General features: G+C 34.5%; 2 protein-coding genes across 2 annotated transcripts in view; one reads left to right on the forward strand and one right to left on the reverse strand.

The window, feature by feature from the left end:
- The first annotated feature begins 3,016 nt into the window (after window positions 1–3,016).
- Window positions 3,017–34,227, forward strand: LOC110783224 (protein VAC14 homolog). Its single transcript, XM_021987533.2, has 20 exons — window positions 3,017–3,458; window positions 3,549–3,662; window positions 3,769–3,834; window positions 9,373–9,462; window positions 9,546–9,665; window positions 9,750–9,778; window positions 9,883–10,025; window positions 11,861–11,955; window positions 12,134–12,220; window positions 12,381–12,488; window positions 12,577–12,668; window positions 12,873–12,954; window positions 13,770–13,835; window positions 15,950–16,065; window positions 16,178–16,298; window positions 17,565–17,726; window positions 17,804–17,932; window positions 24,281–24,349; window positions 31,455–31,748; window positions 33,696–34,227. Exons 1-20 carry the CDS (start codon window positions 3,369–3,371, stop codon window positions 33,795–33,797), a joined length of 2,175 nt encoding a protein of 724 aa, XP_021843225.2. The 5' UTR covers window positions 3,017–3,368; the 3' UTR covers window positions 33,798–34,227.
- A 33,554-nt stretch (window positions 34,228–67,781) lies between these two features.
- Window positions 67,782–72,089, reverse strand: part of LOC130469069 (uncharacterized) — an 8,364-nt gene continuing 4,056 nt past the window's right edge. Inside the window, exon 3 of the mRNA XM_056838064.1 lies at window positions 67,782–68,083. Coding sequence (XP_056694042.1) covers window positions 67,975–68,083 — 109 coding nt within the window. The 3' untranslated portion in view covers window positions 67,782–67,974. The remainder of the gene's footprint in view (window positions 68,084–72,089) is intronic.

A 72,089-nucleotide genomic window follows, 5' to 3' on the forward strand; every position in this document is an offset into this window, starting at 1 on the left:
AAGGGAGAAGCTGCGATGATGACCCCTACTATAAGACGAAGAATTTGATCCCACCAAATTAATTGCACCTTCCCCAAACCCAATAGAACGAATTAGCCGCGGATGGCGCAAGACCTTCAAATGGACTAACGCCCAATGGGGAAAATTAAAAGTATCTGTAGGAGAAGGCCCAATGTTTGACGAGTCCGAATCTGAGTCCGATAGTGATGAGTCTGTAGATACCTTCAAATCTAGCATAGATCCAAAAACTTCCACCCCAGAAGATCTTTTCAATGTAAGGATTAACGATTTTAATAAAATGAATACAACTCCTGAGTATACGCCCCTTAACGGTATGGATAGTAAAAACAAATGCCTAAATATTGCCAACATATCGAGCGAATATGTTTTCCATATTATTATACCGATTTGACTAAATATTACCAAAATTTTTTTAGCAAAATTATTATTACGTAGTATCTATTGTTGCCATAATTTATAAACTAATTTTGTTTTCATACATAAATAGTGTATAAAAAAAAGGATAGAGAATAAAAATAAAATAGAACAGATATTTTATTTTAGGAAATTGGTTTTTGGCGGGAAAATTTTGCACCAGAAAGTGACACGTGACATTGCTGTTGTCTGTTTTAATCTAATATATATATATAAAGGAGGCATATTTGCTGAATTATTAGAGCGCCACATAGGATTACTAATGGTTTCGGCCAATTAAAAATAAGATTTCTAATTTATTTTTGAATTAAAAAAATCGATTGCCACGTAGATAATTAATTAGGTGCCACGTAGATATTTTAATTAATTAATTAATTACTAATATATACAAATCCATCTAAAATCAAACACTATAATAATTTAAAAATAAATCTAAAATAAAATTAATCCAAAATCAAACACTAATATAAAATAAAATAAATAAAATTCAATTTAAAATCAAACATTAATCCAATAGGCATATTTGCTGAATTATTAGAGCGCCACGTAGGATTACTAATGGTTTCGGCCAATGAAAAATAAGATTTCTACTTTATTTTTGAATTAAAAAAATCAATTGCCACGTAGATAATTAATTAGGTGTCACGTAGATGTTTTAATTAATTAAATACTAATATATAAAACTCCATCTAAACTCAAACACTCTAATAATTAAAAAATAAATCTAAAATAAAATTCATCCAAAATAAAAAACACTAATCTTAAATAAAATAAATAAAATTCAATTTAAAATAAAACATTAATCAAATATTAGAGCGCCACGTAGGAAATCTAATGGTTTCGGCCAATGAAAAATAAAATTTTAAAATTAATTTTGAATTTAAAAAGTCGAGTGTCACGTAGGTAAATAATTAAGTTCCACGTAGATATTTTAATTAATTAATTATTATTATTACGCATATACAATTTCATTAAAAAACAAACACTCTCATAATTAAAAAAATAAATCTAAAATGAAATTCAATGCAAAATAAAAAACTATTCTAATCTAATACGAAGTATACAAAATTGGTATATACAGAGGAGTTTTATTTAAATATAACGATTTAATAGAATCCGTGCATCGCACGGGCTAAAATCTAGTATATATATATAAAGGAGGCATATTTGCTGAAATATTAGAGCGCCATCTAGGATTACTAATAGTTTCGGCCAATGAAAAATAAGATTTCTAATTTATTTTTGAATTAAAAAAATCGGATGCCACGTAAATAATTACTATTGATTTCGGCCAATGAAATATAAAATTTCTAATTTATTTTTGAATTAAAAAAATCGGGTTCCACGTAAATAATTAACAAATTTAAACAAATTTAAATCACGTTTACAAATTTCACGTTTAAAGATTTTAGCTAACAAATTTTATATATTTACGATGCATTGTACAGATCACTCCATATAGATTATAAAGTAGAGATGATTATAAAAACGATAAGGATAGACATTTGTTGAACGAAATTGCTACCAAGAGTTCATATAAGTTTATGTTACTTTTGAAACAAATTCACCACATGAAGATTTTAGGAAAGATGCTGATAGAATTAACCAAAAATAAATCTCGCGAGATCATATTTTATTTTGATGGAAAAATATCTCATAAAGGACAATAAAAAAAGAAGATTTCTAATTTATTTTTAAAATTAAAAAATCGAGTGACACGTAGATAATTTATTAAGTGTCACATAAATATATGAATTAATTAATTAATTACTAATATATACAATTCCAACCAAAATCAAACACTCTAATAATTAGAAAATAAAAATCTAAAATAAAATTCATCCAAAATCAAACACTAATCTAAGAAAATTCAATCCAAAATCAAACACTAATCCAATATTAGAGTGCCCTGTAGAAAAATGGTTTCGACATATGAAAAATAAGATTTTGAATATTTTTGAATTAAAAAAATCGAGTGTCATGTAGATAAATAATTAGGTGTCATGTATAATTTTTATTAATTAATTATTATATTACGCATATACAATTTTATCCAAAATCAAACACTCTAATAATTAAAAAATAAATCTAAATTGAAATTCAATCCAAAATCCAAAACTAATCTAATCTAATATAATATATAAAATATAGTAGTTAGTATATAGGAGTTTTATTTTAACTTAACAATTTAATAGAATCCGTGCATCGCACGGGCTAAAATCTAGTAGATAGATATATGAGGTGGTATATATATGAATTTTTATTTTGACTTAACAATTTAATATAATTCGTGCATCGCACGGGATAAAATCTAGTTAATAGTAACAATTTTTGTAACATCCGTGTGTTGAATGGTCTTCTCTCCACCGCACCGCAATTGTAATCATGAAAGCTAATAATTTTAGCGTTCTATATAATCTACCCAACCACTAATTCTTCCGCTATCACTCTATCAGTTATTCAGACCGATACCTCAATCTCTATCACCGAACACCTCTTTACGAGGGCTAGATATTCGAACCTCAGACCGCAGTGCCAGTGACCATAGTCTCGGTTTAGTTAGTTTGTACTTCGAAAGGCCGAGGATTACGAAGAGAAAAGAAAAAACTGCCTAAAGATTAAAATTGGTGAAGAAAAAAAGGGGAGGGGGTGGGTGTTTAAATTTTGTTAGATCTGTGGTTGAATTTTGGTAACCGGAAAAATACTTGCCAGTATTTCTTCTTAGTCGAAATTTGCCATAAATGAATTCTTCGATCCGACCGAGAAAAACCCTAAATTTTCAGCTCCTCAACAAAATCTACCATGCTGTTGCTTGAACAAAAGAGAATCAATTGACCACAGAACAATATTTAATCATCACTTTGATTTTATTGATTGATAGATTGTTTGTTAATTGCTCTGTGCATTCTGCGATTTCTCAAAAGGCTTCTTCAATGGCGGATGCACTTTCGATAATTCCGGCCGGTGTGCTTCGTAATCTTGCCGATAAGTTGTACGAGAAGCGGAAAAATGCTGCTCTTGAGGTAATTTGAATTTGTTAATTTTGTTGAATATTTAGGATTTTTTTGAAGTAGTTTTTATGCGGGGAGTGATTTTGGTATTTGATTGTATAGGTTGAAGGGATTGTGAAGCAATTGGCTACGGCTGCAGATCGTGAGAAAATAAGTGCTGTGATAAATTTGTTGACTGAGGAATTTACCTATTCACCGCAGGCTAATCATCGAAAGGTACCATCTTTTCATCTTGGTAACAATAATGTGTTTGGTTCATTAAATGGTGTGTGGAATCGTATTGAGTTAAATTGAATTTTTCTTGCTTGTTTTGTTTTGTAAGGGTGGATTGATTGGATTAGCTGCGGCAACTGTTGGTTTGACCACTGAGGCTGCTCAGCATCTTGAGGTTAGGATTAATTTTTGTTTCTTTTAAACATTAGTAATTCTTTTTGCTGTGATTAGGAATTCATATGAATTATGTTGTACTAAAGAAAGCGGTCCGTGGTGAGATATTTGAACATTTTTAGAATCTGTTGTTACTTCAGCTTATTTGAGGGCCTAACTTGATTTAGGTGGCTTGTTGGAGTGATTCTTAAATGGCCCGTTGTCTGCCTCGAAGATTGCAGACATTTATTCTCCTGAAATTAGCATATATAATCTCCTAATAACCACTAAGATGTCAGTGGGCGATCTCGCCTCTAAGGCTCCTGACGACAGATAAAAGTTTTAAACTTTGATGTTAATTTTCTTGAAAAATTGCCGGAAAGAGCATATTCCTTGATCACCTGTAAACTTCTATTGCTATGCTCATTGGTACAAGTAGGGTTCATATGGGAGTTACTTGTACAAGGGCCAAGATAATCTTGTTTCCATAAGTAAGAGGGTTTGTGGCTATCTCTTGTTCTATGTCATATCTCTTTTTCATACGTTAGTACGCGATAATTTGTAGTTATCTATCTTATGCTTAGCCTTTGTATGAAGTAATTAAGGGGAACCCCTCATAAGCTATGTTAGTTGTTGTTACTGAGTGAGAACTCCTCTTCAAGATTTCATCTCATACTTCGATTGGATAAATTTTAATTTTCTTTTAGTCTATGATTTCTGTCCATTTGTATTTCCGTTGAAGCTAAATTTAGATTATAATCTCTTTTATTTGTCAGAAAATTTAAATGCAAAAAACCATAATATTTCTATCTTTATAGCAAAGTCTTTGTAATATCTGTAATCTTTCAAGTGGCCTTGACATGGATCAACAACTTTCCTGGTTCTGAATGTCTAAGAGAGGATCATGTTAAGTTCTCTACTTATAGTATTGTTCCTTTCTAATGTTGATTTGTTCTTAGCTGTAGTTTTCATAATTAAAGTGAATATGAAAGTAATTGACTATATTTACTCTTTTAGTTCCATGTGGATTACATACTAGTAGTGTAAATGACTCCTACGTCGGATGATTGGTGAATTTTATAAGGAAGCTTTGAAGGGGAGAGGGACTTCTCTCATTAATGTTATTACCAACTAAAATAACAATGTTGCATTTACACCATAAATGTATAAATACTTTCAACTGAATGTTTTACTTTTGATCTAGTAAACCACTGTTTTGTCTCAAAATAAATATTGGAAGTCGTGTTAGGAATAGTAAAGTGCTTAGGATTGTAGATCATAGCTCTTCCTTTGTGTGTGTACAAGACTAATGTGTGAGATATCCATTGATAGTACTACTTTAATATTCTATGAAAAATTAATGAATGAATTTGACAAAGAAGTATAGAGTGAGGAGAAACCCTCTTCTAGATTTATAAAATAATATATGTAGAAAAGTAGAAGTGAAGAGGTTTTGTGCAGTTTGTTTAGATGCAGAAATGTGGCCAATTTTGTCTTTTATTTTGGAGCATATATGAAGTATTAATTACTTTTGCGTCCAAAAGATTGTTTCACCTTCTTTTGGAAAAGTATAAAATTGACAACGGAAGAAGTGGAGTATTCAGGAGGCGAGGTCAAATAAACAAAGATCTCTATGGGAAGCTTTTTGATGAGTCTCGTCACCCTATACAACAAGGAAATATAATCTCAAGCAATAAAGAAGCTTAGCCCTCTCTCACAACTAGAGGCTCTTCGCATTTTCAACAACAAGAGAGAAAAGGAACATTTCGAAGTAAAAATATTGAGTAGATTTGGAGCCAACAAACTATTGTTCCAATCTTCGCCATACATGATAAGTAGTGAACTACCCCTTTTTGCTTTTACCTCGTTTTTCTTATGCCATTGTACCCCTATATTGTCTTCTAGAATAGCTTGACTATTACTTCAATGTTGTATGAAATGGGGCGGGAAGGTGGACGGGGAAGAGAATTTGAGGAATTTTCATTATCTATGAGAGGAAACTTTTAAGAAACACAATATATGGTTATTGATGGACGAACCTTAGAGGATATGGTTGATTTTGTGGTGTGTTTTGGTCGTTTTCAATCCAATTAATATCTTAGGACTTCGATTAGTGTGTTTATTGTAGAATTTGATTTCATATCCCAGATGACGAAGTCAATTGCATTCAGTTGTGATAGGGTGAATATTTTTTTTAGGGTTTGGTGGGCTGTGGGAGGAAAAGAGTCCTCAATCGGAGGAACTGAGGAGAGAATTAGGGAAAAGAGAGTTGTGCTCATTTTCTTTAAATAATTTTGATGATGACCTTGGTATTTCACATTACATGAGCTCTCAAATGAATGACTTCAATGCGGTGGAATTAGAAGCATATGAAATAGGCATCATTTTGATTGCCACCCACTTCTATTTGTTTAACAAGATAACAACTAAATAGGCGGTTACTATTACTAATAGCAGGCAAATAGGAAAACATAACACACTAAAGAGAACCTTTAACATGCGAGTATTAAATGGGAACTTTGGATGGAAATTGTTGTGTATATTACTATACCTAAATTATACTTTTAAATTCCTTTCTTCCTTAAACTAATGTCATCTCGTTTTCTAAAGTATCTTCATTGGAAGATTTTCAAGTCAATGTGGAAGATAGGTTCGTCACTATTGTTTGAAGTGCATGTAAAATTAGTTGATACTAATAAAAATTCACATCTAAGAAAAGAAATATTGAATATAGTGATCACTTATAAAGGTGGTCTTCTAAATTGGTCCCTAACGGCAACCTAAACAATAGATAACTTTAAAATAAAAAAGGAAAAATATTTTAAATAATCTAACCTTTCGACGATTTACCATTAATAATCCAACCTTTGCACCTTATTAACTTTTATTGCACCCAATCGGTCACTAATCGGGTCAGCAGGTACTCCCTCCGTTCTAAATAAGTGTCACTTTTCCTTTTATGGCGTTCCCTTATAAGTGTCCACTTTCCATTTTTGAACATACACTTTTTCCACTTTTCCATACATTTTTCTCACTTTTCCATAAATCATGATTACTTTTTCTTACACATTCTACACTTTTCCCACTTTTCAATCCCCACATCCACTTTTCTTTGTACTTTATCAATAAACAATTATCTACTTTATCCTTTTCCAAAAAAATACACACAATCATTGTTTTTCTTACACACTTTGTAATTTTATTAATTACCCGTGCCACTCCCCATAAGTGACACTTATTTAGGAACGGAGGGAGTAAGTTATAATTTTCAATTTTTTTAACATAATAATTTCCTTTTTTCCCTTTTTTTTTTCCTGAGTTTTTTCCTTCCTCCTTTCTTCAAAATCTCTCAAACTTAATTCATCCAAGTCAAAAACAAAATCAAATTAAATCCCAGAAATTTGCTAATTTGTGAATGTAATTAACCTTCAGGCATTCGGTGTCGATCAAAGTTACTCAAACTTTATTCATCCAAATCAAAATCAAAATCAAATAAAATCAAATCCCAACACACCCTTTTTCTTCCTTAGTTTTTCAGGCTTTTGCTGCTTCTTCAAAAAGTTTGAATCTTTCGTGACGAACAACAAAACCAAAAAGTACTATGGGAGTTTTTCGGTGTGCGGAGAGTAACACTTGTACGGTGTGCAAAGAGTACTTAGCTTGAGTGAGTCATGCGTGCTGAAGAATGGCTCGTGCTTGTGTTTTCGCGAGGTATGATGAAGGATATTTGAAGATCGAGCGTAATGAACCTTCCATTGCCATGGATTCCGAACTCTCATTGTAATCGCCGTTGTTCCCATAAGCGAGTGCTCAAATTCTCTCTCCATTACTTCCATGGTGGGGTCACTGTTTCATGGAGGTGGGGTTTGTGTTTCTTGGGTGGGGCCGTGGAGGTGGCAGGGAAAGGGGGGGGGGATACTACTTGTAGTGGGGGTATGGTGTTGCTGGGGAGAGAGAAAAGCAGGAACGATAGAGAAAGAAGGGTGATGGGGTTGTAGTCTAGGTACTTGTTACGGTGGTTATGAGCATTGATTTATGGTATTTTATGGGTATTTTCTGGGTGGGGTTAGTGTATAAAAGGGCGGCAATAATGGCGTCTTCCATGACTGAAATGTAAAAGATAGCAAAAGAAAGAGGAGGAGAGAGGAAAAAGATGGTATGTAAATAAAATAAAAGCGTTGACATTTTCAATCGAATTCGTGTCATTTGGGTACAATAAAAGTTAGTGGGGTGCAAAAGTTGGATTATTTGATAATAATCGAACGGTTAGCTTATTAAAAGTCGCCTACCAGCCTTGCCTTCCTCTCCTCCCCCTCTCATTGAAAGTTTGATGTTGTAGGGCAGCACAATGAAGATATCGATGGCCTATGACACTGGATGTCATCAACAAGGCACTTGTGAAAGACATTGCTCTTAATCTCTTATCAATTGCATCATACAATATATGAGCCTTAGGCATATTCTTTTTCTCAACCAAAACCTTGGTTCAACAAATCATCAAAAAGCAACCCACGCATATATATACCATAATAAGGGGGTATTATTATTATCATTACCCCATTGCCTCAAAGAGGCTCCCGCAAGAAGCGGGGTAAGGGGGAGTCGGACGTACGCAACCTTACCCCTGCAATTGCAGGGAGGTTGTTTCCAATTGACCTAAAAGCAACAACGGGACGACCATCTTCTACTTCATGGAAAGGAAGCGAAGAGGTTTTAAGAGCCATTTTGATTTAGTCCATTACATCCCACAACCAAAAAGAACAAATGAATCTTTGGCTCTATTGGAAAATTATTTGTTATCCACACGAATCTTATAATCCAATATAATTTGGGTAATTTCTGAGCCATCTCCAATCAAATCTTTCTTAACATTAATAATGGTAACCCCAGATGGACCCGAATGTTTCCGGCCACCAGCATAAATGAGACCAAGTTTGATGACATCAACAGGTCAGGAAAAAAATGGAGGACATGTTAGTCACCAAGAACCCATAGCAGGAAGAGGATATTTCTTAAGCTGGGGATTATTACATAGTTGTTAAAATTCCAGTACCAGATGGTGGAGACAGCGGCGTACTTGGCGGTGTTGTCACCATGAGAGCAGGTAACGAGGTAATTGACGGCGGCCGTAGGGGTCAGAGTGTCAAAGGGATGGAGGGAATAGGGTGTTTGCGCTGCCATGAAGGAAGAGGACGGTGTAATGAGACATAATGTTGAAAAGGGCATGTAGATCTGACTCCGCGTTGTTGTGGATGGTGCCATTGTGGAAGAAGATTTTGGAGGGATCAGGTAGGACTTAGGAGAGAGAAAGGGGGCTTCGAGGGGGGGAGGGATGACAATGACAATATAATTTTTTAATTTAAAAAAGCTTGGTCAATTGAAAAGAAAAACTTGTCATGCTTTAGTTGTTAGTTGTTATGCTGGGTACCAAAAGGTGACACTGCTACTTTTGTTATTCCTCCCGATTCCACCTCTTCCTATTGAACACTGGCTGATTTACTGTATCATTTATTTTCTTGATTTGTTATTTATTTCTGTTATATGTCTTCCTAAATTTCAGCAAATTGTACCGCCTGTGCTCCATTCCTTTTCTGATCAAGATAGTAGAGTTCGTTATTATGCATGCGAAGCATTATACAACATTGCAAAGGTGAGAGTGGAACTGTGGAATATTTATCAGTATTCTAGGATTTATACATGGTTAGATCTCACACATCTCTTGCTCTTTTGCAGGTTGTAAGAGGGGATTTCATTGTGTTTTTCAACCAGATATTTGATGCTTTGTGCAAGCTATCTGCAGATTCTGATGCTAATGTGCAGAGTGCTGCTCATCTCTTAGATCGGCTTGTGAAGGTAATCACAATCTGTGTTCAAGTTTAAAGGTAGTACTCTTGCAGTTTTATATCATAATTAATCATAAGCTTCTATTTGGGATAGGATATTGTGACAGAAAGTGATCAATTCAGGTAATTCATCTGATTCTATATTCACCTTTTCAAGCAATGTTTATTTTATTTCTATTTATTTCATGGGAGAATATCTTTAATTGGTTTGCTTGTGTTTTAAAAAGCATTGAAGAATTCATACCATTGCTGAGGGAGCGCATGAATGTATTAAATCCCTTTGTTCGACAATTCCTGGTTGGATGGATAACTGTCTTGGACAGTGTTCCTGATATTGATATGCTGGGATTTCTTCCTGATTTCCTTGACGGTAATTGTTCTAATATGATTTAGTACTGACTGACTAGGTTAGAAAGGTGCGATGCACTGAGAATTATTAGGTGCACCCGGGTGCACAAGGGTATTTTTATGCTCATTGATGGTCTCTATCACATTTTCTCCTCACATATAAGAAAAAAATTATAAGAGGGTGCACGGTGCACCCGGGTGCATGTAATATGCTCTACGATTCACTGAGAATTATTAGGTGCACCCGGGTGCACAAGGGTATTTTTTTGCCCATTGATGGGCTCTATCACATTTTCTCCTCACATATAAGAAAAAAATATGAGATGATGCACGGTGCACCCGGGTGCACGTAATATGCTCTACGATTCACAGATTTTATTGAAATCATTAGTTAAGAATATCCTTGACATCTTATACTCCCTTCGTTGCAAGGTGTGATTCACGGCTTTTATTGAAATCATTCAATAAGAATATCCTTGACATCTTATACTCCCTTCGTTGCAAATGGAGTTTAGTACTCTGTCGATAAATATACAAGGAAAAAAACATACGAAGTATTCATTTGTTTGATTCGTCTTGATTTGTAGTTTCAAAATATAACTTTTATAATACGTAGTTAAAGATAATTGTGCTCAAAATATGCATGAAAAACTGTGCAAAAAGGCAATTGTGAACATCTTTCTGAAACAGAGGTAGTAAACTAATACTTCTAGGTTCTTATTTAGTTGACACATTTTTTAGTCATGTTTGCGAATGCACATTTTTTTTCATTAATATATTTAGTTTCTTAAAAGAATTTTTTTATAAAAAGTTGATATTTTAAAAATAATTATCAAGACGAATTTAACAAGATCTCCCATAACTATATTTTACCTTACGCATAAAATAACAAAATCCGTCCAAAGGAGGGGTGTATGAATAGTGTTAAAGAAAAACTGTATCAACTAAATTAGAACAGGGGAAGTAGTTAAAAGCAGTTTAGGGCGAGGGAAGTAAAACAAAACCCCAAAATTGAGGATCCAAGTAAAAACGAATACCTGTTCGGTTAAATTATTTAATAAAACTAATTTTCACCCTTTCTTACAAAGTCAAAGCGGAAAACTCCAAACCACATAAAGTGGTTTTGGGAGTTTTTGTTTATTTTACATGCATCGCTTAACACCTTCACAGTATCTCTCCATTTTAGTCTTCTATGGAGGCATCTCCTTTCGATTTTGCTCCTTTGCCTTCTGTTCCCACTCCGACAAATTGACCATTGTCCATCGCTTTGTCTGCAACCCTCCCCTGCTCTGGTGGTCCCCTTTACCCATGCTGCAACCTCGACCACCTCTGCCTCCACCGTGGTTGATAATCAGATCTAATTGAAGCAGGGTGAATATTTAAGCAAAATTGTGAAAGGTGGTTCGGTCGGTGATTCTCACCGGTTGGAGAAACTAACAACTGTGAATATTTGTTGTTTAAAGAGTTTTTGGAGAAGATAATTGTTGCTTATGGGTAACAACTATGTTGTTTAAAGAGTTTTTGGGAGAAGATGATTGTTGCTTATGGAGTGGTAGTAATGGAGTTACTGAATCATTCTTATGAATTGAAGATGATAAAAAATGAACAAGGTGGAGGTGATTAAATCAACAAACGATAGTGCCCAGTTTACAAAATCAACAGAATACTAAACACAACTAATCATTTTATTGGTTTGGGGAAAACAACAAAGTTAAACCAAAATCAGTTTTGAGTTTCTAAAAAACAAAAAATAAAAAACAGAAAATAGAATCGAAGAAGCCCTCAGTATTTTGTTTATCGATTTCTTCATTAGCCGTTCTTGATCTTATAGCCTGTGCTTACTGTGTTTGGTTTCAGGATTGTTTAATATGTTAAGCGATTCTAGCCATGAAATACGACAACAAGCAGACTCAGCATTATCAGAGTTTCTCCTAGAGATCAAGAACTCTCCAGTAAGTTTTCTATTTTTAATGATCATTTCTTTTTATTTAATATGGTGATTTGACTCTGAAAATATATGGCGATGTGATCCAATATTGTGTCTAGAACGGACATCATTTTTCGTAAACACATTATTTTACTTTCCTTTCATTTTTTTATATTTCTGATTATGGTGTTGCTGTTTCAAAGTCGGTAGACTATGGTCGAATGGCTGAAATTTTGGTTCAAAGGGCGTGTGCTGCTGATGCATTTACTCGTCAGACTGCCATCACCTGGGTATGCATTTTAGAGAGTGAAGCCAATGTTTCTTAGCTCTGATTCTAATATAATTATTCCCTTTGGTACTTCTATATTTACCATATATTTCCATTTCCAGTTTGATTTTTCAATTTTTGTTTGTTACTTAATCAATTTGGTGTGATGTTTAATTTTGCAGATAAATGAATTTGTGAAATTAGGTGGGGATCAGCTCGTTCCATATTATGCTGACATTCTGGGAGCAATATTGCCATGTATTTCAGACAAAGAGGAGAAGATTAGAAATGTAAGTTGCTTTTTTCATTGTTCTTATATATATACGTATTCCATGAGACTAATAGCATAAAATTGTCTCGCATGTAATCTTTTACCAGGTGGCTCGAGAAACCAATGAAGAACTTCGCTCCTTCAAGGCAGCTCCAGGTGAAGGATTTGACGTAGGAGCAATCCTTGCTGTTGCAAAGAGGTGTGGCTCTCTTTATTTTGAAGAATCGGTTTTCAAAGTGCTTGAGTATTCTCAACTTCTTTCTGTCGTTAACTTTTTATGTATTGCAGGAACTTTTTCCTATGTAATCATGAAATTGCTTATTGCATATGTTTTTTGAGAAGTTGGTTTTTCATGTAATTCATTTGAGAATTAATCTGGGATCATGTGTCTTCTCTTTTGCAGTCATTTGTCTAGTGAATGGGAAGGCACTCGTATTGAAGCACTGCACTGGATTTCAGCTCTTTTGCGTAAGCATCGTAGTGAGGTACCTCCAGAATTTCTCTTTTTGGTACTATCTAGTATGTACTAAAATGTGGTCTTTTTTGGTCTTTTTATTTTATTTTTTAGATGTCTCTAAGCATATAGGAGTGTGATCCCCTCAAAAATAAAATAAAATATAGGAATGTTAAACACTATTTCTTTTTCTGAATTACCTGGTATACTAATGAGTAATAGGGGAAATATGTTTTCCCACTACTTGTACCAATGCTTAGCACCTTAGGTTGACCCTTTTTTTAATTTTTAATATTTTATAATGTTTTTTTTACTTGCCAAGCTTTATGGATATAAGTTATTCTAGATAAGTTCTTTTCAATGTCAGTTATCTTTGCAGCTGCCTTAAGCTTTGCTCTTTCCACCTTTTGTTTCCTTGTTTGAACTAATCTAAAGTTATTGGCTCATATCTGAACTTATTGGCCTTTAACTGAGCTTGAATTATTCCCCCCAGCCCCCTTAGAACTTTTTATTTTTTTTTATTTTTGGGTTGCAAAGAACAGAAATTATACTCTCCATCCCTTTTTGTTTGTCCCCTTCGCCGCTTTAGTCCATCCCTAAAAGATTGATCTAATACTAAAATGATCACTCTCACATCAAACACATTTGGTCCTACCACATTTGTCTTTTCAATTCCACTCAACCCAACTCTGAACAGAACACTTTTGGTGCATGGGGCAAACAATAAGCGGGGGAGGGAGTAGCTATTATTATCCAAGTGATCTGATAGTTGTCTCTTTGGTTATTTTGTACACAATTGAAGAATTTTCTGCTGGTTTATCTAATATTGCCTTTAATTTTCAACAGGTTTTATCGTTTCTAAGTGATATAGTTGACACGCTTCTCAAAGCACACTCTGATTCTTCAGACGAGGTAATTTCAGTTCTGCTTGGCCTTCTGTACATATTTGGGCATAAATACAGATGCATTTGCTAGCCTAAGCTCATCTCGACTTGCGAAGCATGAGTCTGAAAATTAAGGCATGGCTCAACTCACTGCTTGGTTCATTTGATTTAATATGACTCCAGTCCCTGTAATTTACTACTGTAATATACAGGTGTGTAGTATGTTTGGAATTTGAAGGTCGAATAGAGTTTTAGTATATCATGTATAATTTTGTTGGACTGAAGTAGCTTGCTAGTTTTGAAGTTGATTTTAGGTTAGTGTAACTCAGCTTAAGTCACCTGAATTTATTCATGCTTTCTTGTGTTGTGGGACGGAATCAATCTTGAGTAGTTCCGAGTTTTCTTCGCTTATTATCTTGCTTATTCTGTTAATGCTGAAGTTCACATAATGAAGTATTCCATGTTGTGTTGGTTTTTCATGTTAGCTGATTAGCTATTGAAATTTGCCACTCAAACCAAGTCTTTACCTTTTTGCCATCTCATCATTTCCCACGTCAGGATTTTTACTGCTCTTGGTCGCTAAAACTCACAAGTCCCATTTTTACTTTGAATTTCTGATTGAACTTAACAATCAGCTTGAATGTTTATTACACTCAAACCTCGTCTAAAATTATTGCTTACAATTTCCTCCCATAAGCCGATTATTTCAAACTGAAGGACAACCCCCTCAGTTTGAAATTTCATGTAAGCAGTAAACACATCCACTATATTCCATCCATCATACCATATTTCTCGGATCCTGAGTTATTCTGTGAATTTTTATGTTGCTGTCTTTCATTCAGATTCCCTACTTCTTACATAAAAAACCATTACATAATTGTTCCTTGCAAATTCACTAGTCAAATGGGTGGAATAATGTTGGGGTACAGTGTGCTTTCCGTTTGACTGGCTTTTGGTGTGTTAAGAGAATTACATACTGTAGAACACATAGACCAAAAGGGTAAGGATTCAGTGTTTTTATGCGGAAGTGAGATGGCGTTTCTTTTATTTACTTCCTTCGTTAATTTTTAGATGCAATGTTTTGAATTTTGCACTATTTATAAACTCTACTTTTAACTATATTTGATAATTTATACTAAAGGAAAAGCATAGTCATGAGATCCTGTTAATGTATATTTTCCCTATGTCAACTTTTATAATTTTTACTTATTGTTAATTAGATAAATAAATTGTTGAAGTTGTGCATTGACAACATGTCAAGCGTGAAAACATAAAGGTTGCATCTGAAAAAAAATGGATGAAGTATATACGATACTTTTGCAGTGGTTCTTTAGGTAATTGTTTGTGTTTTGTTGGTGAATCTTTTCTTTTCCTTTTATGCTTAACTAGTCTTTAAGCTCTAGTTGCAATTCCTTTTGTCTTGCGCGTGGCGCTAAGTTTCAAACTAACCGTTTCACAAAGGTGGGTACACTTCACTTTCATAAAACACAATAATATGATTTGTAGAAGAAGAAATGTTGTAAGAAAAGAATAATGAAGTAGCTTAAGTAGTGAAATGTTTAAAGAAGAGAATAATAAAGTAATGTAAGTAGTGGCATGTTAAAAGAAAAGCATAATAATTTCATGTAAGCAGTGGAATGTTCGAAAGAAAAGAATAATAGTATAATTTTATAGTAATAGAGGTGTTATAAGAAAAAATAGTAAAATAAGTTAAGTGGGCCAAAAGTGGAGAAGGAAGTAGTAAAATAATTTGCACCGCATGTTAAAAAAATAGAAAAATTGAAGGGTAACCATATTTGTGAAACAGCTAAAAAAGGAAAGTGTTACCATTTTTGTGAAACGGAGGGAGTATTTGTTACCTGTAGCTGTGATTCATGGTGAAGTGTTAGGCACTCAGGCTGTACCGCATATTTGATGAAGGGAAAATAAAAAAAGCAATTTTGTTATCGTAGGGTAAAGGCTTCATAAATCTGAACCTTTATTAGCCCACCAAGGACTGAAGCTTCTTTAGAGACATTGAAGTAATGATGTTGTTATTTGGTGTTACCTCTAATCAGTCATAGTTTTGTCTTTGGAGGATTTTCAGAGTGATTCTTATTCTCTTTTGGATGACGGAAGTCTGTGCTTTTGCTTGTATTTTAGGTAGTGCTCTTGGTGCTTGAGGTGCATGCATGCATAGCCCAAGACACCAAGCACTTCCACAATCTTCTGGTTCATTTGCTTCAGAACTTTCAGAAAGATAATTCTCTTTTAGAAAAGTGAGTTTTCTACTTTGTATTTGTCTTTGTGCTTTATGCTATGTCCCTTCTCTACATTACAGGTACATGTCTCTAGCTTCCTCTGACTTGTATGTTTTTCTTTACTACTCAGACGGGGTGCGTTGATAATTCGGCGGCTCTGTGTACTCCTTGGTGCTCAAACTGTGTATCGTGAGCTTTCCGTTATTCTCCAGAAGGAACCTGATCTTGATTTTGCTTCTATCATGGTTCAGGTCTGTAACACATGTATTGCATCTAACCTTGTCCAGAGTTGAGATTACACATATTCTCTCAGATGTTGGTCATGATCCAGCTGTAGTACATTGGTTCAATTTTCTAAAACTATTGTTTCCGTGTTACTACTTTATCCGTGCTTTACATGCTTGTATATGTATCGTAAGGCCTATTGAATTGGATTTTGAAATTGTCATGAATATTTCCACATTAATATTGTCACAGACCAAAAGTAACTCTGTTTAACATCTGCATGATTAATAACATGCATCTCCGGTTTATTTGATGAACACGACTTCTGTAGTAATGTTATATAGGAAATTGTCATCACTTCTTGTGTTTTGACTTTTTTTTGATAGAAAATGTTAAGTTACTATGTTTACAAACATTTTATCCGCATAACATCTCTTAGTATTAGCTTGCCTTTAGGAATAGCTGGTTGAGATCACCTTATATTACTTGCCAGTTGCCACCTTGCCAGTCCCACTGCAATGTTTCTGATTCTCTTTATTTGTATTTTTATTTTTATTTTACTTTTATTTTATTTTTAAAATTCTTTCAATTTTTTTAATTTCACGTTATTTTGAAATGCACTTATTTTACTTATTCATTTATTTTAAATTTTACTTATTTTTATTACCTCTTACAATATTTCTTCTATTACATATATATACATTTTCTCTTATCCTACTTTCATTAATTTCACTTTCTCTTCTTTGTTTTTTTTCTTTTTACTTCCTCCTCTTTTCTGGTTTGATTGGTGACAATGACGATCTCCTACGAAGATTCATGTTAGCCGACCCCAAATCATTTTGGGACTAAGCCTTTGTTGTTGTTGTTGTTGTTCTGGTGGCCCATCCTTCAGAACTGGTAGGCGTCATCTCAATATAATAATGATGTGGATGCACATTTATTTAGAGGGCTAGCATTCAGAGAGAGATGAGCTATAGAGAGAGAGAGAGGGGCTGGGAAGGGAAGCGTGACTGCAGGGACTTAGAGAAAGAAAGGCTGTAGTGATCCAGAACTAGTCACTAATGCTCTTAGCAAATACAGGTTCGAGGTGATATCATATTTTTTGAATGATTTTATTGGTTAATGAATATCCATAAGTCAAGGATAAAATGGGACAGATGGAACTTATAAATCATACTGTAGTAGAAGAATGTTGTGTTTGATGTCATGATCTAGTTCATGATTGATCTTAATTAGAGATATGCTTTTTGTGGTGCAAGTCTGGGCTTTAACTGAATTTTACTCACCTCCAGGCATTAAATTTAATTTTACTCACATCTTCTGAGTTATCGGAACTGCGGGAGCTACTGAAGAAATCTCTTGTCAACAGTGCTGGGAAAGACTTGTTTCATGCCTTATATGCTTCCTGGTGCCATTCTCCAATGGCAATCATTAGTTTGTGCTTATTAGCTCAGGTAATTGCTTTTATGACAGTCCACGAACATGAATTTATTGCCTCTTTGCTCAAGATTTTTTGTTGTTTTTTCAATAGACATACCAGCATGCCAGCACTGTCATACAGTCTCTGGTTGAAGAGGATATCAACATTAAATTTTTAGTCCAGCTTGACAAGTTGATTCGGTTACTCGAGACTCCAACTTTTGCATATCTGAGATTGCAGGTACGTCATCTTTATGCAGTCTACCTTTGCTAAGATAACATTATATTTGAACTTCACTAAACTCTCTTTAGTTTCCGTTGATTGGCTTGGCAGTAGGTTTTTATGATATTGTAAAGTGTTTGTTGTTGCGCGCTTGTTGTTAGTTTGTTACATGTTGAATCTTTTCCCTTGTTACCATGCTGCCCAATTGCATCACAGTCCTTCGGATCATTAGTCAGGGACTCAAGGCTACCCAATTACTTTTTTAAGCTAAGTGTGCTACGAAAATGTAACCAATTGAGATATAGATCCTTCTGAGAAGCCTCTTATTGTTTTACACGGGACCTGGTCCATAGGTATAGTTGCAACACTTGCAACTTAGGTTGCAGTCGATGCAATACTCAGGAAGTGTTGAAGCAACATCTACAGGGGGTATGTCGTGTAGTGGTCATCGACAAACCAGGAAAATGTAATGTGATAATGGCCATTCACATAGTTGAAATATGCTGTTTACGTAGTAGTTGAATATATGTACTTCCAACACGTGTCGAAATTTTCTTTTATGTGAAATCAATAGTATCATTATGTAATGGCTTTATTGATGTGCTGCGATTGCTAATGCAATAACATAAAAACCCTAAGAGTGGTATGGTTTATGACCTATGAAATAATGGCTGTAATCTGTATCTCAAATGGCAAGTTGAGTACGGCAGAACGCTTAACTTCAAACTTTCTATAACGAACAGTCTTTATCTATTACTATATACTAAAAGAGACACCAGGAATGACACATGTCATTTCCTGGTGCGATTTTTTCCCGCCAAAATGTTTTTTATTATTTTACTTTAAAATAAATAAATTACATCACGTTTTTTTAGGAAACTAAGATAAAAATATATTTTAATTACCATAGATGTGTACTGCATAATATATTATTGGAGGAAAGCTAAATCAATATTATTTTTTCCTTTATGATATAATTTTATTTATGTATTATTATAACTTTTTAATCTGATAAGAAATATAAAAAATATTGATAAATGAACTTCTAATGTTAGTCTACTGTTAATAATATAATATATGGTAACGTACTGGTAAGTAAGAATGTTAATTAAAATAATAATACATGGTAAGTAGACTAACATATAAGTTTATTTATCAAGATTTTACTCAATTCAAAATATGTTGTATTTGACTAACTCGGTTATGCTCGGGTCTTTTTGAAAATTAGTCTTGAGTCATTCGGGTTTGGTGAACGTTGTTAGATCGTTCTACATACAAGTAAACGACTATATTTTTAACTTTGTATAGTAATATGTAAATTTAGTTCATTTGAATTTTTTTTACACAACTTTGAATCTATACTTTTCATATATCCTTTTTACTTTCATGTTTTCCTAATATCACAAGTCTTTTAGTTACTTTTAAAATAATAAATTGTTTTAGTAGTAGCCGTGCGTTGCACGGGCCCTAAACTAGTATAGTAATATGCTAAAGACAAGTTTATCTAATTTAGACACTTGAATTTGTATGTAAAAATTCTTTAATGTTGGAAAAATAATAGGTACATTTGAACTTTTAATATGGATATGGAAGGTGAAGTATTGAGGACAATAGTTGTCATAGTTCTACATTACTTCATATAACGAGCAGCGGAGGGTTTTACTAGTGTTGAGGACATAAGTTGTGAAATTATGCAGTTCTACAACACTTTATTCATGGAACAGCCGAACAGGTGATTGGTCAGCCTGCGACAGTGGGCAAAAGATGGTGTTCAGTCTCTTCTCATTTATCTTCTTGCCAGTATGAATTGAGGAGTGATGTCAAATACAACTAACCAAACTTGGCTTTTACGGGTTACAACCTCAAACTTCCATTTTTCTCAATTACAACCTAAAGCTTTATACTCCACCTTAAATTAAAAACCCGAGTCACTTTCCGGTGGAAACAATCGGAAAGTGATGTCATTAATACATTTCCAATAGTTTTAATTGATTTCCAAAAAACAAAAAAATACATTAATCAAAAATGAAAAAAAATCCTAGTCCCGCCCCCTCCCCATTTATAGCCATCTCGATTTTTCTCCTCTAGCAATTCTCATCATTTCGGGTGATCTTCATCAACATCACACATCATCAATTAAAAAATTTATCCCTCAATTTTGGCAAAATTTCCAAAGAATAAACCAAAACTTGGTCTTTCAAAGATATGATGCAGAGACACGAAACAGCGGAGAAAGAAGAGGGGTAAGTTGGGCGGAGGTGGTTTGATTCTGGGTGGCGGAGGATCTGAGTGGTTCATGGTGGACCAGCAAGGAGGAGGGAAGGAGATCCGAGAGGGAGAGAGAGGAGGCAGAGCTATGGGACAGTTGAAGGAGGAAAAGAGGAGGGTCAGTAGGTGGCGGGGCCATAAGTGGGTCGCTAGCGTGCCGCCGTAGGTGGTAGTGCTGGTGGTAGAGGAGGCAGTGGCTTAAGGTTGCTTCTTCTGTCTCTCTTTTGTTGATGATTTTGTTAATGATGCATTTGGTGATGGTGATGATAAATAATGATAATGATAATGACAATTTTGATTTTGTTTTGGATGATGATGATGAGGATTATAACTCAAAGACTTTTGATGATTTTTTTTGGATGGGAAAAGGGAAGAGTTTTGATGATTACTCTCTCTGTCCCAATTTAATTGTCACACTCTTCATTTACGCCCGTTCCAATTAAAGTCATATTTCGTTTTATGGCATGGACTAATATTTTATCATCTATCTTTCTACGAACAAAATTATGACCTCACATCATCTCACATTCCATTTAAAGTTTCTTCCAATATCTCTCGCCCACCTACTTTTTTTTATTAAACTATAATAGATAAGCCCACAACAACTTATCCCATAAAACTCTGTGAAAAACTTAGTGCGACAATTAAATTGGGACAGAGGGAGTAAAGAGTAACATATATTTTTTGATTTTTCTTTATTGTTGTTTTTAATTTAAATTCATAATAATAGTAATAATAATGTTAATAATAATAACAATAATAATAATAATAATAATAATAACAACAATAATAATAATAATAATAATGTTAATAATAATAACAATAATAATAATAATAATAACAACAACAATAATAATAATAATAATAATAATAATATCACTTTTTGATTGTTTTCGCTGGAAAATGACTCGGAGTTGTAATTTAAAGTGGAGTATAAATTTTTAGATTGTAATTGAGAAAAATGGAAGCTTGAGGTTATAACCTGGAAAGTGCTAATTTTGTTGGGTTGTATTTGATAAATTTTCCTTATTTATTATTTATTTAAGTAATATTCAGTTCAATCAGCATTCAGTTAAAGTTCAGTTCATATTAGTTTTATGGAAAAATTAATAAGATAGGCCCCAACTACGGTTGTGCTTCTGATATAAGTCCAACCTATCTATTAACCCAGGGCAGTCCCAACTTCTTACCCCTTTTACGTGTGTGGTCCTTATACAAAAACAACCTGTTATTGTAGGTAAATGTCTGCGTGACGAGTTTATATTGGTTTTCAATTTTTTCTCGTCTTATTTCTCTCTCCATTTCGTCCTTAGCTTAATAGCTTCTATCCAGCAACTTCCTTGCAAAGCTACCACACACCAACCTCTAAACCAACCCCAGACCACCCCACCACAACCTATCAACCGCGAAATCACCGCTGTCACAACAAGCACCCCACCATTACCATGATCCGCGATGTAACTGAACCACAACCATGACAAAACTGAACACACCTCCATGAACCCACAATAACCCACCCACCAAACCCATCACAAAGCTGCGGCAATTACAAACCAAAAGAATCTCTATTATATAAGTGAAGAGGGGAGGGGTATTTCGGTAACACCACTTTTGGTGTCCTCCTAGGATAAGACTAAATTGCCCTCTAAATTTTCACAATTAAATTCAATTAAAAAGTTAATTATTTATTAATTTAAAAATCTGATTATTTATGATTTTAAAAACTAAGAATCAATAACAAATCAAGAATTTTTTTTGGTGCCAGCATTATGGGCTAATCCCCATATGTGTAAAATTTAATAGTCTAATATTTGGAGATCTTTGACTTTCTATAAAATTAGGAAACTATTGTGGCATTTATTTTCCATAAGACTGGTAAGATATGATTATGTAGAAAAGACTATAAGAGTATAGTTGCACGTAGTATGAACGAGATCTTTGCTTACGCATACATCAATATTAAGTAAAAATACAATTTTTATTTTTTAATAATTTCGCATGCATCGCGTGCATATAAGATATATATATATATCTCTATTTTATAAGGGAGTTCATGAGGTCATTTTAGTAAATGATCTTTTGGTGTCCCCCTATGAAGTAGACTATAATACCCTTAATAAGTTTTAATTTAATTTAATTGTAATAATTCTAAAAACTGATAATTAATGTCATGTTGTAAAAAATGAAATTTCAATAACAACAATTTAATTTAATTCCTATAGCAAACATGAAAACAATTATTAAGGCAGTTAAAAAAAAATTAGAAATCATCCCTTCAGTCTTACATTTTTTTTATTACAAAATTAAACTTAGTCTTACTCTTAATCATACCCTAATTTTATATGGTTATACAAGCACTTTGCGGCAAAAAACGCAAAAAAAATGAACAAGTAAAAACACAATCTTTTACGTTTATTTTAGTTAATTTGTTATTACATTAATTCTAAATAGATTTTATTACATTATAAATATGTATATTTGTTTTCTTTAGTTTTAAATAAATTTTCCTACATGTTTTAGAAAATGTATATACTTTTAAGAATGTGTAGCGTGTATGACTTTGTTTTGATTAACAAATTAGTGAAGAAAGTCATTGAAGTATTATTTTAGTTCATTATGATCAAACTTTAGTTTAATAACTTAGCACTTAGATGTCCACATAAGATAAACGTTAGAACATACTTGCGTATATATCAAATCAGATTTTTAAAAATATCTGCATGCATTGCGTAAATAGAATACTAGTAAGATAAATAGGAAGAAGCTAGCAGATTCGTTATATCTTAAGAAGATGAGAAAGATATCGAAGGTGGGTGTTATGGATGGAAAGTGATGGAGAAAGGGGAGGTGTTTATGGTTGGGAGGATCTACTTGGTGGTGGTTAGAGTATTGAAGGGTAGGTGACGGTTATGGTTTGCGGGAAATGGAAGCGCGTGAAAGTGAAAAAAGATTAAAAACAAATTTAAAACAAAATGATTAACCGGATTATTAGGTTACAAGTCATTAGGACCTTTTGAAGAAAAGATGCATCTTAGGTGGGACTGTCATAGGTTAGTCGATAGTTTGGACTAAATTCGGAAGGGTGGCCATAGTTGAGACCTATATTGTTTTCCTAGTTTTATTGAAAGAACAGAATTTGTGAGAGCTTGGCTGCAGAGCAGGCATAATAATGAACTGGACTAGGCTTATTTCTACTCCTTGTGTTTACCTTTTCTTCTTTTATGCTGTGATTTTGTAAAATGCTTTTGCTAGATAGTCAATGATTCAACCATTAAAAGTAAAACGTGTTTCTATTCCCTTTTTCTAGTTTTCTGGTTAAGTGCAATTTACAACTATTTCCATCTTTCCATGCTGTAACTGGTCCACCTTTATTTAGAATTGTTTCATGACTGTAAGCTCTGAGAAATATTGTTGTGTTGCTTATCTCTCCAAGTACAAAAGATCCCAGTATCAGAATAAATGGCCACTTATCATCTAAAAGTATCCAAAACTGAACCATTCAGAATAGTTCACCCATGGTTTTATATTGGATTATGATTTATGGTATAACATGAATTCACCAAAAGATCTGAAGTTATTTACACGCGAAAACAGCTCTTAATACTCCCTCCGTCTCTAAAAGATTGCCCCGTATACCATAAATGGATGTCCCTATTTGTTTGCCCCATACCTTATTTTGTTTGTGGTCCCCACATGTCTCTCCTCACACACTATTATTTAATCTAACCAAAAGACAAATGTACCTACCCATTTGCTTTTGATTATACCCAATTCTTAATGAAGTGAATTTTTCCTATGGGGCGATCTTTTAGGGACGGAGGGAGTAGTTCTTATATTTGTATTTGGCCTGTGATCTATGTGCTTCTCAAATCTTCTGTTATGAGTTGTTGGTTAAATTGGTTCCAGTTGGTTCCGGTTGCCTACTTGCCTGATACTTTGACGATTTCTCTCCAAGATTGGCAGTTTTGAAGAGAATATTATAATGAGCGACTTGCAATAATGGTTCATATTTTCTGAAAACTGTTTTATATGGTACATTGTCACTGTGAATAAGATTTGTGTTGGATAACAGTAGTTTGGTATTTGTCGTCTGTGCAGCTTCTGGAGCCTGGAAGATATACATGGTTGTTGAAAGCCCTTTATGGCCTGCTTATGTTACTTCCCCAGGTAGCCTTTTTTCTTCCTCGTGCGCTTAAGGACAAAATATCACATTTCTACTTTGTCATATTAAGATATTAATCTTTTATACTTTTCATGTTATATCAAGGTTTTTATTACGTGTATATGATATGATTTACGTTAATGTAGTTTCCTTTTAAATAAGAGTGACAATTGGCATCCCAAACAGATGCCAAATCTATAGGGATTTGCTAGAAGGACAAAAGCCAACCAAATTGCCATGTCACCAATATATGTATTCCAAAGAGCAGCCTTGTACTTTTAGTCGTTATGTTGCTGGAAAATAGTGGGTGTTTTTTTTTGGGAATTTATGAAGAGATTCAAAAACTTTACAATGACTTAGATGTGTTGAAATGACTCGTGTGAACTTCAATATCATCAATACTAGTATAGTGCCCGTGCGATGCAAAATATAAAGTATCGTAACATAAACATCGTAGAAGAATCTAAATTAAATTTCATTTGGTGGGTAATACGGTAATAGACTAATAGTGACTTGAACTCCTTACTAACAAATGAATCACCATATTGTTAAATACCCAAAATGATGGGTGATACAAAAATCTAGTTATAAAATTATGAATAAATATTTTATGTCCTTTGCATTTTTCGTGTTTTATCGCTGTTCCTTGTCATATTCGTTATAAATACCCGACCAAGGTGTTTTAAGGAAAAGTGCTCAGGTGTCTGTCTAAAAAATATAAAGTTTTGGTTTTTGAATTCTAGAAACTAAACATGAATATTTTTTTTAACATCGAGTATGATCCATATGAATTTCGGTCCATTGGCCATCCTTGACACACGATACTCATGTTTTATTTTATTGAAGGTTTTTACAAGTATATGATATTCTATTACATTGATGAAAAGGTGATGAAAAGGTAGTTGCACCATTTTTTCTTTTGATATATTCCATTGTACTTATCAAGCTTAGATTTTCCTAGTGGAAAGGTAAACACCTTCCCCTTAGTTCCCCATTAGGGATACTTTCGAATTGAGATCTCCTTATACAAACCCCCGTTCCTCAAGTGTGGTGCCCATTAACTCGGGTTGAGTTACCCCGAGAAGCCGTGTTCCGCCTGGTAGACCCCTTCATCTTACCTACCAAACATGGCCTTTATACTTGCCCCATTTCTATTAAAATACTCTGTGACATTTATATAAACTCTTATTACATATTAACCATTAAATAACTTCCTCCGTGCACTCACTTTCTACTTTATTTTATGTTTTATAAAACCAATTTAGCATCTTATTCATCTTACCCCACAATATTTAGTTATTTACACATCCAACTCAATCTATTTTACTGTTTCTAGAATTTTACTATATCTCATTTCCTTCATTCACATTTTTCTTACACGTACCACATTTTTCTTACACGGACACATTTTCTAAATTTGCAATTTAAATACAAATAAAAACAAAGATAGTACTATCTTTGTCCCAAATTAGAGTGCCCCCTTATCATGGCACATAGTATTAGGTGAAGTTTTGGATTGTGGTTATCAAATATTACTTATAGAAAAAGTGGGTAGAATGAAAGACAGTGGAATATATTTTTTAATTGAATGAGAGAGGGTGTAAGATCCTAGGTTTTAGTAGTGGGAAACTAAAAGTAACAGTAGTGGGGAAAGAGAAGTAATAAAATGATAGTGGGTTATTGCCAAAAATAGAAAGGAGCAAACTATATTGGGATGGATGAAAAAGGAAAAGGGGCACTCTAAATTGGAATGGAGAGAGTAATGATACACACCTCTTTTGTTTCTCCCCCACAAAATTCTTTCCAAGTGATCCACCCACTTTTTTTTCCCTATAACTTTGTGCACACAGGGATTGTGCAAGTTTATTGTATATAAGGACATAAGGAGTTAAGTGTATAACAGAAGTAGAATAATTATTTCCCATCATCCCTGACAGAAAAAGTAACCTGTAGTATATCACCGGTCTAGCTATCTATAATGCTCCATAATATACCCGTCTTACCCATTGCTCTAACCACTTAATCCACTCCAATAACCATCTTAATTAATAATTTTTTAGATAGTCACTGTTAGACAAAATGTGCTTTTTATGGTAAATAGATATTCATGTTTACTCATATGCCAGGATTAAGTTGATAATAACTTTTTGCCCAATATGTTTGTTAGTAATTGTATAAGATATGTCAAAAATATTTTTAAGATATTATTCTAGTATATAATCTTCGGGAATCATATTTTTCATAATAATATCTTTAAGTTTCATATTTTCAATAATTTAGGAAATGTCATGTATACCATACATTTCTTATTTAGGAATTATGCAAAATCTAGGAATAAAAGATAAAAATTAAAAATTAAACAAAGTGACACATGTCATTCATGGAGACAATGTCTTGACAATCAATATTGTATATAGAATTATATATGTGTGCAACAGTTCAGGCAATGTTGGACTTTTGTGGTATGGCATACATGTTTCTTAACATCTTTTTTTTGGAATGACAAGTTGACAACTTTTTTTTTTTTTTGCTAAGTAAGAATATATTTAAGCTCAAACAATTACATCCTAGACCAACTCAAAGTAAAACGAACCAACTAGGTTGGACCCCTTCAACTAAGAGTCAGTAACCATTACAGACATTCACAACAAAGCTTATAAAGCCAAAAACCAAAGGCTATCCCTCCTACTTACATTCTTAGGCATAACAACCAGAATTCTATTACTCACTATCTGTTCCAACTAGCTATTGTATTATGAACAGTTGGTACTGCATTATCCCAGCAACTGCTCTTTCCACTCTTCTAAATCAGGTACGCAACTGTTCAACTTGGAACATCTACTATGACCAATCCTTCTGATGAGCTGCTGCAAAGTAGTATCAGAAGTCTGAATCCCCAACCAATTCTTCAATTCTGTAATACATCTACTACCAATTCTAGCCAACTTTGTTGTAGTTTTGTAGCGTGGACTGAACTGCAAGCCAACAAATGAACCTATGCCTTGGAGTGTTGAGCGTCTTCCACACCAATCTGTCCCAATGCACCATAGGTTTGATGCCTGAATAATGAGTCATGGCAATCAACTCAGCTTGAGGTTTATTTAACCGTTCCTGTGTAGCACAAACTTTCCTCCAGTACCAACTAGCAGAAGTTCTACGCTGGTACTCCGACCAATCCCATCCTTTAGATATACTGAAGTTACTCATTTGATCCAAACATTATCCTGTTTGGTAGCAAGAGCCCAAACATATTTGCCCATATTTGCAACATTCCACAACAGAACATCTCTGAACCCTAACCCACCAAGCTATATTACCTGGTATCTGTTCTATATATCTTAACAATCTCCCGAAGGGCACTCTTACGAAGAATGTAAATTTGAGCCCAGTACATGTGTAAGCTAAGAAGCACATAGATAAGACTAAGGTAAGATTGCCTGGAGTTCCAAACTTTAATTATGGTTGTCATTTTATCCACCAACACTCCACAATGAGCTGCAGAGATCTTTTTAGAACAGAGAGGCACACCAAGATACTTGAAAGGATGATTGTTCCTAGTAAAACCAGAAGCCTCCACGACTCTTTTAACCTCACTGTCACCTTTACCTTTACAACAAAGAATCAAATCATCTGCAAAACACAGATGGGTAAGCCTGAGATCTTTACACCTTGGATGAAACTGAAAGTGTGAAAGATCACTCATTTTCTGAAGTGCTCTTGAAAGGTACTCCCTACACACGACTGACAAACCTACACATGACTGACAAACAGGAGAGATATGGGGTCCCCTGCCTTAAACCCTCTCTGAGATTTAAAGGAACCATGCATTGTGCCATTAAGCATCAAAAGAAATCATTGGAGTAGTAGCACATTCCATGACTAACTCCACAAACTTTTTAGGGAATTCCAGTATTCTAACATTTCCTTAAGGAACTGCAATCAACAGTATCATATGCCTTTTGCAGATCAATCTGTTTAACTAAGTTTAACTCCCTTCCTCCCATAATGCCTCACAAAATCTTGCACAACCATAATATTGTGAACAATATACCTTCCATGAACAAAATCTCCTTGATTTTCCAGTAATAAGTCAGAAAGCCCATGTCTAAGTCTCCCACACAGTACTTCAGTAAAGTATTACAGCAAGAGATGGGCCTAAAGTCATTCCTTGGACACTTAATTTTAGGAATTAAAGTGACCACTGTGTGATTTAGCTCTTTTAACAACTTACCATTTTTAAGCACATCTAGGACAGTTGCAATGACCTCATATATTCCAAGTATCTCTGTAAAAGAAGGAACCAAAGCCATGTAAAAGAAGGAACCAAAACCATCAGGACCGGAGCCTCTTGATACCTGGAATAGAAAAGAGAGCCATCTTCACTTCTCTTGGGTATAAGGAGCATTCATGATTGCTCTATGTTGATCTTGACAAAGTGAGCATTCAACATTGCTCTATGCTGATCTTGACAAACAGGGTCAGCTTGAACAATATGCTTGATAACATAACTTTTATGGGTATGAGTAGTACTCAGTAGAGCTTTATAATAAGATAGGAAGGCCTGTGAAACATCAGCAAGCTTATCTTTCCAAACACCATCAATGTCATGAATGCTATACACCTAATTTGCTCTTAATACTCTATGAAATAAAGTTGTATTCTCATCACCAGCCTTAATCCATTCAATTTTAGCTTTTTGCTTCAAGAAATCCAGATAAGCTTTATGCTTGAACTTATACTCATGAATATCACTTAACTCTAAATCAGTAGGGTGGAGATGCATAGCCTCCTGTGCAGCAATTATAGCATGATAGGCTCTCAAATCTGCAGCTTGAATATCTGTAAACCCAACTCTATTAAGCTCCTTTAGAGCAGCTTTAACCTTCTTCAACTTGCTAACCAACACAAACATTTTACTCCCATTTATCTAGGTGCTCCAACTTGAATGAACAATAGCTTTAGAGCAGGAGAGGTTTTCCACATAGTGAAGAATTTAAAAGGCTTTTTTCCCATCATTCCTAGGGTAGACAATAATGATTGAATGATCAAACTGACCTTCAGTCATGAAACAAACTTCAGCAGATGGGTAACACCCTCAACAACCATGACACGATTAAAATCCCCACACAGAATCCAGAGACCTTGAGTATTGATAGATTTCAAATCCCTTCATAGCTCCATTCTTTGACTACTATCATTAAAAGCATATATGAAAGTACAATAAAAACTAGGCATACCACTCATTGGAGTAATATGACAGTGCAGAAATGATGTTAACTGTAAAACCACCAGACTTCCAAGCCATCACAATCACAATCCTGCCACCAACATAATGACTAGAGTTACTAGTGAAAACCCAAATTGAGAATACTTTTTGCCAAGATTAGCAAGCTTCACCTTATGTTCCAGGATCCCCACCAAACCAACCTAATATTTGTGAATGAATCTCTTGACTTCATTCTGCTTCTTAGGTGAGTTGAGACCTGACATTCCATTCCATGTTAGAATTCTATCCATTAGGGTGGGAAGAGTCCCCCCTTCCAGCTGTTATTCTCCTGTGCTCACCTTCTTCACCCACATTACTTGATACTGCAGTGGTTCCATGTTCATTCTGTACCTCATTCCCCAATAAGTGAAATGTATTAGCCGTTCCATAGATGAAACTCTAACTCTTATTGAGCTCTTTGAAACCCATCTTGATCCACAATTGGAACAATCTCAGCAACCTGGGCTTGCTCTGTATGTGTTTGCTTCTGAACCCACACCTTCTTAGCCTGCCATGCCTGCACTCAGCAGCCACATGCCCAACCATTTTGCACTTTCCACAAACAGTTGATCTCCATTCATAATGCAGGCCAACTTTGGTCATTTCTCCATGCTCATTCCTGAAAGAAATCCGGTAGCTTCTGTGACATTGGCACTTGCACCATCACCCTTGCATATTGGAGCTTATCTCTACTTGTAGTAGCATAATCCCTCTTAATAGGTTTCCCTAGTTGGTTCACAATCTTAAACAAAGCCCGTTCTCCCTAATATTTGAAATTCAACTTCAACTGAACCCAATTGGGAACCTATTTCACATCTTCCTTATCCATGTCCATTTCTGCGGTCCATGGTTTCAAAACTAGGGGTTTACTATCAAAGAAATAATGTCCTAAAAGAACCTTATCTCTCGAATCCATGGTAAAAAAACAAACTAAATAAATTCCCTTCTTCGCCGTTACAACTTTGTCTACATTCAACTTTTTTCAGATCCTCCTAATGAATCCCTCCATTACATGAATAAGAGGATTAGATCCAACAATATAACAAACCATCGCTGAATTCCAGAAATCTACTTCCTCCTGAATATCATCAAATTCAATCTCAACAGGACTAAGAGTACTATCAATTGATTCAATCTATTCAAATCCGATGCATTAACAGATTCAATATCAGATTCATGGTCATTATTATCCATAGCCACTTCATCAAATTGTTGCAAAATAGGAACAAAAATTGTACCTACATCAATGTTGGCTCTGGATTGAGTCTTACTTGCCATTCCAGCTGAGTTATGCATTGCTTGCATCCATTCATAGAACGTATGCCGCACTTCAGAACGAACTTGAAGATGTTGCAACCCCGATATTGGTGTGAGGATTTCATTCTCAACCCCAAAAATCCAATGCCTCTACACCGAAAACTTCATCCGTTGATCAAGTTCGTAACGCTTGAGAATCTGATGAAGGACCATGAGGTTTAGTTTTCCCATTGCCCTGCTTGCTACCCTGAGATCTTGCACCAGATTTCCTTGCCATGGCTACGGTGCACGATAAGCTACCATGCACCGAGAGAAAACGTGGAGAGAAAGTCTCAAGGGTCGACGACAACTTGATTGGCCTTTAAGGGCCTCTACATAACAATACAGGCTTCAGTTGATAATATGTTGAGCTTTCCAACCAGTCATCACTAAAGCCATATGACTAAGGTAGTTATTGACCATATCACAGAACTTTCGGTGTTTAGAAACTACTTTTTATCTGAGAATTCTAACATGGGACTTAGATTCCTTGTTACTAGGTATTCCTTGATATCTTGAATTCGTTTTTAACAGTGTTTTTAATGCAGCAAAGTGCAGCCTTCAAGATATTACGTACTCGGTTGAAAACTGTGCCCTCATACTCTTTTAGCGGTGAGCAACATCAAAATAAATCTCAAGAAACTTCAAACACAGGGGGTCCAAATCACATGGATAGTGGACCAAACTGTACTCAAGATGGTGTTGCACAGGATGTGGAGATTATGTGCAATGGCATTAATTTTGCTTCGAGACTGCAGCAGTTTCAGAAAATGCAACAGGAACACCGTGAACATGCAAAATCACAAGCACGGTTTAAAAAGGCTTCAGTCTCTTTGTCAAAGGTAGCAATTGGGCTGTTCTTTAAGTATTAGTTTCTTATTCTTTCTGATACTCCTTCCATCTCTCAGAAAAGTTTGACCGAGCTTTAATTGATTTCTTACTTTGTGATTGCAGTTGGTATGTGGTGTATTTTTATTATAGTAAGTGAGATGTAGGACATTTTCTTTTTGGTTGAAAGGGAACGAGAGTGAGTGGTTTTTTTATAATTGATTTGGGTTCCTCAATTGTGGTTTGTCCAACATTAGGAAAGAGAAACATTAAAAAAAATAAGGATTTTATTGGTATTTACTACATTAAAAAATACAGCACTTTTGTGTTAACTAAAATTATGTTTTTGTTTTGGAATCATTTCCACATTATGGTTCACTTAAAACGATTAAAAAAAGATGTATCTTAATTTTAAAATGAGAAAAACGTAAAGTAGAAGTGATTCCAAAACAAGAACCTACTTTAAGGTGTTATAATAAAATCATAAGTTAGTTAATACAAAAGTGGTGCATTTTTAAGGTAGTAAATACCAAAATTTCCATTTATAGGGTCATTAATACTTAAATAGAGTAGTCGAATGGCATGTCATAGTGACATAAGTGGAGTTATCGAATGGTCTGTTATGCAGATTGTTCAGTAATGAGAGACTCGTTGAAGTTATGATGTAGTGATGTCATGTTTTTGTACATTCTTATGTTAATTAGGCTTGTCAGAAAGTGACCCATCCCGCAGATCCCTTTACACATTTGTGTTAATTTGAACTGCATTTTTAGGGTTTTGAATTTATTTCGTCAATCTGAAATCCAATCTAACCTCAACTCAATAGCCCAGTAAATTCAAGGTGAAAGGAGTAAGGGTCGCCTAATTAAAACAAAAAGAGGAAACTTTTGGAGGGCATCAGATTTGGTGATCATGTGACTCACGTGTTCAAACAATAAAACATTTGGTGATCCCAATTATGCATATTCTTTTAGAACAACATTGATAAAAGATAAAAGTGTGGGAGACATGACTGATCGCAAGATTAGATGCCATGTCAAATAGTGGTGCAATGCTGATTGGATCACTTTTTTTTATAGTCGATGGACTAATTCCAACATTAATTTGGGCAAAACTTGGTCACGTTTTGGAGTCAAATATCTTGGCCTCAAATAGTTTCAAAGGCGTGGGAAGTGCAAAGGATCTCTAGAGTCGAGGGCGAGGGCTCAATTTTATAAAATTTTCTGTAAAAAGTCACTTTTTAATAAATAAAGCAGATAAATAATTCACCGGCAAATGCTGCGTGGCACAGCCGTCGAGCCCGGATCCTCTAGAGTTTTAATAGAACTCTATAAGGTAGAGTTGTATCTAAACCATAAATTTTAAAATCAATGGCTTATATTAGTGGGAAGGGGAAATCAGGGGGTGGATATTGATGAGAAAAATTAGAGGTGATTGTGGAAAGATAATATATGAGCCATTAATTTTTCATTCAATGGTTGATATTACTCAAACTCTACCTTGTAGAGTTATTTTGGAGCATAGAGGATCCAAAACCACGGGCGTCTGTGTAAAGTCTTCAGACTTTGAGCATGCTTTTATTGCTTGTGAGGCATGTTTTTCTTGATTAGACATGCAAATTCTAGTTTTGGCTAGAAGTTGATTGCATTTTCATAGGCTTACATTTCTATTTAAGTGTTTGTCTAGCTGTGACCAGTACCCAGAGTCAGTATTATATACGTAGTATCTGATATTTAGATGTGCAATGTACCATTCTTGAATCTGTTCTCTGTGTTTTATTCTTCTACCATTCAATTTATGTATGAAGTAATTTCTTGTCCTTTGCATTCATTTTTGCTCTCTTTCCATTTCATTGGGAAAGAAAGCCACCTAATAACTAACAAACAATACATATAGAAAAACTTGTAGCAACTCCCACGTATTCTTATATTCCATTCTGTTGCTCTTGATGGTTGATATAGGAAACTCTATCACCTGAAGAAAGCAGGGAGCAATCATCCACCACAGACACGAACCAGCCTCCAAAATCTTTAAGGAAAGGTCCAGGACAGTTGCAATTGTAATTAGGTAATCTCATTCAATTCTGGTGTGGCTGCTCGTTCCCTTCGCCTGGATCTCATTCATGGAAGCTGTGATGGGATCTTATATTATTTGTAAAATTGTATATTTCCTAGCTTTTTTGTTCTTTTGATTAGGCAAGATTTGGTGGTCGGTAGTTTACATTGAGAGAACCCTGGGGTAATTAAAACAGAGATATCTACTTTTGGTTTCTCTGTTTTACATTTTTTTTGGGGGGGGGGGGGGGGGGGGGGTTCAAGGAACGACGTTTTGCCCACGTGGTTCTTGTTGTTTTATTGTACACCACGAGGGATAGAGGGGCATATCTACTTTGCAAAGACCATTGATTGTTTATCTGTTGCAAAATTAAAATAAACTGGCATCTGATTTGTGTATATATATAATACTCGGCCTCAAGATTGAATTTATAGCATTCATGAATTGTGTACTCGAAATTGTGCAACGATTGGTAACTTGGAGCCAATCTGGTCACAATATTTTGTGGTCCTTTTTAGTGTTGGGCTTCGGTAACCATAGACAGCCATGAGTTACTTGTAAGAGAGAATTTGTTGTGCCTTGTGTTCATAACCCATCAGTCTCATGATCAAGTTGTATGTGTACACAACATATTGTAATTCCAGATTGCTTATCAAATGAATTGAGGATATTTTTTTTTAACAAAAGAATAGTAAACATAAATTAGGATAGTTTTCTCTCAAGACTATATCCTAACTTATCTAAGAAAATAAAATAAGAAAATTTAAGATCAATAAAAGGATATATATTTTGGTAGGTCTGAATGTGGTTACCGATGGATGCAACGTAGTCTGTTGCACGGTTAGCTTCCCTATAAACATGATGCGAAGTAAAACTGTCAAAATATTTAAGCAGATATTTGACGTCGTTCATAAGTAACTGAATTTTCCACGGACATATGTCTAATATTATTAGTAAATTATCTCATTCAATGAAAATATGTAATATTATTTTTCAGTTGCTAATAGTAACCCATTAAGGAGGGCATTGGCCTCTGCAAGAAGGGGGGGGGGGGGGGGGTATTTCCTAGATTGTAGGAGCGGCTGGCGACATTATTTCCTAAATGATCCCTAATAACCACTTTCGAGGAATCAGATTCTTGACGAACAAGCCATTAAAGTCGAGCCTAAAAATGTCAGGGGCAGGGAGTATCCAAGCAACCTGAATAAAACGAGGCGGACATTTAAGAATATTTGCATATATATTGAGGAAATTTGACACTTAATAAGTTTCATTTTTCTGTAACACCCCGACAATTCCCGTTTTCTAAAATAACCCTTTTATAAATATAACTATAGAGAATTATCAAAGTATTATCGCCCGTGTGAAAACGTAACGGCTTATTCAGAATTTTGCAGCGGAAAACATAAAACTAACTTTTAGGTTTATAAATAATCGATTACATATTAAGTTCAAAAACCAATTAACGAAAATAAGGAATTACGAATAGTACGACAAATTTCAAGTCCAAATTAACAAATTAAATCACTTAATTAAACAAATATAACTACAAGCTCTCTAATCCCGATCCCAATGATGCATCATCTTCAAACCTGTAGATGGGCGACGCTTATTGATCCTTAGAGACTGCTCACCAAAGATGGGTCATCACAGGATCAATAAGGCATAGCCATGATCAACACACACAAACAAAGCACGTAATCAGCAAAGCTGAGTACTACATACTAAAACAATAATGATCCTAACATGATACTATTAAACGATCAATCCTAACATGACACTAATGAACATAAATAAGGGCAGACAAAGCATGATAATCTGACGACCATACTTAACTAGACTAGGCTAGACTGGACTAGACTTTTATAACAATAATATTATTTTAATTGAAATAGGCAATGGACCGAGTTTTCTAGCTAGAAGTCTTCACTAAGGAAGACGAGGTACGGGCGCGACTCCGTAACCTCAATGACCTGCGATATCGAGGAACGTTTGACTAAAAATAGGACGCGGTGATCAATACGGTCCGAATGAAAGGCCATGGGCTACCACCATGAACCCCAACTCCTGTTTGTCCGTCACTTTAGACGTGCACAGTCTAAAGCTATTGCTACTCAGTTTCACTTTACATGATTTACAAATTGACACCCTGTTATGACTCAACAATCACATAAGGCATACAACTCACATTTATTTACAACTGCTTTTATCCTGGAATTAAGTAAGTGATCACAAAGGCATCAAACAAGACTCATTCCAATTAACTCCAATCTTTCCTTTAATACTGATCAACCCTGTATGTGGGTATAAGGTTTCAACTTACTAAATAAGGTCCTCCGCCCTCATAAAGTAGTGAAAAGCTAAAAGGGAACAACAATCAACTGATATGAATTATATACTAAGTAATCTAGTGTTCCCAATCAAACATGTTTGCATCAATCATCCATACTAACATGTTAAAATCCTCAAAATGCAATATAGGTTTAATATGTCCATCCAACAGTATTAAACATGCAATTTCAACCTGACTAAGTTCATCAACAATATCAACATAACCAAGTTTATCAACAATTCAACATGGTTTCAACAATTAGCACACATTCCAAGCACACAGGTATGTACGTACCTTGTGTAAACAACTAATAGGCCACTTTAACACTTTCAAAAGTCGCCTAAAGATGATTCTCCGCCTAAAACAACCAACAAATATTCCCAATCAACTTCTAATCACTCACAACAATAACAAAGCATTCTAAATACATCCTAAACATATTTAGGACATTCCCTAACATTAAAACTTGAACATTTGATTTCCTAGCATCATAATTATTGAATCAACGATTGAAATTCGTTGAAAACTCTTTGCTAACATCATACTTTAATTTTCAACAATTTAAACTCGTTTAAAAACTTTGCCAATACCAAATTAACATGCTTAGAGTATAAAAATAATAGTTTTAATCATTCCTAATCATTCTTACTATAATTTAAAACCATTAAAACTTAAAATTCCTGTTGATTAATTAAAAATCTCCGTTTCAATCAATTTGTGAAATCTGAAAATAGTTAAATTTGTTATACTAACATATAATATGAATTCCAAATGTAAATTATCAAAACTAATAATTTATATTATGAAAATATTAATTAAATTATTAAAACATAAAAGTACGTTAATTAAATAAAAAGATCAAGAATTAACCAAAGAGAAAGGAGTGAAGGCTGGCCGGCGGCAGGGCGCCGCGGAAGCAGGCAGGCGGTTGCGGAGGTCGGCAGGCGGCGCGGTGGTCTGCGGGCGGTGCGGCTTGCAGCGACGTGAGAGGGGAAGCAAAGTACTAGGGAGGAGAGAAAACACCGGCCAGAAAAGGGCGACGACGTCGGGGTCGCAGGTCGGTGGTTGCGCCGGCACACTGGTGGTCGGTGGTGGCTGTCGAGTAGACAGAAACAACCGAGAGTGAGAAGGAGAACGAAACAGCAAGCGAAATAGAAAAGAAGAAGAAGGAGAGGGGGTTACCAGCGAGGGACTGGCGGTGTAACGCGGCGGCGGCGGTCTGGCGGGTGTACGGTGGCTGCGGCTGGGGCAGAGAGTACCAAGGTTTGAGGGTTTGCTGGTTTGCGTGAGTTTGAAGGAGAGAGGTTGTTGTTTCATTTTTTTTGTTTTTACGTAATATTGAAAGAGAAGGGGGGTTGGTAGTTTGGGTTTTATTATTGGGCTTCACCCAATTGGGCTAGAGTTAGGATTTAGTTTTAGAATTTGAAATCCCAAAACCGATTAGGATTATTTTCTAAATTCAATCATTTTTGTAATTCGAATTCATTTCGAAATAAAATTCTAAAATTATTTTCGATTTCGTAAATTCTTAAAATATTTAAAATGCATTTAAATAAATAAATATACATTAAATATGTATATTTATTGCTAAAATTCACCAATATAATTTAAATATAATTAATTATTCGTAAAACTATATTAATAAACTTTATAAATATACGGGGGATTACAATCTACCCCTCTTAAAAGAAGTTTCGTCCCGAAACTTGACACAAGAACTCACACATTTTTCGAAAGTCTTTAATTCATTCTTACCAGAGAAATACTTGTGTCACTCATGTGCACTCTTTTGCCAACTTAAAGTTACTTGCAATACTCAAGAACACAATTTTCTTACGCGGAGAATCTATTTACTTGCATCAACATGTAAAGGTTGCTAAAATAAGCATGAAATGCATAAAAATACCATAAAAATAGGTTAAAAGCGCGAATTTCTATCGCATTCTACCCCCCTAAAAGAAAACGAGTTACGCCCTCGTAACGCATCCCAGGGAATGACTTTGGCTATTTCTACTTCAACGAATCATGCCCCCAAAGCTATATTTCCACTAAAATCGTAGCAAGTGGGATTTCTACACTTCTTTCCACACAATGCCTCAACAGGTTCCATCTTAAAGCTCGCATAGTAACTATTTGTGCAAGAAATTCAATCACTCTAGTTGGTCTTCCCAATTACCCTTAAAGTCCATAACACAGAATCTCAAAATATATTTCGTAGTAATCTCAGTCTGTCTATCGGTTGCAGGGTGGAAAGAAATACTCATTTCAATGTCGTTCACAAGATTCACTAGACCTTTTTGCCAAAATTTCAGACTTTTATAGTCGGTAAGGATCTCAAATGTTGCCCCATAAAGATAATGTCTCCAAATCATTCAAAGCAAACGCACTAGCAGCTAGCTTTAGGTCATGGGTTGGGTAATTGGTTTCATAAAGTTTCAATTGACGCGACAACAGGTGCGGAGGTCAAACGCTCTTTTAAAATCTAGAAAGCTTTCTCCCATTTCTCACTCCACTCGAATTTTGATTCCTTTTCAACAAGTTGGTCAATGGTTTTGCTCTCTTCGAAAAGTCTTTCACAACCTCCTATAATGGTCATCTAGGCTTAGAAAACTTCAAGTATCGGACACGTTCTTTGGAGTAGGTCACTCACTCACAGCTTGAATCTTAGCATGATCCACAAAAACCTCTTATGTTCAACTTTTCCTTGTTACCGAACCTCATTACACTTTTCATGGGTGTATAACTTTTGGGCTTAACTCTTAGCTCTTGCACCAATTCATGTATTTCTTTTCATCTTTTCCAGACAACAATGATTTCTAACGATCCTGGACCACTCAAATCATCTCTTAGATTTATTCCCTTACGTAACATAGTTCTCAATCAATTTAGTCCTTCATTTCCCGTCGGTGTCACTTATACACATATGAATTCAAGATTTGTATACTTCATTTAATAAAACTAGATTCTTCCTAAGCGTCTCCAAGTAATCCTCAAGTGTTTGTCATGCTCTTTCTCATTCCTTGCATAAATAGGGATATCATCAATAACATCATAACGAACTTAATTCGGAATTCGTAGAAAATCTCATTCATCAAATCCATAATTAATGCAGGTGCATTGGTTAACCCAAAAGACGTTACTCTAAACCCATATGGACAATGACGAATCCTAATGAGGTCTTAGGCCCTTATCAGCTATTCTCACTTTGTGGTACTTCAAACGCAAATCAGTCTTCGAGAACACACTCGCCCAATTCAATTGATCCAATATGTCATCTATCCTAGGCAAAGGATACTTGTTCTTGATGGTTACATTGCTTAGCTCCCTAAAATCGATACCCAATCTCACACTCTCATCTTTCTTCTTAATAAACAACACAGGAGGTCCCCACGGTGATGCACTAGGCATAATATACCCCTTAACTAAACAATTCTTGCAATTGTGTCTTAATTCGCTCATTTCAGGAGGTGTCATTCTATATGGTGCTTTAGATATAGGTGTCGTTCCAGGAACTAAGTCTATAGTGAACTCAAAGGCTCTAACAGGTAACATACTTGCAATTCCACTCGGAACACATCAATGAATTCATTCACACTGGGAACATCCTCGATCTTCACTCCAACTTATTTACTCCCACTAGCACACTACAGAGAAATAGCTCACACTCCCTATTCATCAATTTCCTCACTTGCATTACCGAAATAACTAAGGGTTATTGGACTTCTCAAAACGTCTATATGAGGTCAACCTTCTAATAGGGTTCCTTAAACTTACTTTCTGAATTTCACAGTCTATCTTAGCCTTGTAAAAAAAAAAACTTAGTCAATCCATTCCCATAATTACATCTAGATCCTTCAGATTAAACTTTTATCAAATCAGAATGAAAACGCAATATTTTATCTTCAAAGGCAAGTTCTTAAATAATCTTATACACCTTATGGTTACACCGGTAGGTATACTAACAGGCAAATCAATCATTCAAGATATACTAACTTCAGACTCTTAATAACAGATGACAAACGGAAGAATAAGTTGCTACCGAATCAAATAATGTTTTTACTAGCACGAAGTTAATAGGAAAAAGTACCATGAACTACGTCTACAGAAAGTTCAGCTTCATTTCTAGTCATCATGAACAGTTTGCCCGGAGCCTTATTCCGGTTGTTGTTCTCATTGGCAGACTTACTGTGGTTCCCCAGGTTATTCTGCGACCCTATAGGCTCCGAACTCCGATTTCCGGATTGGTTAAACCCTGGTTTCCCTTGGTTACCACTCTCACTACCATTCTGCTCCCTCCTGTGCTTAGTGAAGCACTCAAACTCTCTATGCCCCCTTTTCTGACAGTAGTGGCAATTCACCAATGTTCCTTTACAGTCCTTCCCAGGGTGGTTATTGTTGCACCTCTTGCAGTGATACACTCTCTCGGATTGACTCCTATTGTTGTGCCCCTGACTGTTTCCTCCTCGAAAATTTCCATTTCCATTTCCATTCTTATTCTCATTCATATTCCTCTTGAAATTTCCTTGGTTTTCCCGGACATTAAACTTTTTTCTTTTCTCCCCAACGACATTTTTCTCGTCCCTTATGGACTGCAACCTATAAATATGAGTGGTTCTCGCATACACATTATCTAAAGGCGTAAAGGTTTCTCCACCTAATCCCAACTGGATCTCATCGGTCAACCCTTGCCCAAACCTCTGAGCCTTTACCTCTTCTGTGGCTACAACCTCAGGTGCAAACCTTGACAGCGCTATAAATTTGCTATAATATTCAGCGATGGTCATACTCCCCATCCCAAGGTTTATGAATTCTTGCGCTTTTTGTTTTGTTATAAAATGAGGATAAAACTTTTCCCTCAATGCAACAACAAATGAGTCCCAATTAAATCCTTCAACAACACTTAGCCTAGTTCCATTCTCTTTCCACCATAGATCGGCCTCATCTTTTAGGTAAAGGACAGCTTGGCCTACTTTCATATGCTCAGGACAGTTTACCGCCCCAAATAGTTTCTCAAATTCCCTGATCCAGTTTTCAAGGAAGGTAGGGTCTGCCTGCCCCTTAAAGTATGGTGGCTTGACTTTCGCCAGCCTTTCAAACATGTCCCCTGCAGAATCGGGACGCTCAGTTCTTTCCTGGGTTAGTTTTTCCGCCAAGAGGCGAATAGCAGCAGCTAGGTCACTATTATTGGCCATCCTAGAGCGCGACCTGAAATTAATATGTTCTAATTCAGGTTCAAAACTTTACTTACATTATCCTCTAGCAATGCAATATCACATTAACATTCAAAATGCACACGAAATGAACAATCATGCAAAACATTCAACTGAGAGACAAGGAATAACTTCAATCATCACGAATAATAAGTTAGAATAAAAGAAGAAAACATTCCCCTTGCGTGCCCGTAAAACTTTGATCCTTTAGATAGTCAATAATCTAACTTTTATTCCTCAGAAGAATGTCAATAACAATCCTAAATATTAACACACACCTGTTCTCAAAATAAAGTAAAAAGGTTCTACGATATAAACATAAACTATGGTTGGGCGGATTGTCCAACATTTTTCTCACACACAACTAAATATGTAAGCAAAGCTAAAGGGAAACATCATCAGACTTGTCCTTTGATTCGCTATAACCTTCTAGGGTGAATAACTCATATTTAAGTTCATCATCATCATCCATATCAAAATAATAAGCTTCTTTTCTTGGCCTTGAGGATCTTCGTAGACCTTGAAGTTGATGATTATTTTCCTCTAGCTCAGGCTCAGGCTCAAACTCAAACTCAATCTCAGGCTCAGAATCAGATTCAACCCTCAGAAAGGCTTTGTAGATATCCATTTTTGTTTGACCCACAGCACGGTCATACTCACGAATTGCCTCATCATCACTACCATATGCACTTGTTTTCATTACTTCGCGACAAATGCGCTCTACACTACGAATTCTACTATTGTCAGGTTCATAATTCATCACTTTTTCATCATCACTCAAGATTAATAAGATCGGAGTTGCTCCCTATTCTATTTTTTTTCCACGCCAGACATGATTAGTGATCTATAACAATTAAACATAGTTTCTATGTTAGTAATTAGTACTCTCACTTACCGTATGATCCCACAATACACAATAAGTAAGAATATATAGCAATTGCAAAGCATAGGAAAGACACAACAGTTAGCAGGTAGAGAAAGTACAATCTTGTTGACATAATGCAGACACAATGCTTCTATTCTATATGCCCTTTTCTATGCTACCCATCTCTCAAAATAATCATAAAATATCAAACATTGAAGCATAAAAAGAATAAACAAGAATGATTTATAAGAATTATTTTCATTAAACGAATAATGATTAAACGACAAATTATTAATAAATTTTTTTTTTTTTTTTTTTTAAAAATAATAATAATTCCGAAAATATGAATTTGAATTTCAAAAAAAAACAAAAAAAAAACAAAATACACTTAAATCACATAAACGAATTTTTTTTTTGAATAAATAAGTTAATTTCAACTTAATAAGAAATATTAATGTACTTTCAAACAAAATAAAATGAATATGGTCCCCCAAAAAAAAGGTACGCATTTTTAAATGATATAATGAGTAGGAGCTCAATTCTAGGAAATTCGTTTTAGGAAACTAGCTAGTTTAGGCGCCTAAAAATCATTGAAGTAAAACCATAAGCTTCTAGATACCACTTTGTAACACCCCGACAATTCCCGTTTTCTAAAATAACCCTTTTATAAATATAACTATAGAGAATTATCAAAGTATTATCGCCTGTGTGAAAACGTAACGGCTTATTAGAATTTTGCAGCGGAAAACATAAAACTAACTTTTAGGTTTATAAATAATCGATTACATATTAAGTTCAAAAACCAATTAACGAAAATAAGGAATTACGAATAGTATGACAAATTTCAAGTCCAAATTAACAAATTAAATCACTTAATTAAACAAATATAACTACAAGCTCTCTAATCCCGATCCCAATGATGCATCATCTTCAAACCTGTAGATGGGCGACGCTTATTGATCCTTAGAGACTGCTCACCAAAGATGGGTCATCACAGGATCAATAAGGCATAGCCATGATCAACACACACAAACAAAGCACGTAATCAGCAAAGCTGAGTACTACATATTAAAACAATAATGATCCTAACATGATACTATTAAACGATCAATCCTAACATGACACTAATGAACATAAATAAGGGCAGACAAAGCATGATAATCTGACGACCATACTTAACTAGACTAGGCTAGACTGGACTAGACTTTTATAACAATAATATTATTTTAATTAAAATAGGCAATGGACCGAGTTTTCTAGCTAGAAGTCTTCACTAAGGAAGACGAGGTACGGGCGCGACTCCGTAACCTCAGTGACCTGCGATATCGAGGAACGTTTGACTAAAAATAGGACGCGGTGATCAATCCGGTCCGAATGAAAGGCCATGGGCTACCACCTCGAACCCCAACTCCTGTTTGTCCGTCACTTTAGACGTGCACAGTCTAAAGCTATTGCTACTCAGTTTCACTTTACATGATTTAGAAATTGACACCCTGTTATGACTCAACAATCACATAAGGCATACAACTCACATTTATTTACAACTGCTTTTATCCTGGAATTAAGTAAGTGATCACAAAGGCATCAAACAAGACTCATTCCAATTAACTCCAATCTTTCCTTTAATACTGATCAACCCTGTATGTGGGTATAAGGTTTCAACTTACTAAGCCCTCATAAAGTAGTGAAAAGCTAAAAGGGAACAACAATCAACTGATATGAATTATATACTAAGTAATCTAGTGTTCCCAATCAAACATGTTTGCATCAATCATCCATACTAACATGTTAAAATCCTCAAAATGCAATATAGGTTTAATATGTCCATCCAACAGTATTAAACATGCAATTTCAACCTGACTAAGTTCATCAACAATATCAACATAACCAAGTTTATCAACAATTCAACATGGTTTCAACAATTAGCACACATTCCAAGCACACAGGTATGTACGTACCTTGTGTAAACAACTAATAGGCCACTTTAACACTTTCAAAAGTCGCCTAAAGATGATTCTCCGCCTAAAACAACCAACAAATATTCCCAATCAACTTCTAATCACTCACAACAATAACAAAGCATTCTAAATACATCCTAAACATATTTAGGACATTCCCTAACATTAAAACTTGAACATTTGATTTCCTAGCATCATAATTATTGAATCAACGATTGAAATTCGTTGAAAACTCTTTGCTAACATCATACTTTAATTTTCAACAATTTAAACTCGTTTAAAAACTTTGCCAATACCAAATTAACATGCTTAGAGTATAAAAATAATAGTTTTAATCATTCCTAATCATTCTTACTATAATTTAAAACCATTAAAACTTAAAATTCCTGCTTTGATTAATTCAAAATCTCCGTTTCTATCAATTTGTGAAATCTGAAAATAGTTAAATTTGTTATACTAACATATAATATGAATTCCAAATGTAAATTATCAAAACTAATAATTTATATTATGAAAATATTAATTAAATTATTAAAACATAAAAGTACGTTAATTAAATAAAAAGATCAAGAATTAACCAAAGAGAAAGGAGTGAAGGCTGGCCGGCGGCAGGGCGCCGCGGAAGCAGGCAGGCGGTTGCGGAGGTCGGCAGGCAGCGCGGTGGTCTGCAGGCGGTGCGGCTTGCAGCGACGTGAGAGGGGAAGCAAAGTACTAGGGAGGAGAGAAAACACTGGCCAGAAAAGGGCGACGACGTCGGGGTCGCAGGTCGGTGGTTGCGCCGGCACACTGGTGGTCGGTGGTGGCTGTCGAGTAGACAGAAACAACCGAGAGTGAGAAGGAGAACGAAACAGCAAGCGAAATAGAAAAGAAGAAGAAGGAGAGGGGGTTACCAGCGAGGGACTGGCGGTGCAACGCGGCGGCGGCGGTCTGGCGGGTGTACGGTGGCTGCGGCTGGGGCAGAGAGTACCAAGGTTTGAGGGTTTGCTGGTTTGCGTGAGTTTGAAGGAGAGAGGTTGTTGTTTCATTTTTTTTGTTTTTACGTAATATTGAAAGAGAAGGGGGGTTGGTAGTTTGGGTTTTATTATTGGGCTTCACCCAATTGGGCTAGAGTTAGGATTTAGTTTTAGAATTTGAAATCCCAAAACCGATTAGGATTATTTTCTAAATTCAATCATTTTTGTAATTCGAATTCATTTCGAAATAAAATTCTAAAATTATTTTCGATTTCGTAAATTCTTAAAATATTTAAAATGCATTTAAATAAATAAATATACATTAAATATGTATATTTATTGCTAAAATTCACCAATATAATTTAAATATAATTAATTATTCGTAAAACTATATTAATAAACTTTATAAATATACGGGGGATTACATTTTCTTTGTGATTAATGGATCAGTCCAGTCTAAAATTAACACGATGACCCGGAAATACGTAGAGTACTCCCTCCGTCCCTTAATACTCGCCTCATTTTCTTTATAAAGCCGCCCCTTAATACTCGCCCCAGTTCTATGAATTGCATACTTTTAATAATATTGTATCATTTCTGTCACTTAACTATGGACCCACATATATTCCTACTTCCTAAAAAGCTTTTTCTAAAATTAAACTCCCCCACCCCTTTATTTGACACATTTTTCACTAATTATATTTAAAAAAAAATACCCCACTATTAATTAAATACTACCTAATAAATTAATAAGTTAATTGATTTGCCTAAAACTCTGTACCGGTCAAATCAGGGCGAGTATTAAGGGATGGAGGGAGTAGTTTTTACCAAAATTTTCGTAATAAATCTGAGTTATCCACTACAAAAAGTTGTACCATTAACGACAGGAAATCCCGTCGCTAAAGGCCAATAATCATTGATTAATGACGGGATTTCCTGTCGCGAACCCGTCATAAAAGGGGGCCGTCGTTAATGGAAAATCCCGTCGTAAATCCGTCATAAAAGACATTTGCGACGGTTGTTCCCGTCTTTGTTTGGTTGTTAAACCCGTCGCAAAAGCCTTTTACGACGGTATTTTTGACCCGTCGTAATTAGATTGTCGTTAAAGATACAAATTTTTGTAGTGATCCTAACTTGAACAAAAAAACAGTGTAGTAACCTTACTTGACTTGTGTTGAACCAACTTGACACAGGAATCTTCTATATTTGAAATAATAAAATAAAGAAATTATGATGACTTTTGTGCACATAATACCTTTTACAGTTACCAATATCAGATTTTACAAGAGTTTGGTTGGGGTTTATACATTGTTTTATCGGAGAGTTTTGTCGTAATTCACCAAATACCCATTGACTTTTAGAAATTCACCAAATATCTCTCACAAATGACTTAATAACTCAGATATTTTTACTAATGACGCGTCATTAGTGCTCCGTTAGTCAACTTTCAAATTCACTAAATACCCTTATTTTAATACTAACTTCACCAAATACCCCTGTTGAAAAATAATTCACCAAATACTCATATATTCAAAGAACAATTTTGATGCTCAATCATTTATGCCCAAGTTTCTCCTCCTATATGGTTTATGCCCAAGTTCTAACTCTTTTCTCCCAATTACCTATATCATTTTTTTGACTTGATTGAAAGCTAGCCAATAATATGTAGGGACTAGAGAGTATTAGTGTTTTATATTGATGTGAATAATCTGGTATGGGGCATCCTTCAATGTGAAAATAGTGGAGGTGTTCCAATACACCAAAACGAATGGGCATATAAACATACAATTATCCAACAAAAACCCAGATCATTCAATTACAAACCAAATACAATAAATCATAAAAGAGAGTTTAAGCTACTTTATGATACACCCGCAATTAGATTCAAATCTTCAGATGGCAATCTTGTCTTTGTCTCTCGTATAGGCAACTCCGCAACTGATTGAAGAAGAACTTTGATTCTGAATAAGGAGCTTGTCTAGCACATAGTATTTCACAAACAATCCCAACACAACTCTAAACGACTCTATCGGCTCATTTCCCCCAATCATGTTCTCAATAGCACCAATGCAAAACCTACAGCTGGAAGGTTTAGGGAGGTCTAGATGTATATAGCCCAGCAACCACAACATTTCCCCTCTATTAGACTGTCAAGACCCATGAGTTAGGATCTTGATCAAAGTATACCTACAAGTTTCTACAGCAATTGTTATTAAGAAATCTGAAAACTCAGTGTGTTCAGTCACCATACCACATAGTCTTTGTAATCCCCCGTAAATTTATAAATGTTATTAATATATTTTAATGTATAGTTAATTATATTTAAATAAAATTTACGAATTTTATTAATAAATATATAATTAACGTATATTTATTTTATTTAATTACATTCTAAATATTTTAACGATTTATGCAATAAAGTATAATTTTAGAATTTTATGTTGAAAAGAATTTGAATTACGAAAACACTTTGCATTTGGAAAACAATCATAATCCTAGCCCAAGTAGTAAAGCCCAAGATAAATAAACCAGCAAGTAAACCCATAACCCTCTTCTTGCTTTTTCTTCACGTAAAAATCAAACCCCAAACCTTTGCTCCTTCAAAGTGAACCAGCCAAAACCCTCAAAACCTTGCCTCTCTCTTTGTTCAGCCGCCAGCCCGCCGAACCGCCGTCGCGTCGCCGGACCTTCACCGCCCGGTAACTCCTCCTCTCTTCTCTCTTGGTTCTTCTTCTCTCACTCGTTCTTTCTTCTTCTCCTTCGTGTTCTTGCTCTCCTCCTCACTTGCTTGCCCTTGTTTTCGCACAGCACCACCACCACGCTTCCACCAGCGTTCGTGGCCTCGCTTCAGCCGCCGTCGCTGCCACCAACATTCGTGGACTTGCACGGTAGTTTCTCCTTAGTTTTTCTCTTTCTACTTTCGTTCTCTTTTCTCTGTTATTTCTTGCTCTCCTCCTCAATTGCCTTTTGCTTTCGCGCAACCACCGCACGACCACCAGTTGCGTCGCAACAACCACCTGGAACCACCGCTCGCCGCCGCGCCTCCCTTGCCGCCGGCCAGCATCTCCTTGAATCTTTAATTGGTTAATTTCTTAAACCCTAAGTTAATCAAATGTTTTAATTATATTTTATAAATTAATTTATGTTTTGATTGAATTAAATTTATGATTTTTATGAGTTATTTACGAATTTCATATTTTAATGTTTGCATAATTGAATTATTAATTTTCAGATTCCATAAATTGATTGAAACGAGAATTTGAATTAATTAAAGCGGGAATTCTAAGTTTTTAATGGTTTTAAATCATGGTAGAATGATTAAATTTCAAGCAATATAAACTCGTTTTAAACTTCCCCAACACCAAATTATCATGCTTAGAGTATAAAAATTAATAGTTTTAAAGTATGATGTTTTGAAGAGTTTTCAACGAATTTCAATCATTAATTCAATAATTGTTATTCTAGGAGATTAAATATCCAAGTTTTGATATTGGGGAAGGTTCTAAATATGTTTAGGATGTATTTAGAATACTTTATTATTGATGTGAATGCTTAGAAGTTGATTGGGAATCTTTGTTAGTTGTTTTAGGCGGAGAATTCTCTGTAGGCGACTTTTGAAAGTTCTAAAGTGGCATATCAATTTGTTTACACAAGGTACGTACATACCTGTGTGTTTGTGTATGTGTGCTATATTGAAACCATGTTGAATATGTCTATGAACTTGGATGTGTTGAAATTTACATGTTTAATGTCGTTGGATAAACATGTTGAACATAGAGTTTATTATGAGAATTATAACATGTTAGCATGGATGATTGGTGCAAGCATGTCAGTTGGGAACTTTACATTATTTTATATATATTGGTTTAGATCAATTGATCGTTGATCCCTTTTAGCATTTCACTACTTTATGAGGGCCGAGGACCTTGTTTAGTAAGTTGATACTTTACACCTATATAAAGGTGGTTAACCATTGTTAAAGGAAAGGTTGAATTAATTGGAATGAGTCTTGATTGATAACTTTGTGATCATTTACTTAATTCCAAGATAAAACAGTTGCGAATACTTGTTGATTATATTACTTATGTGATTGACGAGTCGTAACCAAGTATTAAAAAAAAATCATGTAAAGTGAAACTAAGTAGCAATAGCTTTAGACTATGCACGTTTGAAGTGACGGATAATCAGGAGTTGGGATATCATGGGTTGCCTATGGCTTTTTCTGGCGCTGGATTGATCACTGGTTCTACTTTATTCAAAAGTTCCTCGATATCGCAGGTCATTGGGGTTACGGAGTCGCGCCCTTACCTCGTCTTCCTTAGTGAAGGCTTCTGGTAGACAACTCGGTCCATTGACTATTTCAATTAAAATAATATTAATGTTATAAAAGTCAAGTCCTGTCTAGTCAGGTCTAGTCTACTCTAGTCAAGTGTGGTCTTCAAGTTAATGTGTCTTGGTTGTCCTTACTTATGCTTTATTAGTATCATGCTAGGAATATTAATTCATTGATTTAGTATGTAGTACTCAGCTTTGCTGATTACGTGCGTTGTTTGTGTGTGTTGATCATGGCTATGCCTTATTGATCCTGTGATGACCCATTTTGGTGAGCAGTCTCTAAGGATCAATAAGCATTGCCCATCTATAGGTTTGAAGATGATGCATCATTGGGATCGGGATTAGAGAGCTTGTATTTAGTCTTGATTTGCTAAGTTGACTTTGGTTTGTTTAATTGGACTTTAAACTTGTTGAACTAGCTACATTGACTTTATTTTCGTTGATTGGTTTTGGAATTAACTCTATAGTTGATTATTTATAAACCTAAAGTTAGTTTTATGTTTTCTGCTGCAAAATTCTGAATAAGCCGTTATGTTTTCACACGGGCGATAATACTTTGATAATTCTCTATAGTTATATTTATAAAAAGGGTTATTCTAGAAAAGGGAGAATTGTCGGGGTGTTACAAAGTGGTATTTTTGAGCTATAGGTTTTATTGATTTTTCGTGTGGACTTTTTAAATTTTCAGGCGCCTAACTAACTAATTATTTACTTAAAAAACGAATTTCGTTGAATTAAGCTCCAAATAATCAAATAAAATATTTTGAAATATTTTCTTTATTATTTAGAAAGGGCCCGAATTTATCTTAAGTCCAAGTCTTATATTATGTGATTCAAAACTTTTCGTTTATGTGAATTAAGTACGTTTTTCTTTTCGAATTTAAATTAAATATATTCAAAATTTAATAATAATAAAAAAAAAATTCTCTCTGCTGCTACAGTACTGTATTTAAAAATATATATTTTATTTATTCGCTTATTATTTATTCGTTTAATAAAATTTCTTTCTTACTAATTAATCATCCTTGTTTTATTATTCAAATGCTTCAATGTTTTACTTATTTTGATTTATTACGAGAGATGGGTAATATAGGAAAGGGCATATAGGATAGAATTATATGTGCATTAGTAGCTAGTTAATTCGTTAATTCTAGCATAAGAAGTTAATTGCTATGTGCATGTGTTAAATGTTTAAGTGTTGCATTTAAATGTGCATAAAAGAAATTGTTTGATTCCACCAAACTTATTGTTTTATTGAATTTTGATTATGCTTTGGTTGGGAAATCGTTGGTAAGACCTTAAGTTGTCTCTTTCAGGAATAAAATGTTTCTTTCCAAGTACACCAACATAGGATCCCTTGAGAAGATCGACGAAGAGACCGCACGTCTTTTTGTGAAGAAAGTTGTGTTTGGATGTGAGTATTTTGCTAAGATACAAGGCCAACCCATCTTAATGAGAGAAGACACCATAGCATCCACTATTGTTCATTGTTTACCTAACAAAATGCCATACCTAGAGCTCAAAGATAAGTTTAAAGACATGCATTTTGAGGATTGGAACACCAAATTGGGTCAAGTATGGGACTAGGGATGGTAGGTGGAGATACGACTCATAGATTATGACCACCATTATTGAGGCAGTAGAAAGTGGGTTCAAGGAGGGTAAAGACATAGGGAGTCATGCTTGAGATGCAATTATAGAGGAACCTATGGGAGTTGGTGTAAATAATGATCTAGAGGGAAATGATGTAGCCGTTGAGGATGAGAATGTAGGGTTGAGGCAGAAAACCCTAACCCAGGGGCCCATGAGCCTACGATTGAGATCTCTAGTGCTTCAGATGTGGAGCCCGAAGGTGATGGTGAGGTGGCAAGTGAGCCTCATCAAGATGAAGACATGGAAGAAAACTCAGGCCCAGAGGAAGAGTTCGACGAATACTGAAGATCTAGATTTCACTCCACAAGTTTCCAAGGAAAGAACAGATAGGCAAGATGCCTTAAACATTTGAAGTTGAAATAGTTAGTTAGTTCTTTTATGTTTTGGAGAATAAGTAAGTCACACTTTTAAGAATGAAAACCTCAACTTACTAATCATAATTTTTGAAAACAAAGCATAAAGATTGAAACTTGAAACTTTAAACTTGTAGAGGGAGTTTGGAAGATCATTCGAAGGGGGTTTCAAGTATGAAATGCCCTCAAATATTACTCCTTTTGAGACATTTCCTAATTCTAGTGAGTATGAACATCACAAGAACATCATAGGATTAGTAAACTTGAAATAAGAAAGGTAGAAAGTTGGATTAAATCATGGTAATTTGTATTAGGGATTCTGTTTTACCTTGTTAGGTTTAGGATAGATTCAGATATGTACTCCCAATTGTTTTGATGTTTGGAAAAATTGTAGGAAAAATTGAAGGTTTTTGAAGATTGAATTTGTGCTTGAATTTGAGAGGAAAAATGCGTATTACGACGTTGTATTAAATTTTCCTCTTCCAAATATTGTGGAAATGAAGGGTTTAAATAGGGGATTAGTCGCCTAAAAAACAAACCACGTCAGCGTTAGGCGTAGGGGCTACGCCAGGCGCTGCGGACGTGTCGTAGGTGCCGCTAAAAGAAGGACGATGACGTCGTCCTTCTTGTACCGAGGGGTTGTACCTTTGTACGATTCTTGGAGCATAGTGTTTTCTTTGTGGTTAAGGCAAGAATTGTCGACTAAAAACCCACCTTTTGAATTCGGGATTTGCATTTGAACTTAGTTGAATATCAATTATCGAAAAATTTTACTCCATTTTTTCGTATGAATTTAGGTTTTTTTAATTCAAGTATCACAAAGGTCCTCATGTAGACGGTGGTCACCCTAGACATGTACGTACCTGGAATATCTAAGTACGGGGGCCACTTTGCGAGTCACGACTCAAGATTAGAAATCACCTCCTATCATTAAAATAATGAAAACCAATTATTATTCATGCTCACTAAATTTCCAGCAGCTTTTATAAATTTTAAAACCCTTGAATTAGTTAGAAATTAATTGTCCATTAGTGAAATAATATCCTCAATTGAAAAACTAAAGTCCTAGTATGAAAACATTATTTTTTTTTTTGCCTTTAAAATCATCAAAATCGACACTTTTAAATAATTCTGAAAATTTAAATTGATTTCCATAATTGAAATTAACATTAAATTTGTAAGTCAATCCATCATTAAATTGGGATTAAAACCCTAACCCTAAATCAACATAAAAATCACTTTAAACCTTTAAAAACCAAAACTTTATTAAAAAATCAAATCTGAAAATTGTAGTACTTTAATATAAAATATTCCTCAATCATCTAAACACATAAATCCTCAAAAACCGGTGTTCATAACCGTTCCCAGCAGTTTAATACATCAAAATCCATAATAATAATATAATTTAAAATATGGAATTAAAATAGAATATGCAATGAAGAAGAGAATTATACCAAACTGGCCTATAGCACGGTACAATCACGATTTGAATGTGATTGGGCGCAAAAAGAATCAAAGGAACGAAGTATAACACAAAAAAACATGATTGTGCATGTGTGTGTGGTGCGTGAGGTGTGCGACGCAAGCAGGGGCAGAAGCAAGGCAGGGTTCGGCAAGGGGAACGAGCAAGAGAGAGAGAACAAGGGGTGTGCGTGTGTGTGCTTGACGTCGAGGGAAAAAGCAACAACAAGCAGCAGCAACACTCGGCGAGAGGCGCGAGTGTTGTGCGAGGGTGCAGCGAGAGAGCGAGATGTGCAAGAGGCACGAGCAGCGACGAGCAACAAGAGGGGCGAGGGGATGCGTGTGCTCGATGGCACGAGAGCACGAGCGAGCAAGGCTCGGCTGGGCGGGCAAGGAGACGAGAGAGGAGAGGGAGCCGGGTGAGAGTGCAAGAGAGGAGAGAGAAAATTAATGTGGGGAGTGGGGATCAATTAATGAAGTGACTTATATTTATAGGCTTTCCCAATCCCTAAAGGGCTAGGCTTAGGAATTAAGTATTGGGCTTTGCAACTTAGATGGTTTGGTTTGAATTGGAATTTGAGGTTAGAAATCTCAGTTGTGCTCAACTAGTGGAACGAGTTGGGCTTAGAATTAATTCAAACCATTTAGAAATCAACCTAATAAATTCCCGACTCCGAATTATAAATTAGTTGTGTAATTAATAAAATAATAAATATTTTAATTAAATAAAAATACGTTTAAATTATATTTTAATGCGATTTAAATTCTAAAAATCATAAAAATGCTTTATAAATATAATAAAACATATTTATAAATACAGAAAAATACGAGCTATTACAGTATACCCTCCTTAAAATAAGTTTCATCTTGAAACATGGGCTCGGAAATCAAAATTGAACTCAAAACTTGAGACTTTATGAGACTTTATTGCGTTTTCTTGCAAAAAAAATTTAGTTGTTGTACACTTTAGATGATTCAACATGCAAAATGAATTGCAAATTCAATTGAAAGCACTAAATTAAGCATAAAATATGGGAAAATAAGGTAAAAAGCGCAAAATTCTACCGCACTCTACCCCCCTTAAAAGACACGAGTTACAACCCCGTAACTCAACTAACCTCGAGAAAAGATCGGGATATTTCTTTCTCATTTCTTCCTCGGATTCCTATGTAGCTTCTTCTGATTCTTTGTTTGACCAAAACACTTTGACAATCTGATCAAGGAAAAACTAGGTCGTTACTAGTCTCTCCTACTCAAACAAATTACCTAAACTAACCACTAAACACAAGTAAAGCGGTAAGCAAGGGTCGGAATCCACAAGGACTAAGGTGCGCTAATTTATGCTAATCGAACAACAAGCTAGGTCGAAACGGGGTTTTGAAAAATCAATAATCGAATAAAACAAATTAAACTAATAAATCAAAAGTAAACGAGATTAGGGAATGGGTCAAACAACAACAAATCATGGAATGGACATAAAAGAATTGAAAACGGGAAAGATTCACAAGCACTACATGAATAAGCGTTGAATTCACAAATAGCTCTCACTATCTCTCGATGCGCGAGCAATTTCCCTAAGCATCAAGGATGAATTCCCGTTTTACCCTATCATAGCCGAGGTAAATCAAAGTCTAATTCAACCAAATAATCAAGTTTAGGTCTTTAATCCCTTTCCAACCCAACTAGACTACTCCAAGCAATCATGAAACACTTAATTGATCAAGTTCAATGCAACATGAATTGAAAATGCTTAAACATATAATAATTTAATCATGGAAATCCCTAATTTCCAATCACAAACACCCAAACCAATCAATGTTGAGTTTTCACCAAACCCTAATCAATAAACTACTCCATCAACATAAAAATATGAAATTTATAGAAATTAACGTCTAAAAACATGATTCTAAACATTAAGAACAACTAATCTAAACATGAATCATGAAACTAAACAAAAACAATTAAAAAAATAAATGAAAACAATAAATAAGGAGAGAGATTAAGAAATTGCTCATTGATTAGTTGGTTGATCCTTCAATACAAGTTGTCACCCTTGAATTTCAAAAGCCTCAATTTTTCATTGATTTCCCTCACTTTCTCTCACCAAAAACTAAGCTAATGAAAAACCCTAAAACTTAAACTAATTATTTACATGGTAATGAAATTGGTCCCTTAAATTAAAGAGTTAAGGAAATTTATACTAAAGGATAAAAAAGAAAATAAAGAAAGAAAAGAAAAGAAAGAAAAGGAATTAAAAAGGGAGAGAAAGAAAGGGACAAAAAGGAAAAATAAAGAAAAATAAAAATAGAAATCAGGAGATAGACCCCCAACTCCCTCAAATCAAGTCAGACCCTCATCCCATTATTTTCGTCCCATTAGTTCGCTCCTCTTTCCTCCATTCATTTTTAGCTTCACTGCTACTCTCCTTCAGCCCAGTTCGGTGCTCCCCTTTCTTCCTCACCGCTCATCATCATCATCAGTCAGTCATCAACAATCATCAACATCCACCATCGATCATCTTCGACCTTCAATCACACGGCCATTAGACATCAACCGGTCTAGATTCGCTGCTCCTCACAATCCAATCGTGGTCGTTAAATTTCATTAATACCGGACAACATTTGAGCGCTAAATAGGTTCGAACGAACACTTGTGATGTTCGGGCGAACTTTTGTCGGTTTGGGCGAACTCCATTGAGGTTCGACCGGACCTCATACTTGCAGGAACTTTTCTAAATTTCACGATCGGCCGAACCAATTTACGGATTCGAACGAACCAATTACTCTATTTTTGCTCTGTTTTCTGGGTTCGATTTTGATTGATTGTGATGTCCAATTGCACAGTTGGCGGTGTGAATTGCTTTTGCGATGGTGTTAGGTTGTGTCGAATGTTGCGTGGAAGCTGCGTGGGCAACAAAGGTGGAATGGAGTGGCGCTGCTTGGTTGCGGTGAGTGCAGAGGAGAGAGGATGAGCGTTGGTGTTTGGCCGGCTGGCAGTGGTGGCTGCGTGCCTGGGGCATTGGAGATGGAGGCTTTGAATTGGGCGAGATGGAGTGTAACACCCCGAAAACTCTCTCTTTTCTAAAATAACCTTCTAATATAAAACATAGAGAATTATCAAGGCATTATTGCCCTTGTGAAAACGTAACGGCTTATTCAGAATTTTGCAGCGGAAAACATAAAACTAACTTTAGGTTTATAAATAATCAATTACAGAATTAATACCGAAAACCAATCAACGAAAATAAGGATGTAAATAGTACGACAAGTTTAAAGTCCAATTTAACAAACCCAAGTCACTTGCAAAACAAAATAAATACAAGCTCTCTAATCTCGATCCCAATGATGCATCATCTTCAAACCTGTAGATGGACAACGCTTATTGATCCTTAGAGACTGCTCACCAAAATGGGTTATCACAGGATCAATAAGTCATAGCCATGATCAACACACACAAACAAAGCACGTAATCAGCAAAGCTGAGTACTACATACTAAAACAATAATAATCCTAACAAGATTCTATTAAACGAACAACCATAACATGATACTAATAAAACATAAGTAAGGATAACCAAAACATATTGACTTGAAGACTATATTTGACTGAACTAAACCTTTGTATCATTAACATTTTTTTAATTGAAATAGTCAATGGACCGAGTTGCTACTAGAAGCCTTCACTAAGGAAGACGAGGTACGGGCGCGACTCCATAACCCCAATGACCTGCGATATCGAGGAACTTTTGACTGAAATAGAACCGGTGATCAATCCGGCCCTAGAAAAAGCCATAGACGACCTATGACCCTAACTCCTGATTGTCCGTCACTTTAGACGTGCACAGTCTAAACCTATTGCTACTCAGTTTCACTTTACATGATTTACAGATTAATACTTTGTTATGACTCAACAATCACATAAGTCATACAATCAACAATTAATCACAACTGTTTTTATCTTGGAATTAAGTAAGTGATCACAAAGGTATAAATCAAGAACTCATTCCAATTAATTCAACCTTTCCTTTAACAATGATCAACCCCTCTATATGGGTATAAGGTTTCAACTTACTAAACAAGGTCCTCGGCCCTCATAAAGTAATGAAAAGCTAAAAGGGAACAACGATCAATCGATCTAAACCAATATATATAAAATAATCTAGTGTTCCCAACCAACATGTTTGCATCAATCATCCATACTAACATGTTATAATTCTCATAACGAAATATATGTTCAACATGTTCATCCAACAATATTAAACATGTAAATTTCAACATAATCAAGTTCATCGACAAATTCAACATGGTTTCAATAATAACACACATCTCCAAGCACACAGGTATGTACGTACCTTGTGTAAACAAATTGATATGCTACTATAACAATCTCAAGGGTCGCCTACAAAGAATTCTCCACCTAAAAACAACCAATATAGATTCATATCAACTCAAAACTGAATTTTCAGCAACATTAGGGTGCTTCAAACCCTTCCTAAACATAATTAGAACATTCCCCAATGACAACACTTAGCTACTAAACCTCCTAGCATAGTGATTACAACACTAATGATCACCAATTATCATAAACTTCAATAAAGCATCCTTTTTAAAATTCCAGCAATATAAAATAGTTTAAAGCTTCACCAAACCATAATTAATATGCTTAAAATCATAAAAACAATAACTTTAATAATTCATAAACATCATACTATGATTTTCTAACTATTAAAGCATTAAAATCTGTTATTCGGATGGAACACTACAAGAGGGGGGGGGGGGGTGAATTGTAGTATGGAACTTGCTAGCCAATTTTGCGGAATTATAAAGAAACTTAAAGCAAGTAGAGAAACAACGCAAGAGAGATTTTACGAGGAAACTTTCTAGGCCCAACTAGAAAGAAAACCTCGACCCACTAGGGATTTCAACTTAAACTCTTTTCACTATGGGGCAACAATTAGTTACAAACCTATAAGGAACTCGGGCATTACTTGAGTTCCTCTATGAACTCAAGTTCCCAATAGTTGTTCCTCAAACAACTACGCTCTCACTGACTTCCTTAGAAGTCTCTCTTGACTCTTTTTCTTCACTCAATGCTTCCATGTTTCTCTTTTATAGACTTCACTCAAAGCCTACCCAAATACAATAGGAACTCACTCAAGTTCCTACCCCATACACATCAGAAACTCACCCAAGTTCCTGCCCAAAACTTATACAAGAATTCACTCAAACCCTTGACAAATTACCCATTACAAGAGCTCACTCAACCCTTGAAAAACTCTTAAAATATAGACATTTGATAATTGATTAAACTCTAATATGTAGAAAGTGAATAACTGTAAAGGAACTCGGAACTGACAGAAAAGCGTGGAAAACAAAATAAATTTCTCTATGAAATTATCCCACCTAAATCAGACCCTTTGGAATGACTGCAAGAGTCAGACACTCTTGAATGAATGAGAAAGCTCTCCTTTTATAGAGGAAGAAACCTCAACCACTTTCTCCATAATCTTCTCCACTAACAACCACCAAGCCCTTCAATTAAGGCATGATCCCATTACTTTAGTCAGTAGAGAAAATCGTGGAGTGAGGGCCAAGCATAACCAGGTTTTCCATGATCTCCTATTCTTTCTCCACCAACGTAGTTTTTCCAAAACAACGTAAAACTATTTTATTTTCTAAAACAGAACCTTTTTAATCTGATTTTAATAAAATAGAAAAATAAAGTTTATTAAAATAAAATAACTAACAATCAGTTTTTATTTTATAAAAAGATTAACTCTTATTTATTTATTAAAAATGAAGTTTTAAACATATAAAAACACCAAAGATATTCAAAACAAATCCTACACTAAATAGGACATTATTAAAAACGAAATTTAAATAATAAATAAATAACTATATGATATTAAAATTAGAATCCTAACCAAAATAAGATTTTATAAAAAATATCTTTTATTTTTAAAACATAAATAAATAGAGTTTTACTAGGAGATAAATACTCAAAGTCAAAGGTAAATCCCTAACAACAAGGAGTGTTAAAAGCCACGTTATTGACACTTAAAATTACCTTAAGACTAGGAGTATTCTAGGAAAATAGCTGACGTTATTTCTCATAAGTTCCGACAAGTTCCTTTTGGCACCGTGTTCCTCAATTATTCAAGTTTCTACATACTTACATGAATCCTAGAAAATAAACTCTTATTTTCTTCTTCATGCTTAATGATGCTCCGACTCAAGAGCCTCAGGTTGATAGTTCCGCCTCTGGAACTTCTCCATGCTTGTTCCTACTCAGGAACTTTATACTCGTTGTTCCTCTTAGGATCTACTGAGGAACTGATCTGTTTGTGTTCCTTTGAATAACTCTATTGCTGCCTGGATACTTGATTTATTGACTTGAACTCTTCATGTTTTTTTCTTCATCAAACCTATATTTGTTTCGAATACATATTGGAACTCAAACATAGGTTAGTCGTTTGCTAGTTGTCATCAAAACCATAAAGTCGGTGATGACAACCAATACAAGCAAGATGAAGAAAACTAAACTAACAAACAAGTATGCTGTAGTTAAGGACACAAACTCTAAGTTTAATGGTACACTTATATAATTAGACTTCTCTTCTGAAGTTCCCTTCACTTCTTGAGTTCCTTTCAGGAACTTCACTTCTTCTTGTATATATCTTCAGAATTTTCCAACTAAATGATCTTTATTGATTATCATTAATTGTCCATGCACATCTAAAAAATACACACATTAGTTAGATAATCATCATTTGTTCATAATCATCAAAACACTATATTACTCAACAATATTCCCCCTTTTTGATGATGACAAACAAATGATGCTTATCGCAAATTTAAACATTAAATATGTACATTGATTCCCCCTTAATAATACAGACTGGAAACTATTGAACAAGTCATGCATAAGAGACCCATGTTATGAAGAGGATTTAGACTTGACTATATTAGACAATATGCATTATACATAATCTTCCCCCTTTTGTCATTATCGAAAAGGACATTCTTACACATATTTGCTTTAGGTAAATCATATATTCATATTGCTATATGCCACAATTACCACCATAAAGGTTAAACACTTGTTAGTCCTAAAAGTCTCAAGAAGCTCAATTTTCAAACTTAGGATGCATATGCTACACAAATTTCCAATTCACAATCCAAAGATCCAACTTTAAAAATACTGAAGGAACTTGACAAATAATAAATTAAAGCCAAGCATAGATCAAATTTGAAAGTCAAAAATGGATTAAGAAAGTGTGATATTTGTAATATCGGGCTCAAAGAAGTATGAATGAAATTTATTGAACAATTTGAATAGAGGGAACTTTGAGATAGATAGTGTGCTCTATATTTAGGTTTTCAAAGTGAGGTTCTCAAAAATCATTAGAGTTTATCACTTTACCTCACAATCTTGAACTTTCTTCTAAACATAACACACGTTCACCATGATATGTACCAATCAAGTTCACTTATTTTCAACCACCAACTTTCCTTGAGGAACACACTGATCAAAGGAACTTGAACGTATTTCATCAAGTTCTTTCAATTTTTGCTTATGTTCCCCTTTCAACTGATTTCATGAGTAAACGTCTTTAGAATCATATGCCATCTAGGAAATAATAAATATTTGATCACCCTTCTTTTTCTTTTTCTTTTGTTTTTTTTTTTTTTTTTTGGCATCATACTTTTTTTTTTGAAACAAGGGTGTCATTACACGTTGTGGCACTTTCCTAGAGTTTTAAGTACAACAGTAAAGAGAAAATATATTCATACATACTTGAGTTCCACCACCAAATATGAATCATTTACATTTGTTCCTCCCTTATTCCCCCTGAGTTCCTTACCATTCCTCTCTTCATTTTGGAGCTTGTAAGTGTAGCTTCATCTAATGATTTCCCTCGAAATATCAATGATAAAGTATATTAAACTTGCTTCTCACTTCTTACACAAACTTCCCCCTCAAAATGTATCTATCCATTTGTAACTCTTTATGTATCATCAAACTATACAAATCAATGAATATTAACTTAGAGCTCGTGGGAAGTAGTATATTTGAAGTGTCGGGATATGATTGGAAAGAGAATTTTGGAAATAAGGATCTTCGAAGTTATGAAATGTTAATGATAGGAATATAGAATACAACGTAGAGATACAATACTGGATTGTAGAGTATGATTGTACTTAGCACGGACACACAACCCAAAGGTTGTAGAATAATGCTAATGGCTCGGTACAATAGAACACTCTTTGCGAATGTTGTATAATGCTCAACCCAATCACGAACACACAAACCAGTCTTCTGGAAAGATGTTGTTCTCGAATACATATGGTGTGGATAAGTGGAAGTTGGTTAAAATATAGGTTTGTTCCCTCTAACAATATTAAGCAAGATAAAGAAATATTTTATAGGAATCTACTTGTCTAGTTCCATCAATGTTTCTTCCATTGTTTCTTTGGAAAGTTAGGATTTTCTTGTTTGATAGCATCCATATAATTCTATTATGAGACCTCTAATACTCTTTGGAAAAGTGAGTATGCCTTTTACAACACAAAATATAAGTGTGACACATTTACTTTAAGCATACATAATTGCCTTATTTAAATATGTATAGGAGTTCCAAATCAACAAAACTCATGGAAAAGTCTATGTTATGCTCATGTCATATTGCTTCATTAAGTATTGATCCTCTAAACAGTCCATGAATAGATGAAATCATAAGGAAAGCATAATCACATAATGCATTTCAAGACTTGTACAATTAAATTAATAAGTAAACAATATAACACATTAAAACATGATATGATATGAATAAGAAGAATGTACCTTATATAATTTTTCACCATGTGTATGATACCTTGAGGCGATGGACTAATTTTGAAGAATTTATGTTCGAGTTCCTCGAGTGCTAGTTCCATCATCTTGATGCCCTCATATCTTATGGAAACTTTCATTTAAAATCGAATATTGTCAATCATTCTTCAAATGTTCCTTGACATGATTTTTCTATTTGATCATCATAAATATCACTCTCTATTTAATTTTTATAGAAATCAAGAGAGTGGTTGTTGTGTTCCTTCATCATGTTCATATAAACACTTATGCTCATGAAACCTTATAAAACAATTCGTTAGGTTTAACATTTATGTATATATATCATTGTAAATATACGCACTAATAAATCAGTTTCTCTTGAAAACAAAACATGTTAATTTTAAAATCAGTTTTCAAGAAGGAACTTGACATTGTTCCTTATAGGCAAAAAGAAGTCATATTCTGTTTGGAACAACCTAAGTCCCATATGTGCAGCAATATATATATAATTACCTTATAAGCAAGCTAATGGAGTAAGAGTCTCCTAAAAATCAATACCTTTCTGACTGGGTTCCTTTCAAGAACCAACCTTCTCCGAGTCCTTTGCCGATATCATTGATAAATTGATTAAATGAATGTTGTAGTGCACATAGGAACTCGATGACTGAAACTGGCAATTTCTCTACTACTAGAAAAGTAGTGGAACTTGTTCCATGATATTGATTGATCGAGTTGATCTTTTTAGTTGTCAAAAGTTACAACCATTGTCGGTAGCAACCAAACAATATAGTTAATTTTCTCTCTTAGAACAATCGTTGTCGAGATATAACGAGTTGTTTCCCATTAATTGGAGCCATCTTATTTTTCATGGTACAAGTAAGCTAGAACATGTTCCTATGGTCTTCATTCTCCATCTTGAGTTATTTTAATATGAGTAATATGGGGAAAAATAACACTCAAGTGTAATACTTTTGTGCAAAGTTATGATTAGCAGATTAGTCTAAAATAAATATATACTCAAACATAATAACAAAATATGATGTTCCTGGAAAATTTACTTCACGAAAGAAACATGAAACATATATTTTGTTCCATGGAACTTAGCTTAACAAGAATCAGGAACTTGTACATGAAAAGCTTTGATACCATAGATTTGCTATCAACTATAATTTCATATACCATTTATCAAGTTATTGTAGCCTTGAGTTCGCTGATGGTTCCACCAGATCTTAAGAAGGGTTCCTTTGATCAATGGAACCTGTCATTATGCATTTTATAAATATTAAATTCCAAAACAAAACCTGTAACACAAATAAGGTTAATTTGCACAACAATTTAGGAGAAACAAGTTTATCAATAAATATTCAACATTAATTAACACACGCAAAATGAGGGAACAACCTTACTAACATTTCACATGATTGAGTTCCTTTGAGATATTCAAAGTGACTTCCACTTATATAGTGCATGTGAGTTGATTCGTTGATATGACCCATTATATTTGGAAGGAACTTACCTGTTGGTGGAACTGAAACTAGTTTACATCTTAAGTTCCAAGTTCCGAGCCTGAGTTCCTCTTCACTGTTCCAACGAATCTAATGGATTTCCAACTAATTTTTTCTTGGTGTAATTCTGATGTTGTTCCTTTAGTTCATACACAAATCATGAGTTATAAACCTGTAAAAATAATTTCGCTTCTACTACCTTCCAAAATCATGCATTAGTAGTAAATATATTTAAGTAGCATAATTTAGAATATTAAAGTATACAAAAATTGTATACTAACAAACCTGTAAACAATTCATGGTCTTGGGAACCTGACATAATTTCAGTTCCTTTCTTTTTAGCAATAGCATCTTAGAAATTGATTATTTTAAACTTCTAGATCTAAGATTCAACATGCATACATATAATAAATATTCAATATACTCATAATACATGGAAAAACCGTTCTTTGGACAATAAATGATATAACATTAAATTATGTAGCCCAAAGAATAAAGTTCCCTTCGCAGGGAAACCAAGTTCCAAGAGTGGATATATACATTGTTCCTTTGTCTTGTTCCTTGAACCATTCTTATTAAACAAATAATGCATGAATGTAAAATCAGTTTTAGAATCTGAAATTTGTCTCACAAAAACATATTTGAGAAAATCCAAAATCGATTAAACAAATTCAAAATACATTTGAATAATTTTCATAAAACGTTGTCAGGAACTTGAGTTTAAATAAATAGCGTATGCGTATAAAGATCTCAAAAATTAGATGTTTACCTTAAATATATCATTAAGGATCTTTTCGTTGCAGCCTTTATCTGTTCCTTAGAATGTGCTTAAATGAGTTCCTTTATTCGAAAGTTCCTCTTCGGATTTTGATCCTTGTTTCGATGTGGGGAGCTGATGTAATGTATTTTTATAATGTCGCACCTTCGTGAGTTCCTAAGTATAACTCGTGGGTCAACAATGATCCAGCGAGTTCCTCAATGTAGAACTTAAATTTAAAAGAACTCTGACATATTAATGTGCACATTTGTTTGTTCCTGTACCAATTTCTTTGTCGAGGGAACCCAACAGATTTGGGTCCCTTCTTGTTAGTAGTAACTGTTAAGAAAATAATCAACACAACAACTACTACCAAGATACAATATGCCTTCATATAAATGATATTCAATATATTCATGAAGCATATAAAATAATAGTTCTTAGGCAGAGAAAAAATAAGTAGGATATTTTGTTGCCTAAAAATTAAAAACTCCGAGTTCCACAGATATGCATTTTTCAAAATACGTTTCCTTGAAATAATTCTAATGTACTGAAGTTTGAAAAAATAAATTGAAAAATCATTTATTAAATATAGATTTTAGATTTTTCAAATTCAATTTTAAATCAAAACAAAACAAAAGTTCCATTAGAAAGAATGCAAGGAACACGCAATAAATTAATGTATGCACACAAAGAAAGTCTAAAGGAATCGATATTTACCTTAGAAGATCGCCTGTTACACCTTGACTGACTTTTATTCAACAATAAAAGTCAGACCTGCCTTGTTCCTTTGAATGGGTAGGATCGAGTTCCTTTCATCAAGTTTCTTGTAATTGTTCCTCCTTCCAGGAACTTAACTCAGCAGGGTAGCCTGCTTATCAGCGAGTTCCGGCTCTGATACCAACTGTTATTCGGATGGAACACTACAAGAGGGGGGGGGGTGAATTGTAGTATGGAACTTGCTAGCCAATTTTGCGGAATAATAAAGAAACTTAAAGCAAGTAGAGAAACAACGCAAGAGAGATTTTACGAGGAAACTTTCTAGGCCCAACTAGAAAGAAAACCTCGACCCACTAGGGATTTCAACTTAAACTCTTTTCACTATAGGGCAACAACTAAGTTACAAACCTATAAGGAACTCGGGCATTACTTGAGTTCCTCTACGAACTCAAGTTCCCAATAGTTGTTCCTCAAACAACTACGCCCTCACTGACTTCCCTAGAAGTCTCTCTTGACTCTTTTTCTTCACTCAAAGCTTATGTGTTTCTCTTTTATAGACTTCACTCAAAGCCTACCCAATACAACAGGAACTCACTCAAGTTCCTACCCCACACACATCAGGAACTCACTCAAGTTCCTGCCCAAAACTTATACAAGAATTCACTCAAACCCTTGACAAATTACCCATTCTAAGAGCTCACTCAACCCTTGAACAACTCTTAAAATATAGACATTTGATAATTGATTAAACTCTAATATGTAGAAAGTGAATAACTGTAAAGGAACTCGGAACTGACAGAAAAACGTGGAAAACAAAATAAATTTCTCTATGAAATTATCCCACCTAAATCAGACCCTTTGGAATGACTGCAAGAGTCAGACACTCTTGAATGAATGAGAAAGCTCTCCTTTTATAGAGGAAGAAACCTCAACCACTTTCTCCATAATCTTCTCCACTAACAACCACCAAGCCCTTCAATTAAGGCATGATCCCATTACTTTAGTTAGTAGAGAAAATCGTGGAGTGAGGGCCAAGCATAACCAGGTTATCCATGATCTCCTATTCTTTCTCCACCAACGTAGTTTTTCCAAAACAACGTAAAACTATTTTATTTTCTAAAACAGAACCTTTTAAATCTCATTTTAATAAAATAGAAAAATAAAGTTTATTAAAATAAAATAACTAACAATCAATTTTTATTTTATAAAAAGATTAACTCTTATTTATTTATTAAAAATGAAGTTTTAAACATATAAAAATACCAAAGATATTCAAAACAAATCCTAGACTAAATAGGACATTATTAAAAACGAAATTTAAATAATAAATAAATAACTATATGATATTAAAATCATAATCCTAACAAAAATAAGATTTTATGAAAAATATCTTTTATTTTTAAAACATAAATAAATAGAGTTTTACTTGGAGATAAATACTCAAAGTCAAAGGTAAATCCCTAACAACTAGGAGTGTTAAAATCCACGTTATTGACACTTAAAATTACCTTAAGACTAGGAGTTTTCTAGGAAAATTACTGACGTTATTTCTCATAAGTTCCGACAGGTTCCTTTTGGCACCGTGTTCCTCAATTATTCAAGTTTCTACATACTTACATGAATTCTAGAAAATAAATTCTTATTTTCTTCTTCATGCTTAATGACGCTCCAACTCAAGAGCCTCATGTTGATAGTTCCGCCTCTGGAACTTCTCCATGCTTGTTCCTACTCAGGAACTTTATACTCGTTGTTCCTCTTAGGATCTACTGAGGAACTGGTCTGTTTGTGTTCCTTTGAATAACTCTATTGCTGCATGGATACTTGATTTATTGACTTGAACTCTTCATGTTTTTTTCTTCATCAAACCTATATTTGTTTCGAATACATATTGGAACTCAAATATAGATTAGTCGTTTGCTAGTTGTCATCAAAACCATAAAGTCGGTGATGACAACCAATACAAGCAAGATGAAGAAAACTAAACTAATAAATTAACAAGTATGCAGTAGTTAAGGACACAAACTCTAAGTCTAATGGTACACTTATATAATTAGACTTCTCTTCTGAAGTTCCCTTCACTTCTTGAGTTCCTTTCAGGAACTTCACTTCTTCTTGTATATATCTTCAGAATTTTCCAACTAAATGATCTTTATTGATCATCATTAATTGTCCATGCACATCTAAAAAATACACCCATTAGTTAGATAATCATCATTTTTTCATAATCATCAAAACACTATATTACTCAACAAAATCCATTCTTTAAATAATTCAAATCCTCATTTAACAAAATTATATAATCTGAAAATTAATAACTCTATTATGTAGGATATACAATTTGAAATCTATAATTAAACCATAAAAACTATAAATTTACTTCAAGAAAACATAATTTAAATTGACAAAACATAATTAAAATCCTAACTTAAACATGATTAATAAATCGGAAATAAACTAATTTATAATATCAACATATAATCTGAATTCTAAATATATCATCAAAACTAATAATTTAAATCATGAAAATTAACATTAATTTACTAAAAGATAAATAATAATTTAAATAAATTGAAGGGGGAGAAATAACCAAAAAAGAGAGGAAGGATGAGGTGCTGGCCGACGTTAGTGCAGGCGCGACAGCGAGTGGGCGGCGCGGCTGGTGGCGCGGCAGCGAGTGGCCCGGCGCGGCTGGTGGCTTATAAGGAAAAAACATCATAAGTTGCCCTTAAAATAGGCTTATAAGTTGCCCTTTATAAGGGCAGCATATGGCTGGGTCACTTTTGTAAAATTATCAAAAGTTGCCCTTAACAAGGGCAACTTATAAGCTTATAAGTTTCCCTTGTTTGCAACAAGGGCAACTTATGTGAAACTTATAAGCTGCCCTTGTTGCAAACAAGGGCAACTTATAAGCTTCACATAAGTTGCTCTTGTTTGCAACCAGGGCAACTTATAAGTTTCACATAGTTGCTCTTGTTGCAAAGAAGGGTAACTTTTGAGTTTTTTTTTAAAAAAAAAAAAATCTGCAATATAATCCCTGATTTCTGCAATATAATTTATGATTTTTCAATATAAAATTCTGCATTATAATTTATAGAATACTGTTTCACCAAACATCAGCTTGACATTCCTCAAAAATGATATAAATTTCAAATTTCCAATAATATTACCGAATTAATTCAAATGTAATTAATTAAATCGATAAATAACAAAATAATGTAAGAGTCACAGATAACTACAAGCCTGCTCTATTTATTACACTGAGGGTAGTTCACAATCGTTGAAGTAAGTAGCCCACTTGTCTCGAACTTCATCCAACTCCTCTTGGGTAAAGGGCCCCTCCCTTGGAGCTAGTTTTGAAAACCTTTAAAAGAACAACGTACATGCAAACCAATAAATTAAATTAAGTTTCATATGCGAAAACAAAAATTATATTGTCCGCGAAAACAACTTTCTGAGTGTACTAAGATTCATTTCAAATTCTTTATGCACATCTAAGGCTCATTTGGCTCGATATAGATCATATTTGGCCAAAAATGGCATTTTCGATGCCAAATATCAACAAATGAACCTAAGGACACTTTCTAAATCTTTTTCATGATTCATATGATTATTTATATGTTTATAAGACTCATTTCAAGTTCGTTATTCACGCCTATATATGGGTCATTTGGGTCGATATAGGTCATTTATGGCCAAAAATGGCATTTTCGATCCCAACTACCAACAAAGGAACCTATTTCCACATTCTAACCCTTTTTCATGATTCATATGATTATTTATATGTTTATAAAACTCATTTCAAGTTCGTTATGCAAGCCTATGGGTCATTTGGGTCGATATAGGTCATTTATGGCCAAAAATGGCATTTTCGATCCCAACTCCCAACAAACGAACTTATATCCACATTCTAAACCTTTTTCATGATTTAGATGATTAGTTATATGATTATAAGACTCATTTCAAGTTTGTTATGTACGCCTATGGTTCATTTGGGCCGATATAGGTCATTTATGGCCAAAAATGACATTTTCGATCCCGGCCAACTACCAACAAACGAACTTATATTCAAATTCTAAACATTTTAAATGATTCATATGATTAGTTATATGTTTATGAAACTCATTTCAAGTTCGTTACTGTAAAACCTCGTATTTTTCTGTATTTATAAATATATTTTATTATATTTATAAAGTACTTTATTATATTTATAAAGTATTTTTATGAATTTAATTCCAATTTATGAGAATTAAATGTATTTTATTTTTAATTAATTTAATTATCAATTAATTACGAAAACCGTATTTTTATTAAATAAATTCAACGAATTTATTTAATCGGGATTTGTTGGGTCATGTTTTGAAAACGAATTTAATTTAATCAAAGCCCAGTTAAAATTCCATGATCAAACCCAACAAGGCTTGCGAGGATTAATTTTAGTTAAGCCCGGAAGTAAGCCCAACTCAAAACTCCCAAAACCTAGCCCATGTGGGAGAGAAAAACTATAAATACACCCCCTCATTAAACCCTCACAAATTTTTAGCAATCTCTCTCTCTCTCCTTGCGACACACACACCCCTTCGTCCGTCTTTGCCTTCGGCCCCAAGCAACGTGCGTTGCTTGGCTTGCTGCTTGCCGCGTGCCGCAGCCCTTGCCTCGCCTCACCTCGCAGCCCGCAGCCCAGCCTCGTGCTGCTGATGCTGCTGTTGCTCTCGCTCAGCACTCGCTTGCTCCCTCTCTTGCCCAGCACTCGCGTGCCCTCGCCCTCTCTTGCCCAGCACTCGCGTGCTCCCTCTATCGCCCAGCACTCGCGTGCCCTCGCCCTCTCTTGCCCAGCCTCGTCGCTGCCCCTCGCCCACGCAACAGCGCTGCTTGCTGCTCGTGTGGTGCGCTGCCGAGTGCTGTGGTGCGTGTGCTTGTTGTTGTCGTTGCTCCAACCCCCCCCACACACAAAACATCAATTGTTGTGTGTGTGTGTGTGCTGTTGATTGGTGATAATCAATTGTATACTTTTAAACTTTAATTTTCAGTTTTTAAATTGTTTTAATTATTATGATTATTTAATTATTTGGGTTATTTAAATTGATTGGAACGGTTATGAACACCGTATTTTATTATTGTCATATTTAAATTGACGAGATTGATTTTAATGGTTGAAATTATTATTTTCAGATTTAATGAATTAATAAAGTGTCAATTTTTAAGGTCAAAACATGGTTTTTATGATGACCTATTATTAGGATTTTAATTCCAATTGATTAGGCGATTGATTCACATAATTTAATGACGATTTAAATTATGGGAATCAACTTAAATTTTCAGATTGTTTATAAGCTTTAAAAAGTTGATTTTTAATGATTTCAAAGCTAAAAAGTCAATGTTTTTATGCTAGGACTTGAGTTGACTATTTGAGACTATTAAATTAACGAATAACGATTAATTTCTAATTAAACTAAGGGTTTTAGTTTCTTAAATAGTTTCTGGAAATTTAGTAATCATGATTAATAATTAAGTTTCTCCTGTGTGTTTATAGGAGTTGATTTCTAGTGAGTCGTGATTCGCATAGTGGCCCCCGTACTTAGGTATTCCAGGTACGTACAAGACTAGGGTGACCACCCATCCCTTGAGGACTTTGTGAAGTGTATTTAATGCGAATCATGTGAACTTATATGTTGGTAATTCATGTTTGATGTGTAGACAAGCATGTGATTATGATTATTGAATCTATGTGAACGAGCATGTTATGAATTGAATTATGCTTTATAGATTCTGTTGAACTATCATGTTATGGACTTTTATAATATAATCTTTGAACTATGTCAAGCATGTTGTTCAAGTTGGTTTGCATGTATGAGTTTATTATTTTTATTATTATTATTATTATTATTATTATTATTATTATTATTATTATTATTATTATTATTATTATTATTATTATTATTATTATTATTATTATTATTATTATTATTATTATTATTATTATTATTATTATTATGTTATAGTACGGGATGTCTAGCATATGTTGAGCCTATTGAATATTGCCGGAGTGCATTGTTTATTCTACCACAGGGGTAGAATATGTTTAGAGAGTCTATGTGAATTGAACTTAGGACAATTCGTGCTAAGGGCACACCCCACTTGTTAATAGGCAATGTCGGGCTATCTCAAACAGTGTTTTTGAGAAGGAACAATGGGAGTAATTTCACTTGAGTCCTATGTTTGATCACAAGTCCTAAAGGATTAAAATGAAGTGTCATTGTTAAGTTGTTTAATTGTTTAATTGTTTGCATGTTATGTTTTGTGTTGAGTCTTGAGTCGCCTTGAACATAACATACTAATTAATGTAAAGTGTAACCCGAATGAGCTTCAAAACTCTCGGAACGTATATGCCTTGAGTATGAACAATGGGGGTAGTCTGGTCGGAGAACCTGTACTCCTTGAATGATACAAGACGTTGTTTCATTCTTTCGTTTTTAGGCCGTTGTACATTGGAATTCCGTCGGTATGGTCCGACTGTCGGTAGGAGTCCGACTTGTTGTTATTTGGTGTATGGTGGGCTCCCATCACCCTTTTCTTTCCTTTTGAGGATACTTTATTTTACCCGTTCGAAGTTACTTTCTTTATTAAACTGTGAGTCAAGAGTCGTGTCAAGTGTCGAGTCTTGTCTCCATGCTTATTTGTTTATTAAATGGCTTTTGCATGTGGATTATTAATGAAGGAAATAATGCCCTTGGTCCAAGTATGCATTTAATGATAAGTCTAATAAATGCGGTTCAGTATTAATTGACAAGTTAATAATTCAGTGAGATCAAGTGAGCTGAATGCCTAGCTAGAGGCCACTTCAGTTCAAGTGGAATTAATGATATTAATCCACAACTTACTCTTGATTGAACCCGTAGGGTCACACAAATAGTACGTAAACGGATCAAGTATTTAATGGCATTAAATACTCCATCTATGAATATTCGGAATCGACGGATCTTGGTTTCAGTGCGAGCTGAGATCGTCAAAAGCAAGAAATGAATACTCCGGAAACGATGATATTGCCGGAAACGGAAATATGGATCGTATCGGGAATATGAATATTATCCAAGTCGTAGATGTTGCCGGAAACGGAAACATGGTACGTATCGGAAAATATTATCGGAAATGGAAATATTATCGGAATCGGAAATATTGCCGGAAACTGAAATATTGTCAGAATCGGAAATATTATCGGAATCGGAAAATAATTTCGGGAACGGAAATATTAAATATTTTTTCGAAACGGAAATTAATTCCGGAATTGGAAATGTTAAATATTGTTCGTATCGAAAATGAATTGCGAAATCAGGAATTTAATCGGAAAGTGTATCGTACGAATTAGCATC

Source organism: Spinacia oleracea, chromosome 3, assembly GCF_020520425.1.
Source record: "Spinacia oleracea cultivar Varoflay chromosome 3, BTI_SOV_V1, whole genome shotgun sequence".
Taxonomy (NCBI): Eukaryota; Viridiplantae; Streptophyta; class Magnoliopsida; order Caryophyllales; family Amaranthaceae; genus Spinacia; species Spinacia oleracea.

What these genes read in the sequence shown, in the direction of transcription:
- LOC110783224 (XM_021987533.2), top strand. Translation starts at nt 3,369, where the DNA reads ATGGCGGATGCACTTTCGATAATTCCGGCCGGTGTGCTTCGTAATCTT. An exon ending in AAGAGGAGAAGATTAGAAAT is followed by an intron (nt 12,489 to 12,576) that starts GTAAGTTGCTTT and finishes ATCTTTTACCAG; the next exon opens with GTGGCTCGAGAAACCAATGA. An exon ending in TGCGTAAGCATCGTAGTGAG is followed by an intron (nt 12,955 to 13,769) that starts GTACCTCCAGAA and finishes AATTTTCAACAG; the next exon opens with GTTTTATCGTTTCTAAGTGA.